Source organism: Vicia villosa, linkage group LG6, assembly GCF_029867415.1.
Source record: "Vicia villosa cultivar HV-30 ecotype Madison, WI linkage group LG6, Vvil1.0, whole genome shotgun sequence".
Lineage (NCBI taxonomy): Eukaryota > Viridiplantae > Streptophyta > Magnoliopsida > Fabales > Fabaceae > Vicia > Vicia villosa.
Genome location: NC_081185.1, coordinates 117,756,500 through 117,828,588, shown reverse-complemented (window position 1 = coordinate 117,828,588; position 72,089 = coordinate 117,756,500). Strand labels below are relative to the sequence as shown.

General features: G+C 32.9%; 8 protein-coding genes across 9 annotated transcripts in view; 3 read left to right on the top strand and 5 right to left on the bottom strand.

The window, feature by feature from the left end:
* Window positions 1-10,240: 10,240 nt before the first annotated feature.
* Window positions 10,241-12,788, bottom strand: LOC131609731 (acyl carrier protein 1, mitochondrial-like). The gene is made up of 2 exons (XM_058881521.1): window positions 12,531-12,788; window positions 10,241-10,618 (listed from the first exon to the last, which is right to left on the bottom strand). The coding sequence occupies exons 1-2, from the start codon at window positions 12,711-12,713 to the stop codon at window positions 10,442-10,444; spliced, it is 360 nt and encodes a 119-aa protein (XP_058737504.1). The 5' UTR covers window positions 12,714-12,788; the 3' UTR covers window positions 10,241-10,441.
* A 16,682-nt stretch (window positions 12,789-29,470) lies between these two features.
* LOC131612186 (acyl carrier protein 1, mitochondrial-like) lies at window positions 29,471-30,008 on the bottom strand. The gene is made up of 2 exons (XM_058883992.1): window positions 29,830-30,008; window positions 29,471-29,688 (listed from the first exon to the last, which is right to left on the bottom strand). Exons 1-2 carry the CDS (start codon window positions 29,989-29,991, stop codon window positions 29,527-29,529), a joined length of 324 nt encoding a protein of 107 aa, XP_058739975.1. The 5' UTR covers window positions 29,992-30,008; the 3' UTR covers window positions 29,471-29,526.
* Window positions 30,009-33,319: 3,311 nt separating this feature from the next.
* On the top strand, window positions 33,320-35,160 carry LOC131609726 (probable purine permease 11). The gene is made up of 2 exons (XM_058881516.1): window positions 33,320-33,611; window positions 33,873-35,160. The coding sequence occupies exons 1-2, from the start codon at window positions 33,605-33,607 to the stop codon at window positions 34,964-34,966; spliced, it is 1,101 nt and encodes a 366-aa protein (XP_058737499.1). The 5' UTR covers window positions 33,320-33,604; the 3' UTR covers window positions 34,967-35,160.
* An 897-nt stretch (window positions 35,161-36,057) lies between these two features.
* LOC131609727 (heat shock 70 kDa protein 15-like) lies at window positions 36,058-37,251 on the top strand. Its single transcript, XM_058881517.1, has one exon. It carries the CDS (start codon window positions 36,197-36,199, stop codon window positions 36,983-36,985), a length of 789 nt encoding a protein of 262 aa, XP_058737500.1. The 5' UTR covers window positions 36,058-36,196; the 3' UTR covers window positions 36,986-37,251.
* Window positions 37,252-37,531: 280 nt separating this feature from the next.
* On the bottom strand, window positions 37,532-38,893 carry LOC131609729 (uncharacterized). Its single transcript, XM_058881518.1, has 2 exons — window positions 38,611-38,893; window positions 37,532-38,379 (listed from the first exon to the last, which is right to left on the bottom strand). Exons 1-2 carry the CDS (start codon window positions 38,749-38,751, stop codon window positions 37,735-37,737), a joined length of 786 nt encoding a protein of 261 aa, XP_058737501.1. The 5' UTR covers window positions 38,752-38,893; the 3' UTR covers window positions 37,532-37,734.
* A 184-nt stretch (window positions 38,894-39,077) lies between these two features.
* Window positions 39,078-44,437, top strand: LOC131609730 (uncharacterized). 2 transcript variants are annotated; one of them, XM_058881519.1, is made up of 5 exons: window positions 39,078-39,424; window positions 39,515-39,577; window positions 42,314-42,616; window positions 42,849-42,920; window positions 43,156-44,436. In XM_058881519.1, exons 1-4 carry the CDS (start codon window positions 39,311-39,313, stop codon window positions 42,861-42,863), a joined length of 495 nt encoding a protein of 164 aa, XP_058737502.1. In that variant the 5' UTR covers window positions 39,078-39,310; the 3' UTR covers window positions 42,864-42,920; window positions 43,156-44,436. The 2 variants fall into 2 exon arrangements, with proteins under 2 accessions (XP_058737502.1, XP_058737503.1); XM_058881520.1 differs by lacking the exon at window positions 39,515-39,577 and having other exon boundaries at window positions 43,156-44,437.
* An 11,886-nt stretch (window positions 44,438-56,323) lies between these two features.
* LOC131614499 (uncharacterized) lies at window positions 56,324-57,274 on the bottom strand. The gene has a single exon (XM_058886071.1). It carries the CDS (start codon window positions 57,272-57,274, stop codon window positions 56,324-56,326), a length of 951 nt encoding a protein of 316 aa, XP_058742054.1.
* A 14,174-nt stretch (window positions 57,275-71,448) lies between these two features.
* Window positions 71,449-72,089, bottom strand: part of LOC131609725 (uncharacterized) — a 5,017-nt gene continuing 4,376 nt past the window's right edge. Inside the window, exon 8 of the mRNA XM_058881515.1 lies at window positions 71,449-71,714. Coding sequence (XP_058737498.1) covers window positions 71,646-71,714 — 69 coding nt within the window. The 3' untranslated portion in view covers window positions 71,449-71,645. The remainder of the gene's footprint in view (window positions 71,715-72,089) is intronic.

Sequence of the window (72,089 nt, the reverse complement as noted above, 5' to 3'; positions counted from 1 at the left end):
ATGTTATGCTACCATGTTATGCATATGCTTTATAATCTGAAAAACTTCATAAGAGGTGCAAGACTTGTTAAGATCCGTTTTTATTTTCTCACTAGTAAAGGACCCGTGCATTCGCACGGGTCACGTAAAGTCGATAAATATTAAATAAATATTATATAGTTATGATTAAAAAATGTATATTAATTTATACGAATTAATAGAAAAAAATTCAATGTTGATTGTCATACAAATATTAATTTAATTTATTAAGTTGTAGTAGTTGTCAGGATAAATATAGATTTGTTAATTGCTATTAAACCAAATATATGGTAGAAAAACATGTTTGTCCCGCCGGGTATGCCTGTAATTTTTATTAACAAATATTATAAAATAAAATATATTATATACCAAAAAAACATATTGGTTTAATAATTTTATTAGATTTAATAAATTAAATAATATTATGTTTGTTAAATTTGTGTAGTAATTTAGAAGTTATATGTTATAGTAATTCAGAAGTTATTAAACATATGATCTCTAATATGTGTTCAATTTAAGTAAATATTTTGTCGGCCCCTCAGAAAAATAGGTTCGGCCCATCGAGTATGGCTATAATTTTTAAATTCTTGTGTATTGTAAATTTATGGATTCTGTTGATATTATATGATTTTATCATCTAATATAAAATAAATTTAAACATAGTTAAGTTGTATAAATAACAATGGTTGAAAAACTAAAAGAATTTTTTTTGAAAAATTGAATGTGATAAGTAAATTATAAAAAATAAAATAAAATCGAATTTAATTAATTTTTACGTGAGAAAATTTTAATCTCAATTTTAAACTGAAATCTTATCCTTCCATTTTTACGTGTGAAAAATCTAATCCCAATTTTAAACTTTTATGTCCCTAATTGTAATTTAATTTCCTAATAATTTATAACTATTAAATACTTATAAAAATATTCTTCATGTCCTATTAAAAAAATGTTACATTCAAATCTTTTATTCTCATGAACTTAAAGAGAAGAGAGATATGGAATTGTGTGTTTCTATTTTTATTTTATTTTTAGAATGAAGAGATTGTGTTATATAGTAATTTAGAAGTCATTAAACATATGATCTCTAATATCTAATCAATTTAAGTAAATATTTTGTCGGCCCGTCAAAAAATATGTACGAATTAAAAGAAAAAAACTTAAATGATGATTGTCATATAAATATCTTAAATGACGATTGTCATATAAATATCTTCCATTTATCTTAATAAAAATATTTGGATCATAAAAAAAATTCATAATTTTTTTTCGAACTATTACCATAAATATTTTTGTAGAAAATCTATAAAATAAACCTCTAATTAATATATAATAAAGTAAATTGAATGGAAAGAATATATTGATTAATGAAATAAAAAAGATACGACACAAAAAAATTTCATTCTACTTAATAGAATATAAATGATATTTTTACGACTGTTATGACACACAAAAAATTAAAATAATTATTTTACTAACCTAATTGAGATATTTATCATTAACACACATTTATCATAACAAAATAATAATAAAAGACAAAAAATAACTGTTTAATCACATTAATTGGAACATAATAAAAATAAATATTAATAATAATAATAATTAAAATTTTAATACTAAAATTAGTACAAAATATTAAGGTAGTCTCCCTATAAAAAATATTTTTTGGCTGGTTAAGGTTGGAACAAACAACGAAATAAATTGTTGATTAATTACATTATATTAAGGTAACGACAATTAATATAAGGATGAATTATTGTGGATTTTGACTATGAAGTGTAATAATGAAATATATTAATGGGAATACATGTATTAAAAAATAAAAAAGATTTTCCTTTTTATTATTTTAAATTGGAATACATGTATAAAAAAATTAAAGCTTCAAGCCTCAAAGAAACTAATGAAAAATTAGGGGACTTTACGTCTCCTAAGCCAAAATGATAATGATAAATGGACATTGGAACTAATGATTTTGTAAAGATAGAAACTAAATTTTGGGAAAATCAATGGGTCATAATCATAATAAAATCTGTAAATTATAGTTTAATTATTTTAATTTTGAATACGGAGAGTCATTGTTGCAATAATCAAATATATTGGAATATATGTATTAAAAAAAAAATTTACATTTTGAATACCTGTATTAATTACATTTATCAAATACATTAATTGGAATATAATATTAGCCCCTCTTTTACCTTGATATATGGAAATTTTACCTTATATAGGGTATAATGTTTATTATTTTGAAAATTAATTAGAAATTAAGTAAAAAATTACAATTAAGGGAATTATACCAAGGCCATTATAATTAAGGGTATAATATTATATTAACTTTGACAATAATACTAATATTTAGTATTTAATAAAAAGATATAGTCATAAATGGAATAAAAAAGATATGACACAAAAAGATCTATTATATTTAATAGAAAGTAAATAAATTCTTTTTACGGTATTAATCAAAAACAAATATTTTTAGAATTTCTTTAGAAAAAATATTAACATTTTATTATAAAAAATACAAAGTTATATTACATGTATTAAAATTATATTATCTCATTCTTTAGAATAAATATTAACATTTTATTATAAATAATAAAAATAATAATAAAGCTTTGTAATTTCTTTTTTTTTGAGTTGACCCTCTCTTGTACCCAAAAAAATTTATATTATGTCATTCAATAAAAAATTATATATTATTGTGAAATTACATTAGCATTTAAAATTGAATGATAATAAAATATATTAAATTAATTGTTTGTTGTTTCTTAGGAGAAATTATCCAAATTTTACCGACATGATAATAATCACCAAATTTGCGTAACCTAAAACCCATTGGCATATTGGATAATAAATTACTAATTTATTAATCATATCAATATTTTTTATTATTTATTAAGAGAAAAAATAAAACCTTTTGAGAACTTGTGGATAAATCAGTCTCAAGAAATATCATTCTATTTAATACAAATTTAATATTTAATACAAATTTAATAATTTATTAATTATATACTAAAACAATAAGAATTACTAATTTATTAGTCATATAAATATTTTTTTATTTATTAACTGAAAGAAGTTGTATGCAAAAAGAACCGCTCAAAAATCTTGAAATTCAAAAAAGTTGTAGATTATTTTTTTCACAAATACCATCTAATTAAATATAGTTAGAGAATAAAATAATTGTGAGATATTTATCTTTTTTATTTAAATAAATCATAAGCTTTATTTTAGTTTCTTCCATATTTTTATTAATCTTTTCTAAAAATCTAAAAAATTACAAAATATCTTTTATTTCAAAATAAAAAGAATGAATTTCTAAGAAAAATACTACCATTAATTAGTATGAAGTGAATAATTTGTATGAATTTATTAGTGGTAAAAAAACATGAATATATTAAAGTTTCAAATAATTGTAGTCAAATTATTTATTAGTGTTACAAAAACATTAACAGAGACATTAATAAAAAATATTTGATTTCAAATATGATATGGTTATATATACAAATTTTTTAAACTCAATTATTCTTCTTTACATATAAGAAGTCGTTTCACTCCTTTCATGTTTCTCTTTAACATTAATTTCTATTATTCCCAAAAAAATTAGTTTCTATTATTCTCAATAAACTGTAATTAATGAGAAAGATTAGGTCAAATTAACTCTCTCCACTTACAACAGCTGATTCACTCCTTTCTTGTTTCTCTCTAAGATTGATTTCTATTATTCCCAATAAATTAGGCCAAATTAATTCTCTCTCTCCACTTGCATCATATTACACGCTCAACACTTTCCTCTCCTTCTTCATGCTTCCTTTCTCTTTCTCAAACAGGTTCATTCTTCTTTTGCTTCAGTTAGTTTCTCACCCTTCATCTCAACATCTCAACATGTCTGTATCGTAAACAACAACTATTTGTTCTTCTCACAACCAAACAACAACAATTAACAACAAAGGTTTAATGATCATAAAATTGTGTTGTACTCCAGCAATTCTGCACATTTGCACACCAGATCAAAGATAATCCAAACAAATTGAAATTCTCGATCATAATTACATTACATGTTAAGAAGTAACTACTTATGTTAAATTGAAATTTGGCCATTTTAAGACTTCTTTATAAATCACAAACTTACCTTCTATGAAGAATCATAAGACAAACCTCATAAAGCATGATAATGTTGGTGAGAATCTTCTACAACTTTTTATCAAACAGATAGTGTATCTATACAAAACATGAAAAATAGAAAATAAGAGCATTGAAAGAGAAGATGAATGGAAATGAATGAAAAGGCATACATCAGTCCAAATCAGAAAAAGAAAGTTGTTTCCTTTCCCAAAGAAGGGTGACTGTCTTCCATCTCTGATTTGCACCATATGTCTGATTTTATAATCAACAACTGCAACAGATCAAATCAAAGACAACTGGAGCTTAAAGGTTGAGCTTAAAGATTCATCTACTTTGGGAACATGTGAGATTGAAAGCGGGTTCTTCCTTCTTCCTTTTATTCTTCACAACACTGTTATCATTCATTGTTGGTGAAAATTTGGAATCAATGGAATTATTATTCATATTCAGATTCAGTAACAATTAAAAATATCATTCACAAAAAAAAAACTAACAAATTAAAGGTGAAAGGTCAACAACGCTCATCGACACAGTCGTTTCATCTTTCAGCCAAATCCTCCAACTGCAAAAAAAATAGGACAAAAATAAAACAAATATGAGATAAAATTAACAGAAACAAAAGTGACGAAAAAAATAGGATTTTTACCGATTAAAAATATCATTCACAAAAAAAAACTAACAAATTAAAGGTGAAAAGTCGACGCTCATCGTCGCCGTCATTTCATCTTTCAGCCAAATCATCCTCCAACTGAAAAAAAATAGGACAAAAATGAAACAAATATGAGATGAAGTTAACAAAAACGAAATTGACCAACAAAAAAGATAAGATTTTTAAAGATTAACGAACCATGGTCGAGGGTTTGATGAAATAATCAAATGAGACTCAAGTATATGAAAGGAACAAATAAATCAACGATTAGAGGAACGATTAACCAAATACATGAATAGATTGAAAGAGGAATAAGAAGAGTTTCGTTGTTAAGGAGGAAAAGAAATTGAAGGTGAAGGAGCAAAAAAAGAATACATGAATAAAACGAAAATGAAAAATGGATTTAGAACCCAACCTTTGATGCCGATTTCTGATGAAGACAGAGGAGAAAAAATGAAAATGGAGGAATTAGGGTTTGGGAGAGAATTGAGAGAAATAAGAAATAGTAGAAGACAAACCAATGGCAATGATGCAGTGAGGAAGAGAGAAGATTGAAAGTTTTGAAAGCAAAAAAAAATGATTACAAAGAGGAGAAGCGTGAAGGTGGTTTTGCTGTATTCCAAGAAAAATTGCACAATTCCAAATAAAGTTTTTCACGTTAATAATGATGGTAAAAGAAAAAAGGATAATGAAAGGTTACAAAATGATTAAAAAATTTATTTATTAATTAAAATATTAACGGAGATGCAATTACATCTATGTCCCCGTTTATCACCCTCAAAATGGTGATTAGAGGGATAATTATAGGATTTCATATGTATTCTACTTTATTATATTAAAAGTAGATTTGTGTGGCCCTAATTACTCGATTGACTGCATTTTATGAATTATGATTAACGGAATTAAATTATCTTGAAAGTCAGATAAAAATATTTTGGATCATATCTTCCTCAAAAATAATTATACCATCATGTATGACTATAAAATTAGAATATTGTTAAATCCTTTTGTTACTAACTACTCCCTCTAATTCCATTTATAAGAAAATATTCTTTTTTAAATACATTGAATAAATAATGTATTTGAACAACATATTATTAGATATATTATTTATTCAATATATTTAAAAAATAATTTTTTTCTTATAAATAAGACCGCAGATAGTATTATATTTCTAATACGTCTTTTTTTACAATATTACTATTTAGGCTTTGCAACCAGAGCCTTGAAAACTTTTTGAACTTACCCTTTAGAGATCTATCTAATTTTTGGAACATGTTAGAATCGAAATTGTGTAAATTTGGGTTACGGTCAGACATGTGATTAATAAGGTGAGTATTGGTATAATAAATAAATAAATTTTACCACTCATTGTTTGAATGAAATAACTCTAGCCTTAGAACAATGTAAGAGGTTATCCATTTGATTGTTAAACATGTTAGTTCTATGATTTTGTGATTGACATAATTTTATTAAAATGTGGTTCTTAACTGATGTTGAGCAAGATGGTTAAACATATTGACGTACAGTTATAATTGGTTCATTTGTTATGTGTTTTGACAGATGTTCTGCCAGATATTGTGACATCCTACACCAGAACATCCTGACAGTTCAGATTGGTTTTTATCCTTGAAAGATTTGATTGAAAAATATGAGAATCTGAAATATTCAAATACTCATTACAGGCGCAGGAAATCAAATCAAGGAGTGTATAGGACAAATGCATATTTGTTTTGGTTTTTAGAAAAAGAATCTTTGAGATTTCTTGTAGAAAACTAAGATTTGATTTGACGTGTTCCTATTTTGTGTGAAGATCTTGCAGCTGTTTTCAGAAAGGAGAAGATTGGATTTATTTCAGAGTCCAAGCCCATACTGCAAGAGTATATAAATAAGGACTTAGAAAACATAGTTTTGCAAGCATTCACAAATAGAAATCGTGTGTGCAAAATAAAGGTTGATGTTTTGGGAGTCCTTCAAGTTTTTCGTGTGTTCTGTTCTTTGTGTCACTCACGTATCTTCTGATACATTGAGGTGGACATGTGTTCTCACTCTTGAAGCTTTTAAGCAAGAGAGTTCAGTATTATTCTTGATCAAAGCTTTTAAGCAAGATTAAGTATTGTTCTTAGTTGAAGTTGTGAAGCAAGACTAAGTATTTTTTTTATTTGAAAGTATGATCTTTCTATTTGGTTCCTCTAGTCACGGGTTGTGTGGATGTGTTTATCACTACAGTGATTGGAAGTGAGATGTTGATTTCTCATATCTAGATGTTGATTTCTAAGTAGAAGTTTCATTGGGTAGGAATTAAGAGAGAAGTTGTAAACTGAGACTGTTTAGGCTTTGAACTAGTACTACTAATAATGGATTTCCTTCCTAGCTTTGTAGCCCCCAGATTATGTGTTGCATTAAACTGAGGTAACAATTTATGTGTTATTTATCATTTTGCATTTAGTTTTCAGTTTTGATAATTGTGCTGTCAGTCAACAGATGTTGTAACATCTGTCTTGACATTGTGTGTTGTTAGGATATTTGTTTGTAACTGTCAGAATTTCAATTGGCATCATAGTTGTCACACTGTTATGTTTATTGGGTGAGCTTCAGGAAAAATATTTATTGGTATTGTGGATCCTGAGAAAAGATTGTCAGACTTCATTGTGTTTCTTGGAAGTCAATTTAAAAGTATGTTGTAAAGAGTAGAAAGAAGGGAAAGCGCAAAAGTTAAAGACACCTCATCTGACATCAGCAATATCCAAGATAAAGGAATTCAGTGCAATGAATATAAATAACTTGGGCACATTATAACAGAATGTCCTACATCTCTTAAACCCAGTGAAAAATTCATTAAGCTGAATTTTAAAATGAGAAATTTGAAGAAAAAATTGTATTGAAAATGAAATTTGGCACTTTTTTTCTCCAAGAACTCCACGATAAAATGGATTAGTGGAAAGAAAAAACAGATCTTTTAAAGATCTAGCGAGGATGATGCTCAATGAAACAAATCATCTTAAATATTTATGGGTAGACGCCGTAGACATTGTATGTTATGTTATGAATAAAGTTCTCATAAAACCTATTCTAAGACAAACTTCTTGTGAAATATATAAAGAAAGAGAGTTACTCTTTATGTTCCAAATCATAAGTCACTTTGTGAAAAATATTTGTCCCAAATTATAAGTCACTTTATAATCTCAATACATTTTAATGATTTTTTGCCTAATATATTCTCTCCTACTTTTTTACTTTCTTCTTACAATTCTTTTAATTTTGTTCATTAGTGTAATTATTGAAGGACATTTTTGTCAAATCATACATCTATTTTTTTTCATAAAATAATATATTTTTTAATTCATGATCAAAATGTCTTATGATTTTATAATTTAAAACAGATGGAATATTATGTTATGTTAGGTTATGAATATAGTTCTCATAACATATCGTAGCTGCATAGGATGTTATTGGAATTTTATTTCAATTATTATAAGATCATTTTTTAAATAGTAGAAAAATCTCTCGACAAAATACACAAACACGTACAAATATTTTCTAAGCTTTTCAAAATTTAAATGTTTTTTCAACAAAAATATTACCACTATTTGAATGGAAAAATGACTTAAGACATAAATAATTGATTACACTCCTTAGATCATCGTTCATGAAAGCTGTATGCTTCCTCTTTGTCTCAAATCTAACATTCTCACCTCATAATCGATTGCAATACTTGCATAATCGATTATGACACGTATCGGATTAAATAATATTTAATTTATTTTCAAATAATAGATTATCTAGTAATTAATTATAGACTTATTATTAGGGTGGCAAACGGGTATGCCCGCTACGTTAGGTATGTTCCGTAAAAGTCCGCAAGAAAATGAGATGGGCGGTCATAATTAAAGTGTGGGCCTGAAACCTTGACTCGTCTCGAAAAAAAGTAAGGGTGGACGGCTAAATCCGCGGGCACTATACTTTTTAAGCCTAAAAATATAAAATTTATGTTAATGCACGTGCCTGCAAAAGCCCGCATAAAAAACAGGGTAAAGCGGGACGGTCACATTAGAGGGTGAAAGCCTAAAACATTAGTCTGCTCCACATAAAAGTGCGGACAAAACGGACATGTCCAACAAACCAGTCCCGTTTTAACACCCCTAGTTAATTCGAACGAAAATCGTAAGTCCTGCATATTTGGGTAATGGTGTCACCTCATCTATATTTAGGAATCTTGGGATTATTTTCAAAACAATTAGTTGACTGAAAATTTTTCTAACTGTCTTATTTCCCTCTCTCTGTACTATGAAGAAATTTTTCTTTTACACTTTTTGAGAGAGTATTTAGTATATTTGGTATACATTTTGTTGATTACACAATTCAATTGCATCTTCGAAGTGTATATTTGGTATTTTTTAGAAATACATATCTAAAAATGGCACTAATACTTCAAAGCAGAAATAAAATCGCTATAAAGTGTGAAAGAAGATCATGCAAGATGGAGTATGGGAGAGAGATGATCATGTAAGATGGAGTGCGAGAGATGATCATGCAAGGTGATAATTTATTCAATTTTCCGCTTGACATTTTCGGAGATGTATCTCCAAAAATGTTACTGAATGGTTAAATAAATAAGCTCAATGAAAAACACTTAGTAAATAGGTCTAAAGGTGCAGTGATTTAAGATGCATCCGAAAATGCATCTTCGAACGCACTGAGAATAATTTTGAATTTTCATTGGTGTGCGCCACATCCTGGAAAAAGAAATTCTCATAAAAAACAGTTGCTTCGATGACCTCTCCCAGTTCCATTTGTGTAGTTTTACAATTCATATAGAAGCATAATTGAAATCAAACATAAAGAGAGCAGTTTTTCTTTTCCATTCATGTAAAATTAACCAAGAATTTCAAAATATATTTGGACTGTTATAGAATACGTTTGTGATCTTAAAATTCTTCCATTTAAATTTTGAAAATGGTTGTTTCAATTTCAATAACGCTTAGACTTTGAAGGTTACACCCCCGGCAAATAGATTTTTCAATAATAATTTACCTAAAATACAAGCAGCATGGTTTTTTGCACATTTGGAACTTCCACCTTTTTCATAAACTAACAGTCCAATCTCTTGCTCTGCATTGTCTAAATTGCTGTCTATTAGTCTCCAAAATTACACACTCAGATACCTTAGTTTATCCATACAAAAATCAAAGTCTGTAATTCCATAGAAGACAATGACAGGTTGCTTTTGACCTTGGTGAAGAGCATAGAAGACAACGGAATAGTTCAAATATTATTTAACGAAAAACTTGTAAACAATAATGGTTTATTATGCAAGGAGAAAAGGGCAATGTTAAAAACAGAATCAAATATTTTTGTCCGAGTTTTAGGCCTCTCGACAGTTCCATCCGTATTGTTTCTCAGTCACAATAAAAATAAATCAAAAGACCACAGTTGAATTTATAACACTTCAAAAAACCAGTATTTGTTCTTCACAAACAAACTCCTTTCAGAACAATTCATATTATTTTCAACAACCTACCCCTTCACTTCAAAATTTGAAAGTGTAAAGGCAAAGATAACAAGAAATACCAAATTCTAGAATCATCCAGTCAAAGAAGGGGAAGGTAAAGGTTGCAATCCGAATTTGAAAATGACACTTTGATTCACTTAACTAGACATGGGGTGGTTAGAAATGTACTCAATAGCAAGCGGTAAAGAGTCAATTTTATCAGCTTCCTTGTCTGGGATTTCCAGCTTGAACTCTTCTTCAAGTGCCATTACGATTTCCACGGTGTCTAAGCTGTCCAAACCCAAATCCTTCTGAAAATGCACTTCTGGAGTCACCTGACAAACCATTAAGCCCAAAAATATTTACATGTTATTTGCACTGCTTATAATTTACAACAAAGCAGCAAGACCAAATATAGAATGTTGAAAAAATAAACTTAAAAATGATGTTAGCAGCATCATTCAGAAGAATATTTGAATACAATAGTAAGAAAGTTCAAGTGTCTAGATATATAGAATGCACAATGAAAATAATAATCTAAGAGGGAGAAAAAATGATGAAACCAAACAGACTCTAAATATCTAAGTTGAAACTTGAAATGTAACATACTACATATTCTGGTTTAACTTTGTTAAAACTATGATGAAACCTTCTACTCTGAACAAATATTATATGTATACCAGTGCTCTTTGAACTCAAATTAACATATGGAATATTAAAAGTCTAAATAAGTTCAAATATTACTTTAGGAACAATGCCTGTATAGAAGATTAAACCTCTGACTTCTCCATTTAACGCTGAAAATCAAGTGTTGCTATCAATTTTGCAAAGCCTAGTAATCGTTAAAACTTGACCCATTTACAGTCAATGATGTTGGAACAACAAGAGCTTTTGATAGGATTTAACAACACAAATGTTAGAAAAAGGTTGCACACACAGCTGCCTCCCTCAAAAAAGGAAAAAGGTAGAAAGCTTCAACACAAACAGCATTATCAGTATCAGCCTCCTCCTTATGCATAGTACAGGAGAGTTTGAAGTCAGAACTTCATGCCCAAGTAGAGAGGAGAGTGAATAAGGTAATGAATGGTCATCCTGATCCCATTCAATATATGACTTTGAGCTTTGAAAGATTAACCAACAAAACTACATATATTTTTTAACCCAGCGAGTCTAGGAAATGGGTGAGGGTTTCACAGGGATAAAAACAAGCCAAGAAAAAAGAGGAAGAAGAGACGAGTATAAGCAAGGGGACCTATGAAGGAACTAACGACACAGACACAGACAATAATTAGAGAAGATGAAAGTAATTCAATATAATCACATGTACAATGTTGAGTTAGACACCACACACACACCTTCTGTCTAAAGTGACGGCACGGCATAGAAGGGAACTGTCTTCCAGTCCCTGACTACTTACCAGGTCAAGCCTGGAACCTTTAATAACAATGAGAGATTTTTAAATTGTTTGGCTTTTTCCAGTTTCCACATTTTTCCCAGGATTGTGTTATGGATAAACATTCATGAGAGAGGAATTTGAAGGATATTATTGAAATTATCAGAAATTAGGCATTACTAATATCCCTTTCAACTACACACCAAAATGCCACGTAGAAAGGAACCTCCTGAGTCACCACTTACAAGCTAGTTTTGTAGTGATGAGTTAGGCCCAAGTTGGGCCGCCCAACCCACACATATTCTAAGATCTCTCATTAAATCTTCAAACAATTCCAGACATGACCAAACAGACACTGCCCAGATAGTTAGTGAGATAAATCTACAACGTTTGGGGAAACCTGTTTGGATAAATCAACTTAATAACGGGTTGGAAACCCCCATTTTCCATGTTTAGCACAAATTAAGATAACAACCTAACAAACAAATACTCCCAAGATGGGCTAATGATTTGTCAAATTTTGTGAAACCATTTTAACTGTAAATAAACAGAAAAACAATTTGGGATACACATTTCCATATCTCTCACACTCCTTAACATTACAAACACAATCCAGACAAGTTAAAATTTCAAATTTTGGGGAAAACCCTTTTGAATGGGCCAGCGGAATAAAGATTAGGGTTAGGTTAACTAGTACTAATTTTTCACAAAAATTACCCAGATGGTTATTGATGTAAAGCTCCAAACTTTGGGGAAATCAACAAAATAACAATTGGGAATGCCAATTTCTCAGCATTTTTCAATCTTGCAGTAATCAAGACTAAAAATGAAGGGGGAAAAGAGAAAGAAGAGACCTTGGAAGGATCGACTTTGGGGAAATCTTTGACGACAGAGAGTACTCGATCGACGACTTCTTCTTTGGTGATATGATCGTCGTGTGAAGACATGGAGCGAAAGGAACCATTCCATGGTTGCAATTTGGGAGTAGCTTGGAGTGGTACGCGAACATGGCGGAGTATGGCTGCTCTCAGTGCCATTTTTCTTCTCTTTCGATCTCTCTCTCTCTTAGCAAACGACTGTGTTAGAGGAACTTGTCACAAACACGATAGAAAAAAGGGTTTGAGGTGCTAAAAATACTAGTTGCACCCTCCTATTTTATTGGTATTTCATAGCCTAATGGGCCAGTTCCTACTTTTTTTTTTTAAATAAGTATTTTATTTTTATTTTTTTTATAATAAAGTATATTTGGTAAAAAAAATACTACAATGAAGGCAACCCGTTCTATAATTGAAGAGTTGTCTATGATGTTATGATGTTTAGGGTTGTTGATGGCGTTTAGAGTTAATTTATGTAGAATGATGAGAAGCTTCGTATATGTGGTTTTTGTGAAAATGATTTGATCCCCCTTAATTTTAAGGTTGAGGTATTTATAGAAAGTCCTTAGTCCTAACTTTAGATTCCAAAGAGTGGTTATTATCTATATTCCCCCGTAAACATGGGATGTAGGGAAATTGTTTTTCTCCTATAATCATGAGGAACGCGGTTTCCTCCATTGAATAACCTTTATATCCCATTAGTGCACAAGGACACGTCACTCCCGATGTTTTAATAAGTAGATGAGATACATGCAAACTCAATCCCAAAATGGAAGGAATATTGCAAATAGTGGGCAGGCAACGACTCAACTTCAGGCGGCCTATGGTGTTATCCTTGTGCTCTCTTAGCGCAATTATGTTTGATATACCTTCTTTCCCTTTGGATTATATTTTCTTATGACTAACAAAATCATCCTGGTACACAGTCTCTCAAATAGGAGGTCTTAGAAAAGGCAAAATGATTTAATCCCAAGCAGAAGGTAATTTACTTGTGGGAGAAACTTTGATAGTCGAGTCCCTTAAGCGGGACTTTGATAGTCGAGACCCTTATGCAAGACTTTGATAGTTGAGTTCCTCGGGCGAGACTTCTTAAAGGAAAACTTCTCTAATTCATGGGTCATTTCTCGCAGACAAGTCCCTCAAGCATTGCTTCAGAGGGCGAGTCCCTCTAGTGTTGCTTCAAAGGGTGAGTCCCTTAAATATTGTGACATTGTATGCTTTAGGCATGTGTACCTTTTATTTGTTATTTGTATTTTCATCTTATGTTGATTCTTTTGTGATAACTTCTGTGACGTTTGTCTTTCATGTCGTATGGACTCAATATAGTCCTTGTTAGGGTGAGTCCCTCAAGCCTTGTTAGAGTTTCTTTAGGCGAGAATCCTTTAATTAAGGCCCAACAATCGCATTGCCTCTAGGGGTGGCAAAGATTCCTATTTGAAGATCGGACATTCATATTACCTTTAAGAGCGACAAGGATTCCTCGTTTTGTATCCAACAGTCATATTTCCTATAAGGGTGGTAAGGCTTCTTCTTTGAGGATCCAACTTTTATAGGACCTCTACGGGTGACAAAATTCCTCTTTGAGAATCCAACATTCATATTGCCTCTAAGGGCGACAAGGATTCCTCTTTGAGGTTCCAACATTCATATTGCCTCTAAGGTAGGCAAGGCTTCATCTTTTAAGGATGCAACATTCATATTTCCTCTAAGGACGACAAGGATTCCTTTTTGAGGATCCAACATTCATATTTCTCCTACGGGTAGAAATGATTCCTCTTTGATATTGGATGGGATTCTCATGTTAATGATAGTGTAGCGGTGAAATTTATGAGACAAAAGCCATTGATTGACTTAGCTAAGATATTTTAACAGAGTCACCACCACACTTTATTGTTTCCAAAGGAAATGGGAGAAAGAGCGAAATAAAACCCACAAAAGTTTTTAAAATCAAAACTAATAAACTTATCATAGATTTGGGTACGGGGTTTGTTATACAAGGGGAAGGTTTTAAGCACCCCTCACATCTACGGTACCCCGTAGGAACCTTTTTATTGTCATTATTGTTATAAAATTGTTTTTGTCGTTTTGTTTAAATAGAGTGGGAGGATGAGAAAAGGAGGTTTTAAAAGTGAGTTTGATAAGACATTGCATCTTAGGCCTACATATCCCTTAAGTGCAAAAGGAAAATAAAAGGCCAAGTGGAAAAATCTTTTTGGGTGTTGAGCTTTAACAATACTCAACGGATTTTTAAAATGTTAAGCTTTAACAATACTTAACAAGTTTTTAAAAGGTGTCAATCTTTAACAATACAAGGCAAAAGGTTAAATAAAAGAAGTTAGTTGAACTTTAACAATACAAAACCAATAGTTGATTTAGAAGGTTGAGCTTTAACAATACAAAACCATTTTTCAAAACAAGTGGGGTGCAAAGCTTTAGCAATACTAAGCACAGAGTAAAAGAGATTGGAAAAGAGATTGAGTACCTTGACAATTTTAGTCAATACCATTCTCATTCCTTTGGACTTCTAGGCAACATCTTAAGCAATGTATCTAGTGAATCGTGTACCTTTACTTTTCTCCACCATGACAGTGCCTTTGCCTTTTGATATACAACGCTACCATTTTCCAGTCAAACTTTGACTTTGACGGACTCGTCAATACTTTTGAAAATACTCTAATCATTGGCCGTATGATTGCTGCAGACACTATCCAAGTACTAGCTTCCTCCTTTTTCTCTGATTGAGTCTTGAATGAATGGCATAAAATGTACATTGTTCTTGATCGTGCTCCTCTACTATATTAGCTTGATGCCTATTTTTGTTCTTGAGGAAATTTCTCTCCATAATTTTTTCCTCCATTTTCTAGATTTTGGGGCTGGAAATTGAATTTACTAGAAGGTATTCTCAAGTGTATCTTCTTTATGCCTAGATATTCTTTGCTCATATACTTCAAGAGAGTCCACTAGTTATGTCACTAATGGAGTGGTCAGATCTTTGGTTTCCTCGATAGTTGTCACAATTGGGTCAAACTTCGGGGGATATTAATTAGAATTTTCTCAACAATTTTCTTGTAAAAAAATATCCTTCCCTAAAGCTCTCATTTCATTAATTATTTCCTTAGCTTTAGAATAATAATCTTTAATTGTCTCAAACCCCTTCATCTTCAATAACACAAAATCTCTTCTTAAAGGTTGAAGCTTAACGACACGTACCTTGTCGCTTCCTCGAAACTCCTCCTGCAACGTGTTCCACTATTCTTTAGTAGTCTTGGATCCCATAATTCTTGGGAAAATTGTATCAGTCATTGTTGGTTGCAAAGTGAACATCGACTTTGAATTTTTCTATTTATTTTTCTTCAACTTTTTTCTTGAGCAGCATTAAGAGCTAAAGTATTCTCGGTGTAATACCCCATAATTTCATAAATTAATTTAATTAGAATTTAAATTAATTATTTGGAATTAATTAATTAAATTAGATTATTGGAAGATTGTGAAAGAATGTTAATGGACCAAGTGTCGTGTTTAGTAAAAAGGGGGCGCTATATGTTGGGCCTTTTACTAAACTTATTCTCTATTGTTCATAAAACAAGGAATTTTGGAAAATAGAACCAAAAGACCAATTGGGAGAAGCTGAACACGTAAAGAGCAGAAGAGAAGAAGAGGAAGAAAGCTTTCAAGAACTCCGATCAAAGGTAAGGGGGGACTCTTCTGGTTAATCTCTCTTATGTGTTCAAGGGTAGTAAGATTGATTAGGTTATCTTTTGATTCGATTGATATATGTTGGATGGATTGTTAGGTTTTGAGTAAATTCATAACTTTTGTGTGATTTTGATGAAATTGGAGTATGATGAATATGTATGTTGTTAATTGATGTTAAAACATGTTAGAAGTATGTTAAAATGTGTAATTGGGTACTATTCCGAGGTAGTAATCGTTTTGGTGTGATTAGATTCATATTGGTACGATTTGGAGACATTTAGAATGGGCTGAGTTGCTGTCAAACTCGTTTTCTGTTACAGAGGGGGTGTAATCGGTTACGGTAACCGATTAAACTAAGTGTTATTTTCAAAAATCTGTGTTTTCGAGCTCGTAATCTATTACGGTAACCGGTTACGTTGTACGTGAATTTCTAAAAATTGTGTTTTGGGTCTGGTAACCCGTTACGGTAACCGGTTACGCTGTAGCTTTTTGGAAAAATATTTATTTTCTAAAATTCATATCTTTTGATCAGTGTGTCCGATTTATGTGCCGTTTTGAGTGTTGCGAAGCTAGGTAAGTGCTTTATGTGATAATATGGTGAGATAGGCAGTGGCCCGATTTTATTTTAAATCTTGATTTAATTAAGTGGATGAGATGTAGCATTGTGTGCGTATACCCTTGAACGTAACAATGTGTTGATACAGTGATGGAATTGTTGTGATTATTATCATGATTGAATGATATGTTTGATATAAATATGTGTGATATGATTTGAATGATGCTAAGACATGTGCATACTTTATCGGTGATAATAATGGTGAGTTTTGTTGAGACGGTGCAGTGCATCGGATCGGTGATGTTATAAGTATGTTATATGTGTGCATTCATTCATAAATCATTTTGGTGATGGATGTAACAGCCCGAATTTTATTATTTGGCTAATTAAATTAAATAAGGATTTATTTACTTAATTTGGACGAAGTTTGATAATTAATTGGATCGTCGGTGTTATTGAGAAACGTGTTCGGATTATTAAGTGAAGTTGGAATTTATTCGGTTAATCGAAGAATTAATAAAGTGGAGTATGTAGAGAAATAATATTATTATTGGATTTTATTTATTTGAGATAAAGTAGGATTTAATTGGATTAATCGGAAAATAATATTAAGGGTGATAATATTATTTGTTGGAACATAATTATTTATTTGAACTACTCTTTTTTTATCAATTGGGCCTATTTGTTGGAGTTATAAGCAATTAGGAGGTGTTATTTACTTTTAAAGCCCAATATAATAAATAAAGATAGAAAGAGAGGAAATGAGGAGTGGGAGAATCATTAGTTCATTTTGCTGGTTTTGAAGAAATAGAAGTGGAGGAGAGGAACAAGAAGAAAAAAAGCTAGGGTTTTGAAGGAAAAATCAAGAGGTAAGGGGGGGAATCCCTAATCATTGTGGGCTAGTATAATGGGGTAATTGGTAGATTAACATATTTATAATTGTTTATAGTGGAATCTTATGAAATATGTGCTTAAATTCTGTTTAGAGTATTAGAACCTGTAGAGAAATTAGAAATTGAAACCAAAGAGTAGTGCTGGAAATGAATACTGTGTATTCATAAGTTTTTCTTAAAAAAAAAAAAGAAAAGAATGAAAGTGAATGGAAATGTGTTATTAATGGGTGACGGCGGAAAGCTGCGATTGTTATTAATTCTGAACCAATGAAAAGTGTCGGTTCCTATTAGCTTATCTTCTTTTCAAACAATAAAAAGTGGCAGCCATGTGTGGTACTACTTGGTGAACATAATATATATATATATATATATATATATATATATATATATATATATATATATATATATATATATATATATATATATATATATATTCGGTACATGCCCTGTTCCTTCCATTGTTTTCTTTTAATTATGTTACTTGGCTGATGATGTTTGTACAACTAAAGGCCAAAAACGTGAACCACACCCTCACCTATGGATAGAATACATTCATGTTGCTAGCTATTGGCCTAGGGAAACGTGAACCCCTTTGCATATGTTGATAGAACCTGCACAGTAGTCTTTTGGACTATAAAGAAAAGTATCCTATTTCCTTTCATTATTTCCTTGTTAGTTATTCATTGGGCTGATAAGACTATTTACAATGGAGGTGTTGAATTTTTTTTTCAATAGTTGAATTGGTACAATGGTGTGTTGAATCATATGTTGAAAGTGATGTGGATTATTTAGTGTTGAAAACATTCAACATGTTGAATGAGAAATTAGTGGGGCCACATAATATTTTTGGCAAATTATTATTGGTTGTTGTGAGTGTTTATATTTTTATTTCATGATAATTATTTAATGTCATTTATTTTATAGTAAATAAATTTTTTATTTATTTTTATTTTCACCAAAATTCATCATTTTTTTTTTGTCTATAAATAGAGACTTGCTTCATTTGATTTGGACACACCAAAAAATTCCACTTTTTTCATAATTTTTCATAATTTTTCATAATTTCAATTGATAATAATATTAATATATAATTAATTTTAATATATAATCATAAAACAAAAATATAAAAGAAAATAAGAATATGAAATAAAAGTAGTGGGGTAGGGTGTTGAATTTTATTAAACAAAACTATTGTAGTGAGTAAAAGTTGAATGTGTGTTGAATTATTAGGTGGAAGAGAGAGAAGATGATGTGGAGTATAAAAAGTGAAAAAATAGGGTGTTGAATTTGAAAACCATTGTAAATAGTCTAATGCTAGTTTCCTGAACAGCAACAAGTGAAACCCCTATATTGTTTTATTAATTGAGGTGGCAACCAAATAATAGCTACCATATGTGCCATTTAAACATGAAGCAAAACATGTTGTTCATGCTGCCATAGCTATTGACGGTAGTATTGATTGTGGAGGAGAAAGAGGTGCCGTACGGTAACCTCCCTTTGTAGTTCATAGATCCCATTTAATATGTATATGTATATTATGTGTGTGGTTGTAATACTTATCATGTTGCATTTATTCATTGGCTACTATACAAATCATTTATGTGTGTGGTATATGTGATATTATGTGTGTGGTTGTAATACATAGTATACATGAATGAAATATATATATTTAAATGGCAATTAAAAGAATGAAGAATGGAATAGTGGTTTCATATAGTGAGTTACTAACGTTTTTTTTTATTGAATACAAGTTAGAAAACAAAACGAAATATAAACATTCCCGTTTGACCGAATAGCCGAATTAAGCGGTATAATTAGTTGTCCGGAATTTAATGAAAATTTACGTGGTAGCTAAGTTTAATTAGTAGATTAACGTGGTGATGTTATTTTGTTGAAATTGTGATTTTCACGAATCGACCGAAATTGTGTCTTATTTAAATATTCTTTATAAATAAATTTTAACAATTTAATAGAGTTGTCAATAGAGTTATTAAAGTTGTCAATAGAGTTGTTAGAGTTGACAATAAAGTTGTTAGAGTTGTTTTGAATTATTAAGAGTCATACTTTTGTTGTTTCGAGTAATTCTGACATGTTTAGAGTTGTTAGTGTATAATGTCGGTGTTTGCTTTTCATTGGAACTTTAACAATTCATATATTTTAAACCGTAACTCCGTTTGAGTCTCCGTTCAAGGCGTTAGAAAGCTAGCCCGATATTCTTTTCAATAAAAATGGTCTTGAGCAATAGAATACTAAGAAGTGGAAATGTAATAGAAATAGAATTGAATTGAAATTAATGAAGTGTAATTATTAATTAGTTGATTTAATTAATAGTTAAATTAATTGCAATGAGTTTAATTGATTGGAATATATTTAAAGTTGGATCAATTTTTCGGTTTGTCGGTAAATTACGGTATTTTGAGGATTTGTCCGTAATTGTGTTTTGTCTTGAATATGTATGTTGAGAAATATATATTTCCATGCCAATGATGTTGTGCTAATATTGATTCTCTGTGAGTAGTTAGTTAATATTAATTCTAATGATTAATTGCTTGATGTTGAAAGTGTGTGTTCATGTATAATTGGCAAAATGAGAATTAACATGAGATAGTATGGTTACTAGTGTTAATTGGATTGTGTGAATCGTAATTGATTAATTGGCCTCTTATATGTTAATGATGTGTGTGTGTTGTGAATGTTGTGTATAATTGGTGGATAATTCATAGAGTTGAATTATTGTGATATGCGGAAAGTTAAGATGGTAGAGATGATCTTAATTGCATATGTTTGTTAACATTGTACATACATTCATATCATAGTGTGCCTTGAAACAAAGGTGGTTTGCTTTGAAACAAAAGCGAGGCTTAGATTCTAGAGTGAATCGGAAGCGGTAGACTATATGTTTACATTTTGGGTGGGCTTTGGTCTTGTCCGGATCGGAAGCGTGGCTTGGATTCTAGTCATTGAATCGGAAAGCGGTGAAACTTTGGGTTCACAATTCGGTACCACATGCATAGCGTCACATATCTTGCATTGAGTCACATTAAAATTATGCGATAATTGAATATGTGAAGTTAATGTAGTGGTGATATGTGTATGAGTTTGATAATTGAAACGAGTGAGGTTTGAATACGTATTTGATTAAATGTGTGAATATGTGATAACTATGATTGTGTACTTAATTGAGAATATAATAGTAGAATTGAAATATTATACTATTCAAGCTTGTTGTGTACTCGATAACATGTGAAATATGGGTTGATTACTATTATCTACATGGTTATACATAGTATGATTAATTACTTGAAGTGTTGATTTAACCATTGTATTCCGTTATACTTTCTTCATAATGGTTTGTATTCTCACCCTTCTGTTTTAATGTTGCCCTCGTTTGGCGACATGCAGGTTCTGGCGTTTAGTAGCTCGCGTGTGATCTTAGTCGGAGTTTCTTCCGAGTTATTTGGAGATTAGGTAGTGAGTCAATGCTCTGGTCATGTAACACTGGGTAGACTAGTTATTTGAACACATGTTTCTATTCGGTTATGTATTACGTTTGATTTGAGAACTTGTTATGTTACTACTTGTTGTTTGATAGGCTCTTAAGCCAAATATTCTGAATTATGTTTTAATTTATGTTGATATGATTATTGAGACTTGATCATGGTATGGGACATGGATCATTTTATGAAACACATGAGTATTTAGTAGTTTCCTCTGTGAATGCATATTCTAGATAAAGTATGATTAATTGAGAAGTGTTATTTGAAATGACCAGGTGTATCATATATTGTAAGTAAATGTTGTTGGTTTTTAAAGTCTTTTAGTTTTTGAAAACATTGATGTGACGCCCTTTTGTTATATGCATGTTTATTCTCTGATTATATGCTTATTTATTTTGGGGTATAAAAGGGGTGTTACATTAGTGGTATCAGAGCATGGTCGACCAGTTGGTCAAGGTTATTAATGTCTTTTATCCTATGGTATTTGATTCGTGTGTCTGACACGATCGATACTGTTTTGTCTAGTTGCTTGGTTGTTTAGGATGATGGCTGCGAAAAGGAATGTTGACATTAATGTTGAGGCAATGATGATGTGGACTGGTGCGATTGGACAAGCGCCGCAAGAGAATGTCGGTTATGGAGGAAAGGATGAGTTTTGTGCTTTTAGAGACTTTCAAAGGTGCAAACCGCCGATCTTTGAAGGAGGGTATGGACCGGACAAAGCGCATGCATGGATGAGAGAAATTGAGAATATCTTTCAAGTCGTGAGTTGTACTGATGTACAGAAGGTACATATGGTACTCACATGCTGACAAAAGAAGCTGACGTTTGGTGGAGTAATATTGTGCGGAGATTTGAAATAGAAGGTATTGAAGTTACTTGGACTCTTTTCCGTGATGCATTTTTGGGAAACTATTTTCCAGAAGATGTGCGTGGAAAGAAAGAAGTGAGGTTTCTACAGTTGAAACGAGGAGGAGAACAGTTCCGTGAGAAATCGTATGATGACATGAGGGAACAACCTGGTCTTGGCAAGAAGCCAAGTGGGGGAGGAGCTTCTACTGCGATTAAGTGCTACAGGTGTGGCGAGACGGGTCACAAAACTGTTTATTGTGGAGTTGGTTCGAGTAGGATTTGCTACAGTTGTGGTGAGCAAGGACACAATTGTGCCATGTGCGATAAGCCAAAGAAGGAGCAAGCGAGAGGAAAAGTGTCTGTGTTGTCTGGTGCGGAGACTAATACTAAGGATAAGTTAATCTGAGGTACGTGCTTTATTATTGATAATGGTGCAACGCATTATTTTATTCTTTGGATTGTGCTATAAGATTGGATCATGTATTATCTGTTATGCATGGAAGTGTAGTTATTGATACAACTACTGTGGCTTTGTTTCTATTTCTTTTACGTGTTTGAATTATCCGTTGAGCATCTTTGGTAGATATTTTGAGAATTGATGTAATTTGTTTTCCGTTAGACCAAGTTGATGAATTTTGGTGTGAACTGTTTGGAGTTGAACTAGTAATTGTAACTGTAAGAGAGATTGTGGATCTCGGTGTTGTAAGTGATTTCGAGCGCAAGTCCTGAAGGAACACTATTATGGTTTAGTAACGATGGTTTATGTTTCATTATGATTGTCGATTGTCTATTGACAAATTGAGGATTTGATCACCCTTGATCTATTGTTGATAGGAGGCGATATCGTATTGAACGAGATAGACTTGTCTTACTAACTTGGTAGCGTGTAAAGCGACTAAGGAGAAGTTGAAGAGTAGATTTGAGGAATTGTTTGAGAAGAGGTTCATTGCCTGAGGGTATAATCGTAGAGTTACCCTGTTTGTCAAGTAAGAAGAAGGAAGGTTATATGAGGTAATGTTTCTTGAGGATATTTAATTCTAAGAGTAAAGATGATCATGTTGAACATGTAAGGATTGTGTTATCGGTGTTGAAAGAGAAGAAGTTATGTGCTCAGTTTTCTAAGTATGAGTTTAGTGAAGGAAGTGAGTTTCCCTGGATATGTGATTTTGAGCTGAGGTGTGTTGATGCAAAATCGACAAGTGGTGGCTTATGCTTCAAGGCAACTGAGAATTCGTGAGAGGAATTATTTGACATATGAATGAGAGTTATCCGCCCTTGTATTTGTTTTGAAACCTAAGAGGCATTACTTGTTGGGACCGAGATTTGATGTGTTGAGTGATCACAAGAGTTGAATATGAGGTAAACAAGACGAGTAGAATTTCGAAGGATTTTAATCTTTGGTTTGAATTACCATCCTGGTAAATCAAATGTCGTAGCCGATGCATTGAGTAGGAAATCATTGCATATGTCTATGTTGATGATTCAAGAGTTGGAATTGTTGGAACAATTTCGAGATTTGAGTTTAGTTGTGAAGCGAATATTTCGTGTGTTAAGCTTGGTATGTTGAAACTTACTTGTAGTATTCTTGACGAGATTAGAGAGAGTCAAAATTGGATTTGGTATTAGTTGATGAGATGACATTGATTAATCAAGAAAAAAGTGATAATTTCGGATTGAGAAGAACGAAGTTATGAGATTTCGTGATCAAGCTTGTATTCCTGATGTTTCAGATTTGAATAAGAGAATCTTGGATGAAGGACATCGAGTAATTGTGAGGCGATTTGGGTCATTGTGGATAGGTTGACGAGATGCGCTTATTTTATTCCAGTGAGGATGGATTATCGGATAGAGAGACTTGCTAAATTTGACATCGAGAGAACGGTGTGTTTGCATGGTATTCCATTCGAGTATTGGAGTGACATCTTTTGAAGCTTTGTGTGGTCGTAAGTGTACAACGTTTTGTATCGGTATGAATAGAGAGAGAGAGAGAGAGAGAGAGAGAGAGGATGTGGTCTTGGTGTTGAGATGGTTGTGTCGACTGAATTTTCGAGGACGAAAATATTCTAAGTGGGGGAGAGTTGTAACAGCCCGAATTTTATTATTTGGCTAATTAAATTAAATAAGGATTTATTTACTTAATTTGGACGAAGTTTGATAATTAATTGGATCGTCGGTGTTATTGAGAAACGTGTTCGGATTATTAAGTGAAGTTGGAATTTATTCGGTTAATCGAAGAATTAATAAAGTGGAGTATGTAGAGAAATAATATTATTATTGGATTTTATTTATTTGAGATAAAGTAGGATTTAATTGGATTAATCGGAAAATAATATTAAGGGTGATAATATTATTTGTTGGAACATAATTATTTATTTGAACTACTCTTTTTTATCAATTGGGCCTATTTGTTGGAGTTATAAGCAATTAGGAGGTGTTATTCATTTTTAAAGCCCAATATAATAAATAAAGATAGAAAGAGAGGAAATGGGGAGTAGGAGAATCATTAGTTCATTTTGCTGGTTTTGAAGAAATAGAAGTGGAGGAGAGGAACAAGAAGAAAAAAAGCTAGGGTTTTGGAGGAGAAATCAAGAGGTAAGGGGGAGAATCCCTAATCATTGTGGGCTAGTATAATGGGGTAATTGGTAGATTAACATATTTATAATTGTTTATAGTGGAATCTTATGAAATATGTGCTTAAATTCTGTTTAGAGTATTAGAACCTGTAGAGAAATTAGAAATTGAAACCAAAGAGTAGTGCTGGAAATGAATACTGTTTATTCATAAGTTTTTCTTAAAAAAAAAAAAGAAAAGAATGAAAGTGAATGGAAATGTGTTATTAATGAGTGACGGCGGAAAGCTGCGATTGTTATTAATTCTGAACCAATGAAAAGTGCCGGTTCCTATTAGCTTATCTTCTTTTCAAACAATAAAAAGTGGCAGCCATGTGTGGTACTACTTGGTGAACATAATATATATATATATATATATATATATATATATATATATATATATATATATATATATATATATATATATATATATATATATATATATATATATATATATATATATATATATATATATATATATATATATATATATATATATATATATATATTCGGTACATGCCCTGTTCCTTCCATTGTTTTCTTTTAATTATGTTACTTGGCTGATGATGTTTGTACAACTAAAGGCCAAAAACGTGAACCACACCCTCACCTATGGATAGAATACATTCATGTTGCTAGCTATTGGCCTAGGGAAACATGAACCCCTTTGCATATGTTGATAGAACCTGCACAGTAGTCTTTTGGACTATAAAGAAAAGTATCCTATTTCCTTTCATTATTTCCTTGTTAGTTATTCATTGGGCTGATAATGCCAGTTTCCTGAACAGCAACAAGTGAAACCCCTATATTGTTTTATTAATTGAGGTGGCAATCAAATAATAGCTACCATATGTGCAATTTAAACATGAAGCAAAACATGTTGTTCATGCTGCCATAGCTATTGACGGTAGTATTGATTGTGGAGGAGAAAGAGGTGCCGTACGGTAACCTCCCTTTGTAGTTCATAGATCCCATTTAATATGTATATGTATATTATGTGTGTGGTTGTAATACTTATCATGTTGCATTTATTCATTGGCTACTATACAAATCATTTATGTGTGTGGTATATGTGATATTATGTGTGTGGTTGTAATACATAGTATACATGAATGAAATATATATATTTAAATGGCAATTAAAAGAATGAAGAATGGAATAGTGGTTTCATATAGTGAGTTACTAACGTTTTTTTTATTGAATACAAGTTAGAAAACAAAACGAAATATAAACATTCCCGTTTGACCGAATAGCCGAATTAAGCGGTATAATTAGTTGTCCGGAATTTAATGAAAATTTACGTGGTAGCTAAGTTTAATTAGTAGATTAACGTGGTGATGTTATTTTGTTGAAATTGTGATTTTCACGAATCGACCGAAATTGTGTCTTATTTAAATATTCTTTATAAATAAATTTTAACAATTTAATAGAGTTGTCAATAGAGTTATTAAAGTTGTCAATAGAGTTGTTAGAGTTGACAATAAAGTTGTTAGAGTTGTTTTGAATTATTAAGAGTCATACTTTTGTTGTTTCGAGTAATTCTGACATGTTTAGAGTTGTTAGTGTATAATGTCGGTGTTTGCTTTTCATTGGAACTTTAACAATTCATATATTTTAAACCGTAACTCCGTTTGAGTCTCCGTTCAAGGCGTTAGAAAGCTAGCCCGATATTCTTTTCAATAAAAATGGTCTTGAGCAATAGAATACTAAGAAGTGGAAATGTAATAGAAATAGAATTGAATTGAAATTAATGAAGTGTAATTATTAATTAGTTGATTTAATTAATAGTTAAATTAATTGCAATGAGTTTAATTGATTGGAATATATTTAAAGTTGGATCAATTTTTCGGTTTGTCGGTAAATTACGGTATTTTGAGGATTTGTCCGTAATTGTGTTTTGTCTTGAATATGTATGTTGAGAAATATATATTTCCATGCCAATGATGTTGTGCTAATATTGATTCTCTGTGAGTAGTTAGTTAATATTAATTCTAATGATTAATTGCTTGATGTTGAAAGTGTGTGTTCATGTATAATTGGCAAAATGAGAATTAACATGAGATAGTATGGTTACTAGTGTTAATTGGATTGTGTGAATCGTAATTGATTAATTGGCCTCTTATATGTTAATGATGTGTGTGTGTTGTGAATGTTGTGTATAATTGGTGGATAATTCATAGAGTTGAATTATTGTGATATGCGGAAAGTTAAGATGGTAGAGATGATCTTAATTGCATATGTTTGTTAACATTGTACATACATTCATATCATAGTGTGCCTTGAAACAAAGGTGGTTTGCTTTGAAACAAAAGCGAGGCTTAGATTCTAGAGTGAATCGGAAGCGGTAGACTATATGTTTACATTTTGGGTGGGCTTTGGTCTTGTCCGGATCGGAAGCGTGGCTTGGATTCTAGTCATTGAATCGGAAAGCGGTGAAACTTTGGGTTCACAATTCGGTACCACATGCATAGCGTCACATATCTTGCATTGAGTCACATTAAAATTATGCGATAATTGAATATGTGAAGTTAATGTAGTGGTGATATGTGTATGAGTTTGATAATTGAAACGAGTGAGGTTTGAATACGTATTTGATTAAATGTGTGAATATGTGATAACTATGATTGTGTACTTAATTGAGAATATAATAGTAGAATTGAAATATTATACTATTCAAGCTTGTTGTGTACTCGATAACATGTGAAATATGGGTTGATTACTATTATCTACATGGTTATACATAGTATGATTAATTACTTGAAGTGTTGATTTAACCATTGTATTCCGTTATACTTTCTTCATAATGGTTTGTATTCTCACCCTTCTGTTTTAATGTTGCCCTCGTTTGGCGACATGCAGGTTCTGGCGTTTAGTAGCTCGCGTGTGATCTTAGTCGGAGTTTCTTCCGAGTTATTTGGAGATTAGGTAGTGAGTCAATGCTCTGGTCATGTAACACTGGGTAGACTAGTTATTTGAACACATGTTTCTATTCGGTTATGTATTACGTTTGATTTGAGAACTTGTTATGTTACTACTTGTTGTTTGATAGGCTCTTAAGCCAAATATTCTGAATTATGTTTTAATTTATGTTGATATGATTATTGAGACTTGATCATGGTATGCGACATGGATCATTTTATGAAACACATGAGTATTTAGTAGTTTCCGCTGTGAATGCATATTCTGGATAAAGTATGATTAATTGAGAAGTGTTATTTGAAATGACCAGGTGTATCATATATTGTAAGTAAATGCTGTCGGTTTTTAAAGTCTTTTAGTTTTTGAAAACATTGATGTGACGCCCTTTTGTTATATGCATGCTTATTCTCTGATTATATGCTTATTTATTTTGGGGTATAAAAGGGGTGTTACAATGGATCCCGGTGATGTTTGGATCAATGGTGGGCATAATTCCCATTGTGTGGAATTTGTGCCGGTAGGGCTGTATCTCGGTGATGTTTAGATCAGTCAGATGGGTTAATCCCATGATGCTTGGTACCACATGCATAGAGTCAGTACATACATATGCATATTGATATAACATGATTGAATGGCTTTCAATGTTATATTTGGTGATATATCTGTTGGTGTGGTTTTTGAACGATTATATGAAAATCTGAATATATTACAATTGGGTGAATGATATGCCTATGATATTTTATTTCTTATGAACGCATAATATTTATTAATTGTGAATGAGACTCACCCTTACATGTTGATAATTTTTCAGATTAAGGAGTAGCGCCTTTATTTGCTTTGGTGGTGATATCTCATAGAGTCTATCCATTTATCTTGGGTCGTGTCGGTCATGCTCTGGTCTTGTAACACTGGGAATGATAGTTTTAGAGTTTAATTATTATACTCTATTTTATTGGTTTTTGGATTGTGTTTCCATTGGTTTGTTTTGGTGATGTTATACTATTCCACTGTGATAAACATGAGATTGTTATTTGATGAATCGTTCCTAATAAGGCATGATAGTTGAATTACATTTGGTTTTAATTTTTTTAATTGTGACACCCTTGTTTTCATGTTTTACTCTGAGTATTTTAACAATTGTCGCGGGGTTTTAGAAGGGTGTTACACTCGGGAGCAGTGAAACCTTCTTCTACTATGTCCCATAAATCTTGAGATGAAAAAAATATCTCTATTACAAACTATCAATTGCCTATTTATAGGCTCAAGTCGTCAACCTCTTAATATTGGTAAATGTTTCTAAATTATTTTAATTCTTTTTAAATGTTTCATGATAGTTTAGTATCATAATTCTAGATTTTTTTAACATTTTCGTACAGATTATATTTAAGATAATTTGTAGTAATTTCAACTGTGAATATGCTCAGGGGTTATATTGAGATTCTTGATACACGATGCATCATTGCTATTATCTATATGTTTAAGGAGTAGTGATTTAACGCAGAAGGGGTCAGATCAAATGCTGCATCGCACCATAAGACAATGATGAATAAACAATTCTTTTTAAATAATTTTTTATTTAAATTAATTTTTTTTATCAAGTAGTCTAATAATTGAAATTCACTTTTTAAAAATAAAAATAATAAACAAGTGTGATGTTCAGATTCAAATTCGTACTTTTACATCAAATATCTCTATACAATTACCAACCGAGTTAACTTGATTTAACGGATCTTAAAATGATTTTGAGTATAAAAGAGATAAAAACATGCACAAATTATTTGACGATGCACAGACTTTTAATTTGAATGATTTTTCAAACATTAATAATCTTTAAATAATATATTTCAAAATAAATTTTAATTTAATCTACAAAAAGTAAATCTTATGTGTACTCTAGGGCTTTAAAATTTTCTGAACTAGCCATTGTTCTTGGCTAACACTTCAAATCTCACTTTACAACACTTCAAAAACCAATATATCGTTATTAATGTACTCAACTGTAAACTGACAAGCGTCAATTTTTTCAGCTTCCTTGTCTGGGAATTCAAGCTCTTCTTTTGGTGTGTTTAAGCTGTCCAAACCCAAATCCTTCTGAAATTGCACTTCTGGAGTCACCTGAGAAATTATGAAATTCAAAAAACCTATATGTTATTTGCATTGCTTAGAATTTCTAAGAAAGCTACATGACCAAATATGCAAGGTAAAAAAATAGGAATAAACAAAAGCATGTTAGCAACATCTTTGTACAGAAGAGACCTTGGAAGGATCCACTTTGAGGAAATCTTTGACGACCTCTTTTTTGGTGATATGATCATCATGTGAAGACATGGAGCGAAAGAAAGTATTCCATGGTTGCAATTTAGGAGTAGCTTCGAGTGGCACCCGAACATGGCGAAGTATGGCTGCTCTCAGTGCCATTTTTCCTCTCTTTGGATCTCTCTCTCTTGTAGCACACAAATGAGTGTTAGAGGAACTTGTCACAAGCGTAGATAGAAATAAGGGTTCCAGGTGCTTAAATATATATAGTAGTTATAACCTAAACCATAAACCCTATTTTATTGGTTACTTCCATAAAAAACGATAAACAATAATATCTTAGATATCCCTAGTCTAATGGGCCAATTTTCTACAATAAATTTTTTATTTTAAATTTAAAAAAATATTTTTTATGAAAAAGCTTTTTAGAATAATAGAAATTATTTCAGACTCAGAATTAAAAGAATAATTCCAATTTTCAATAGGTTAAATATTTATTCTAACATTTTAATAAAACATTTCTTTAAAATGATTTTAATAAAGAACTATTTAAAATAACTTTTCATTTTAAATATTTTTAAAATTTTGTCATAGAAACAAATTTTCGAAACGGTTTAAAAAAATTTAATCAAAAATAAATTTATTTATTTAAAAAAGTATATATAATATTATAAAAATTATTTTCTAAAGGGATGACAAATAAACTCAATTTATTTAAAATCTATTTTATTAAATTTTATGTTTAAATGAAAATTTAAAATCCAATTTATATCTTCATTAACATTTCACTCTACATACATGACATCTTGTAAAAAAAGCGATATTTTTATACTTTTATTCAATGTTTTAAAAATTGGATCAGAAAATGAATTGTCAAAACGTGCGGATTAAGATTCAATCGAAGATTTATTGTACACTTTACTTGTACCGATTAGTTGTCTTCCATAAAAAAAAACCTTTAATCAAACTTAGATTAAAAGAATGGACAAATGTACATTTGTTTGTTCTTCGAATATTAGAGGCTTAATATACACTTTTCTTGCACCATTCATTTGTCTTCCGCAAAGATAATATTTCAAAGAAATGATTTTTAGATTAAAGAGGGAATGGACGAATGTATTTTCATTTGTTTCACGAGTATCAGAGATTTAATGTACGCTTTGCTTGAACCGATACTCGTCTTTTACTTAAAATCAATCACAACCAATCAAACTAGCTGAAAAAAATTTCACAAATGAGTGATTGCTTTATCCATTTCGACGCAAAACAAAAAGACGTTTCAAACTCCCATGCGCGAACAACAAACAATATTTAACCGCTCGAATACGATCAAAATATGAATAATTCTGACGCGATATATAAACAAACACTTCAGACTCTCATGTGCGAGCAACATGCAATGTTTAACCGCTCGAATGCAACCTAAACATCATTCATTTCAACCAACACATAGGTAGTTTTCTACCCAGAACTACGTAGCCTTTAGTTCCCCATCACACCTAGGGATACATAGAAGTGAGAATCAACGTCTCATTAGGTACTATTTTAAAAATTTTAAAAAAAAGTTCTTTTCTACTAAGTACTACGTAGTCTTGAGTTTCTTATCACACCAAAGGATACGTAGGAGCAAAATACAACATCTTGTTTGACACAATAATAAAAAACATAAAAATCATTTCTTTCTTTCTCTTGTAAATGACTTGTGATAATTTAGAAGAAATAAAATAAAGCTAACATTCATATTCATAAAGTTAACTAAATGGGTCGCATTTAGTACAACGGATGTGAAAGGTGTTAATATATTTTCCTTGCATAACCGACTCTCTAACCCGAATTTGGTTGCGACGACCATTTTCTTTTTCTTTTAAGGGTTTTATCGTTATTTCCCCTTTATTTGGAATAAATAAACTTCGGCGGCGACCTTGTTGTATTTCGAGTGTTCCTTACGTTGGGTATTTTTCGCATTGCGATAGCGACTTCATTGAATTTCGAACGTTTATCACTCGATTATTTTTTGTGATGCGACTGCTGGAGACTTGCTTGTTCTCATGGATGCCTATAATGTCGAAGAACTTGTCTACATCGATCTGTCAATCCAGAAAATCCTCCACTCCCATCGTTCTATAGAATAATGGAATATCACAACTTTCACTCGATAATCATGGTTATATCGATTCCTATGATCAACCACCTCTTTCTCGTAGGATTCTTCTTCTTCATAACTCAAATTTTCAGCAATAGGAGCACAATGATTGTTTCCATCCCGCAGAACTCTAACATGTTCTCCTCACTTGTCTCTTTGCTAATTCTCGTTGTTGTTGGCGTTGTTCATCTGATTCGCTAAATTTTCCATATGTTCAATCAAAGCAGTTAGAGTCGTGGTAATTCCCTCAAGATCTGCTCTTATCACTGATTGATCAACCATGTTTGTCAAGCTACGAAAATAACAAGAGAAAACCTACTTTAATGCCAACTGACACAACCGAAAACCCTAGGGATTAGCAAATGCTAAACACAGAATAAAAACAGATGATTTCAAGCGCAAAATATGTCAGATAAGTTATGAAATCCACCAGATAAAGAAGAAAACTCTGAATTTTATTATAGTGAAAGCTAACTCTGATGGCTACACCAAATGTTTTTAAATACAAAAAACAAAGAAATTCTAGTGGAATTTTAATTCAAAACATAAATAAAATAGAAAAAAACCTAATAGACTTTTAATCAAAAATAAAAAATCAAATCGAAAATTACGGAAAATATTAAAATACAATTTTTGAGTCTGAAACAAACTGAGATGGTTTAAAAAGTCTTTCTACATCAGAGAGAATATTGCCTTTCTATATATAAATAAAAAATAAAAAATCTGGCGTGACCGTGACCATAGTTTCGCCCATGACTGTGTGACTAGAGAGATGATATGATTTTTAACTTTCATCTTTATCTTTAGGTTATAAACACATTTTCTTTTGTTGAACTTACATTCTATATGGTTCCACCTTACTTTTATTTAAGTAAAAACCACATGTTTTTAAAACTCATATCCAAGTCTTCAACCTCTTATTTATTTACTTTTTACTATTCTAGGACTATATCATATCCATCTTAGTGTTAATTCGTGAATAATTTAAATTGGTTTTTAAATTTAATTGATACATTGACAATGTAAAATAATTTTACATGGTCAACTAATTACACTGGTCAAATTTTTATAAGTGTTTGACTTTACTTTAATCACATTCAAAATTTTACTTAAATTAATATTGATGACGAAAGTTAATTTTTTTTATGATTTAGTAATTATTCTACCATTGTAAAAAGATTTAATTTTTTTCTACATATCTTTTAATTTTTTAAAAGAAAATGGTTACAATGAAATCATATTTATCCTTAAATTAAAAAGTTTCGCTATTTATATTTCTAGAAATTAACTTTTGATGACTATTAAGAGTATTGACAGATCATTTCCTTTATGAGGAGTTAATTTCTAACTTGTAGTCTAACTAAACCCACATGTGCTACCATTCTCAGCCCGTAAACATTGGTCGTCGCATCTCATCGCACTCAGTTTCGTTTTGGATTCATTCATCTCACAACTAGAATCTCATTCCAACCCTTTTAACCTTTAATATATCACCAATAACATAACAACTAACATGTTCATCAAACTCAAACCCTTTCGTCAATACTCTTCAAACCCTTTCTCGCCATCTCTCTCTTCTTACTTCTTCCCTTCACTCTCAACGTCAAAATTCATTCTCCCCTTCTCAACACCATGCCCGGTATACCTCTCTCTCTCTACTCTTTCACAGCTTCCATGTTCTATTTTACTATTTTCTTATCATGTTTCGATGCTTTGGCTTTTTATTTAATCCATTAACATAATCGCTTTTGCAGATTTTTCCTTATTATTACTAGTATTTAGGGTTTTGCATAGTTCTGATTGTATTTTTTTCACATATATATGATCTTTAGGGAGGGATTTATCATATGTTACGCCAATATTATTCTGTTGCTAAACTTAATGTTACTTTCGATGACAGATACTGAAGAACCAAATATCATAGCGGGGACAATTTCTGAACTGCCGTTTTACAGATACAAGCGATGGCAATGGTGGTCTCTCGTGGCGCTGAGCATATTTTTTCTTATTATGGGGCAATCTGTTGCAGTTATACTCGGTAGATTTTACTATGACCAAGGTGGAAACAGTACATGGATGGCTACTTTAGTCCAAACTATTGGTTTCCCGTTGTTGTTAATTCCGTTTTTCGCAATTCCTTCTCCCCCGGAAGCTTCAACTTCTTCTGTTTCAGTTTCACCGTCTGTTAAAGTCGTTGTGTTGATATATTTTGTTCTTGGAATCGTGATTGCTGCTGATAATATGATGTATTCGCAAGGACTATTGTATCTCTCGGCTTCCACGTATGCACTGATTTGTGCTTCTCAGTTAGCTTTCAATGCGGTTTTCTCGTATTTTTTGAACTCGCAAAAGTTCACTGTTTTGATCATAAACTCGACTGTGATACTCACTTTATCTTCTTCGTTACTTGCTGTTAATGAAGATGCGGATGCTCCCTCTGGTATTCCGAGGGGGAAATATGTTGTTGGTTTCCTTTGTACTCTTGGAGCTTCTGCGCTTTACTCTCTTTTGCTTTCTCTCATGCAACTGACCTTTGAGAAGGTTCTGAAAAAGGAGACGTTTTCTGTTGTATTGGAAATGCAAATCTATACTTCACTTGTTGCGACTTGTGCTTCGACTATAGGCCTATTTGCGAGCGGGGAATGGCATACTTTGCACGGAGAAATGAAGGGTTTTCAGAAAGGAGAAGTTGCTTATGTGATGACTTTGGTTTGGACTGCAATAGCGTGGCAGGTTTGTTCTGTTGGTGTGGTTGGCTTGATTTTTCTAGTGTCTTCTCTCTACTCTAATGTTATCAGTACTGTCTCTTTGGCTATTACTCCTATTGCTGCTGTGATAGTTTTTCATGATAAGATGAACGGGGTGAAGATAATTTCCATGCTTTTGGCTTTATGGGGATTTGCTTCATATATCTATCAGAATTATCTCGATGATTTAAAGGCGAGACGTGCACGAGCTGTTGCTTCTAAGCCTCAAGATGAATCTTCGTGTTGAGAATAATCAAACATATGTTCACATACCCTTTTCTTTCTGGTTTTAAATCCTTAGGTGCAGAAAACTGCTAGCTTTAGAGTTTATAACAGAAATAGTGAGCTCCTAAAGATGAGGTTCTTGGCCATTCTAGATATTGAATTGTATACTATTTTTAAAAATAAATGAAAAGGTTAATTGGTGTCTCAATTGAACAAAATTCTTTGCTATTTTGTTTCCAAATATTTGTTCGATGACTTGTGATAAATTGAATAATCTCTTGGTGATTATTGGAATTCTTGTTATTACAGATATTTTATTATTGCTTTACTTTACATTCATTTTGACTGCTTTATTTTAAAATTTTAATGACTTGTCAATATCTTTTTTTTAATGTAATGATCATCCAATCATGTATACCCGAAAGAACTTATAAAAAAAAGTTGAAATTATTGATGTCGTTTGATGAAGAGAAACAAACAACTCCCAATAGGGTATTATACTGCATTATGTACTGTCTCAACTATGTGCGTCTTTTTATTCAAATGTCTCTTGTTGAATAGATACAAAGATTCATTGAAGAATATGTCAATTAGTGAACACCGCAAAGAGACTCGCCCTATGGAACATGAAAAATTGTGTTCATATTCTGCAAATGTCAGGCACTGGACATGAGAGCCCGATCGCTCATTTCTTGAATTTTGACAGCAGACAGCGAGCTACATCTGCACCACAGGTGTTGAACTTGGGCGATGGACATGAGATCCTGGGCACTAATTTCATGACTTTTGACAGCAGACAGGGTGTTACGTCTCTGCCGCAGGTGCTGGTCTTGAATTTTATGGTATTTTTTATTTGCTGCCTACCATTGAGCTTGCCAGAGTAGACCATAGTCTGCATCACATGTTCTGGAATGTGTTTAATCTCATATTTCATTAAACAGTTACCGATACTTGATTCGGCAGTATGATTTCAGGCACACTATCTGATAGAGAAGAGAAATTATTTAGATAAATAATTTAGTTATTTAAATTAATGCCTAATTTATATTAGTAAGTACTTTTATTTGTATTGTTATGTAATTGAGCTTTTTATAGTGTTTGGGCCTCCTAGTTAAGTATCCACTATGAGTACTATATATGTAATCTTTTGAGACTTTGAAGAGTATGAAATGAAATGAAAAAGTCTTTTAGTTTCCTTTATTTTATTTAGTCAATTTTATTGTTCTTCCCCTTTTATTTAGTTATTTTAGCAATGACTTTGAAGGAGTATGAAATGGCTTTGCAAGATCGCGTGATGGAAGAAACAAAGGACAGGAAAAATGCAGTAGAAGCTTATGTTTATGACAGGAGAAACAAGCTAAATGACAAATACCAAGACTTTGTCATTGCTTCAGAGAGGGAAGGTTTTACCTCTAAACTCCAGGAGGTGGAAGACTGGCTATATGAGGAAGGCGAAGATGAAACTAAAGGTGTATATGTTGCAAAACTTGAAGAGCTCAAAAAGCAAGGTGACCCGATCGAAGAGCGTTACAAAGAATACACAGAGAGGGGTACAATAGTTGATCAGTTCATCTATTGTATAACTAGTTACAGAGAAGCTGCAATGTCACCTGATCCCAAATTTGATCACATTGACATCAGTGAGAAACAGAAGGTCTTAAATGAATGTGTTGACGCTGAGAATTGGCTGAGGGAGAAGAAGCAGCATCAGGATTCACTTCCAAAACATGCCAACCCTGTACTCTTGTCAGCTGCAATAAGGAAGAAAGCTGAGGCTGTTGATAGGTTCTGCAAGCCGATTATGACAAAACCAAAACCAGCCAAGCCAGCTACTCCTCCTGCACCACCAAGCCCAGCTTCTTCGGGCTCTGAACAGCAGCAACCTCAGGCAGATGCTAATGCCAACAGCACTAATGAGAATGCTGGGGATGGGAGTCAGGCCTCATCAGCATCTTCTGAACCAATGGAAACTGGGTATATTAAATTTGGAAGACATCATACGTTTAAGCAATGGGATCCGGGAGTTATTTTAGAACCTTGAGGACAAGGTTCAAGTGAACCCCGCGGCAATGATAGAGAGTACTTAGTTATATTTTTATATTTTTAGTTTAATTAGAATTATTAATTTAAGGTTTTATATTAGTTGGTATTTTAGTTCAATTGTTATTGAATTGGGTTTCCACTAGTAATTGGGCATTTTTAGTTATTGGCCCATTAGTTACATTATATATGTAGTGTCATTGACACATTACAAATTAATCAATGAAAAATCAAAGTTAACTTTTAATTCTATTTTCTTAGTTTGTTTACTTGTTTCTCTTAGTTTTTGTAAGCCTTGTTAGGGTTAGCATTTTGCATCCTATCACTATCAGGGAAGGGGATTTGATACAGATTCTTTGGTTAAATTAGGTGTTAGGAATGTTGATAGTTTCATTTAATGCTCCTCAGGTGACAACACCAGAGATGTTTAGTCTTCTCCTTGCTCATGCAATGGGAGTTACTTTCATTATATGCATAAAAGTAGTTGCAAAGAATTAAGCTGACAAAGTTCTAACATATGGTATAAATACGAATTACAACATTGCTAACATAATAGAAACGAATAGAAACTTTGGTACCCAATACAACTATAACATGGAAAGGAAAATCCAAAAACAGATCTCACAGCAGAGGTACTTCTTGCAACTGCTAATTTCAAACATAGCTTTTAGAAGAAACACTCATTTAAAATAAAGAAACACACACAAATTCATATAATTGTTTGAGCTGACAGCTTATTAACATCTTTATTCATACCGCTTCATTTGGAAGTTGCTTTTCTCCAAAAGCATACCACCCCATGAAAAGTCCACCGATTAATATAACAAAAACTTCGATCATTGAGTTAGCTGATTGAAGATGCATCAAAACGACCCAAAAGATAAGCATAGCTTTCTGCATCCGAGTGAATACCACACCAACAAGAATCATTCCAGCAACAGCACAAACAAGCACCATAAAACAGAACAATCCGAGCAAGGACGGCCAGATGGAAAGGCTGTGATCGTGTTCTTTTTCCAGTTGCTGGACATTGATACTTGATAATAGGCTGCTCCATATATTGTAGAAAATACCTAGAAAGACAGTAGTTGAGACTACTAACGATGAAATACATCCCACGATTTCCTTACGTATCTGCTGATTGTACTTGTAGGTATAGTCTTGCTGAAGCTTTGTGTCTCTTGGTATGTTTGTTTTGTACCAATGCAGTTCCAAAGTCAGTTTGTGCAGCCAATCCAAACGCAACGCAGGAGCAACACATGATCCATTGTTATCCAGGTGAGCGGACCTGTTTCCAGTAATGCTATTTTGCTTCACTTTTTTCAAACAAGTTCTTACGGTCGTACTTTCAACAAATGCTGGTGAACACTCTTTTAAAGCACCCAGGAAATCAAACTGCATCGCATGAAACAACCTAAATAAATAATAATCGCATTTCATATAGCATATTTGATTGTAAGCCGGATCTGCTACTCTGTATCTTTAGAATGAAAAATTCACATAGCATAGAACTACTAATGGAATGATAAATCTCATATCAGTATCATAATCATTAAACATTACAAAACAAATAAGCGTAAGATATTTGGGACAAAAAACAATTAGAATTGAAGGTGAATAAGTTACCGAATTATCTTCATTGTAGGAAGAATGGTTATGAGGAAGACGAGCCGCTTGGTGAAGGGGTGTGTCGATGCTACTACAAACCAGTTTGTCATTGTTTTCAAGCTTGTTGTCATGTGGAGTTTGAAGACCCATCTTGAGCATAAAAGATGAAATTGAGCTGGATCAACACAGAGATAACAGTTATGGTTTTAATTTCCACACCAAAGGAAATTTGTTAATTGAAAGGAATACAGCATAGAAATGAGTGGTTGAGAAACAAGGCAAGTTCAAAGTAAAAGACTCGTTGATGTGAACATGATGAAGGAAATTGCAGTGTAAGACAAAGGTGGATATTTTGTTGTTGATGTGAACTCAATGAAGGAAATTTCAGTGTAAGATAAAGGTGGATATTTTGTGGTTGATGTGAACACGATGAAGGAAATTTAAGTTTAAGATAAAGGTGGATATTTTGTTGTTGATGTTAACATGATGAAGGAAATTTCAGTGCAAGACAAATGTGATTATTTTTCTGTAGTCTGTATCAAGTGGGAGATCGAGACTAGCGAGACTGACAGGTAACGCGGAAATTGTGATTTTAGAAATTTCTGATACATTTCCTATGTATTCATACTGATCTCTATCTACTTCTGTTCTGTTGTGAGTGAGAGTTAAGACACAACACAAATACAAGCCAAGCGAAAAGAATCTCCAAAAAATCAAGATGGAGAAACATGATGAAACATGTGAAACAAACAACATCGTGGAAGAAAAAACACTGTCTATCTTGTCAGATTCTGCAGGGATAGAAAAAGTTGCTTCTGAAGCGACATTTCCAGTTAGTCCACCGCCTTGTTTATTCTTGAGCTCTTTCTGATTGATAATATACTTCTGATGTTTATCAGTATCAACTTAATTTGTCTTATAGGATATTAGCACGGAAATCTCATCTCTCAATGACGAACTATCGAGGCTTCTTGAGAGTGTGCATGTATTAATTGCTTGCCGTTTACTCAGATTTCATATTTATATCCATGTTTCTTATCTATTATCTCTGTTTGTATGTCCAATTCAAAAAACATAGTACAAAAGCATAGAAGTAAGTTAAGTAATGCTTGGTGTCAGTAAAATTGGCTTGATCCTTTTCTCATTATTATTTCTTGTATAAATAGAGTTTACAGGGCTATACAAGTAATTACACTAAATAATTACATTTAACCTAATTCCTATTCACATCCCCCCTCAAATTGATGCTGCTTGTCAATGAGCATCAATTTGCTAACAAGAAACTGATGACGCGGACGCGGAACAGCCTTGGTAAGAATATCTGCAATCTGCAACCGAGTACTGACATGAGGAAGTGATATTATTCTGTCATCATAAGCGTCACGGATGGAGTGACAATCAACTTCGATATGTTTGGTGCGTTCATGAAAAACAGGATTCGCAACGATTTGGATGACACTTGTATTGTCGGCATAAAGTGAAGTTGGCTCTATTTGAGGGAATCCAAGTTCAGCCAAAAGACCACGAAGCCAAATTATTTCAGAACAAGCAGCAGACATGGCACGATACTCAGATTCAGTAGAAGATTTAGAGACTCTCGCTTGTTTCTTACTTTTCCATGAGATCAATGAAGAGCCAAGAAACATGCACCAACCAGTGACAGATCGTCGAGTATCAGGACACCCTGCCCAATCAGCATCACTATAAGCACTCAATTTAGGAGCAACTCCAGTAGGAAAGAATACACCACGATGAGAGCTTCCCTTCAAGTAACGAATTATACGACGAACCGCAGCTAAGTGAAGATGGCGAGGAGAATGCATGAATTGACTTACTTGTTGAACAGCAAAAGCTATGTCAGGGCGAGTAATAGTCAAGTAGTTGAGGCTACCCACGAGTTGTCGATACAATAAGGGATCAGGCAAAAGATCACCATCATCACGATGATATTTAACATTAACCTCAAGAGGAGTATCTACTGAATTAGCTGATTCGAGACCGGCCATAGAAATCAAATCTGTAGCATACTTGTGTTGATGGAGAAAGATGCCCTTGGATGTAGAGTGAACCTCAAGACCAAGAAAATAATGTAGATTACCCAGATCTTTCATGTGAAAGGAAGCTTGTAATTGTTGCTTAAGTCGTTGAATGGACGCATGATCAGAACCAGTAATAACCATATCATCAACATACAAAAGAAGCAGAACAATACCCGCAGATGTGCTATGAATAAATAAAGAGGAATCATACTGACTCTGAGTAAAGGCGAATCCAAGTAGAGTGGAGCGAAATTTCTCGTACCATGCTCTAGGTGCTTGTTTCAAACCATATAAAGAGCGTTTGAGCTTGCACACGCCTTTAGATGAAGAGAATAAACCTTGAGGTGGAGTCATATAAATATCTTCTGTCAGGTCACCATGAAGAAAAGCATTTTTCACATCCATTTGGTGAAGAGACCACCCACTAGAAGCAGCTATAGAGATGATCGTCCGAACAGTTGTCATTTTGGCAACCGGTGCAAATGTTTCATCATAATCAATTCCATATTCCTGCTTGTTTCCTAAAGCAACCAAACGAGCCTTGTAACGGTTGAGGGACCCATCAGAATTCAGTTTCACAGAATATACCCATTTGCAACCTATAGGTTTGACGTCAGGAGGACAAGAGACAATATCCCATGTGAAATTCTCTTGAAGAGCTTGAAGCTCTTCATTCATGGCTTTTATCCATCGTACATCTTTAACAGCCTGTGAATAACAAGTAGGAATAGATATGCTAGAGAGTGAGGCAGTCAGAGATGTATGTGAGGAATCATACCTGTCTGGTGAATATCTATCTGGTGCACGAGATATTCGACCAGAACGCCGTGGTTCAACTTGTACAGGATCAGGTGGCGGTTCAGCGTCGGGAAGGGGTGTGGGAACCTGTTGTCTGTGTTTTCTGACATATACATGACCTGGTTTATAACGTTCTATAGATTGAGGCATAATAGAAAACTTAGGAAGAGTAACAATATCATTAATGGCAGGAGAAACACACGGAAACATAAACTGATTATCAAAAAATGTCACATTCCTGGAAATGCGAAAACGATGGAGAAACAAGACGAAACGGTTGAAACAAACAACATCATGGAAGAAAAGACATTGTTTGTCTTGTCAGATTCTTCTGGGATAAAAAAAGTTGCTTCTGAAACGACTCTTCGGTGAGTCTTCCACCTTGTTTATTCTTGTGCTCTTTCTGATTGATAATATACTACTGATGTTTATCAGTATCAATTTAGTTTGTCTAATAGATTATTAGCACGGAAAGCTCATCTTTCGGTGACAAACTTTCGAGGGTTCTTGAGAGTGTGCAGATATTAATTGCTTATCGTTTACTCAGATTTCATATTTAGTATGTCCAATTCAAACAACATAGTACAAAAGCATTGAAGTAAGTTAAGTAATGTTGAGACCCGCATATATAACTGCATGATTTTCATGGCTCTCTGATTTTGTATTTTTACACAGGAGAAAAGTTTTTTTTTTTGAAAATGAAAAATAATTTGAGATTAATTTTCATTTAACATCGACGAATCACAACAATTCATATCTATCATTTTAGAAATAATCATGATTAAGTTAAATATTTCAAATATTATAAATAATTTGATTGCTGCAACTATATGTATGCCTTATAAAGTTTGATATTAATCTTGATATGGTTTTTATGGACAAAGGCTTGCCAATCAGAACGTATGTTGTTTAGTCACCTTGATGAAAATAGAGATGGGAAGGTATCGCCGGCTGAATTACGACAATGCCTGGAGGCCATCAGTGTGGAGTTATCGGAACAGGAGCTAGTGGCAATTCTAGACCCGTACTATGGTGGTGGACTGTTGGAGCCAAGCTTGTGGAATCTCAGGGGAACAAGGAAGCTGAAGGGAATAAGATACTTATTTTCTTGGTTTTTCAGGATGGACCAGCAATTGGTCAATTTGTCCCCAGTGGAGTCGCCAGTTCAAAAGATGCTTATTTTTCGGGTTAGTGGCATTGTTGGTGTTTTAAAATAAGATGAAATAAAATGAAAATTAGTTCATAAAAAAGAAACAAAACTTGATCAAATGCATTCCATTGTATTTCATTATCCGAAATCATTTTTGACATCTTTAGTTTGAAATTACAATGGGATGGAACCAATTTTTTACTCTTATAAATTGATATTTGAAATATAACTGCAATAATTTGATTTCATGGTTCTATGTAAATATATAGGTCTTTGACGTTTGAGCTAGGAATCGACGAATGAGAAATCATAAGCATTTACTTTTCTGAAGAAAGGTTAAGGTAACTATACGTTATTATGTTGTCTGTCTATAGATTATAAACTTGAAAAATGTTTATAAACACCCAACATGGATTCTAAGAAATATGAACTGTGCACATCTGTGTTACTTGATTCTATATTTCATTAGAATTGGAACTTTTCAAATAATAAGACGGGGTAGCATGAAATTAACTTCGATAAAATGTATTCGATTTGAAAAGTATATATTCATTGAGTTTCTTGCACTTATATCAGGCAGACAGAGAAAACACTCTTCCTTTATCCCGGAATGATTTGAAAAATGCCCTGCTCGAACAAAAAGCTTTGAACCATAAGCGTTTTCTACTCTTTGCAGTTGAGAGTATGCTCGATATTTCTCCGCAACAACATGGGATTTTACTAACGTCATGTGGTGGCCTCCTAAGTTACCTAGCAAAAAACTCTAGCACTCCATTTGAATACCCGTTTGGAAAAACCACAGACACACCAGTACCGTCGTTATTAAGCTTTGAGGATGCAGTTTTTGCTTTCTTCCCAGAAATGGCACATATTGCATTGTTCATGATATTCTATATTATGGCTTGGATGCTGGTTTTGCTACTACGCTTTGGAGTGCAGATGTTACTTATGCTACTATTGATTTCTGCACCCGTCTTTTATTTTCCCGAGCTGGTAAGAAAGGCGTCAGCTTCAGGGGTTCATGTAGCTTGTGACGGCTCATTCAAGCTGCCTCTGACAGTATTTTCTACTTTAGGGGCTTTTGCCATTACTTTTGTTTTTGGATTAGTGGCATTGTTAGTGTTTTATTTGATTTGGAGGTTCGTATATGGAAGGAAACCAACAAGAGGTAAAGATATTGAGGTTAGCTCGGATGACTTAAAATTGTATCACTAATTTTCTCATTAGCTGAGTAGTAGTCACGGGCTAGCCTAGGTGCATTGCAAGAAAACCATTCACTTGAAGTGAGTGGAGACACTACGAGATTGTGTTTAATTGTACTAGTATATATTGTGTCAATTAGTGACGCCACAAAGAAGCATACCCTTTGGAACGTGAAAAATTGTGTTCCTGCATAATTCTGCTAATGTCAGGTGCCGGACATGAGAGCTCGAGTGCTCATTATACAAATTTTGACAGCAGACAGCATGCTACATCTGCGCGGAAGGTGCTGGACTTGGGCAATGGACACGACACCCGAGAGTCTTAGAGCTAAGTACCTGAAATACATGTGAATAGGAATTAGGTTAAATGTAATTATTTTGTGTAATTACTTGTATAGCCCTGTAAACTCTATTTATACAAGAAATAATAATGAGAAAGGTATCAAGCCAATTTTATTGACATGGTATCAGAAGGTTCGATCAAACCTAAATCTTGTTACCTTGGCTAAACAGCGACACCCCACTGGGTCGCTCTTGAAATCTCGTTCCTCGCTCTCGAAATCTTGTTCGTCGTTGGTTTTTCGAAACAGTTCTTTGGAAATCAAACCTGTCTGCTTTTGATTTTGCGTTTTCGCCGTCTCGTGATTTTGTCTTTGCGATTTCCCTTGATACCTTGCGATCTTGGTCTTATGATTATCGCAATCGGTTAATGTGATTGTCGACAGTCGATTGTCTGTTGTTGGTATTCTTGGTACTAGCATATTGAAGATTCAACGGTTTCGGTTCGGTGCTAGCGGCAAGGTTACCTATTGCTATACTGTTCAATTCGGTGCTACTAGGCAAGGGTTACTATTCGGCCACTTTAGCAAGCTTCAGCCTCTTTTTTTTTCCTTCATTCTGTTCACGTTAAACAAATACTTCTATTGTTTTCAGTCATAGAAATATATTTTGAAAGTTTTATTTAGTCTTATATCATGGCTTCACAAAAAGAAAAAGATAGTTTTTGTGTTCGTTTTACCGGCAAAAATTATTCCGCTTGGGAATTTCAGTTGAGAATGTATGTCAAAGGGAAGGGATTATGGAATCACTTGGATGATATCTCTATGGCACCGTTAGAGACAACTGATTTAGATGCCTGGGAAACCAAAGATGCTCAAATTATCACTTGGATTCTCGGTACTATTGATCCCCAGATGATTAATAATTTGCGATCTTTTTCCACTGCTCAAGAAATGTGGAACTATTTAAAGCGTATTTACAATCAGGACAATGCGGCCAAGCGTTTCCAATTAGAGCTCGAAATAGCCAATTACAAACAAGGTAATATGTCAGTTCAAGAATATTACTCTGGTTTTTTGAATTTGTGGACAGAACACTCTGCGATTATACATGTGAATGTTCCCAAGAGTTCTCTTGCGGATGTCCAGGAGGTCTACAACACTAGTAGGCGAGATCAATTTCTTATGAAACTTCGTCCAGAATTTGAAGTTGTTAGAGGCGCTTTGCTGAACAGGAATCCCGTTCCTTCTTTAGATACATGTGTTGGTGAACTTCTCCGAGAGGAACAACGACTTGCTACTCAAGGAACCATGTCTCATGAAGTTGTTGTTTCTGAGCCTACAGTGGTTGCATTTGCTGCTCAGAATAGAAGTAAAGGCCGTGATATGAGACAGGTTCAATGCTTCTCTTGCAAACAATTTGGCCACATTTCCCGGAGTTGCAATAAAAAGTTCTGCAATTATTGCAAGCAGCAAGGTCATATTATATCTGATTGTCCCACACGTCCTCCACGACCAACACAACGTTCAGTGCAGGCACTTCATGCAAATACATATTCTACAACTGGCCCTTCTGTTACTAATGAATCTAATGGGGGTGTTCTGCAACCTGAAATGATTCAACAAATGGTACTTTCTGCTCTTTCAGCCTTGGGAATTCATGGTAAGTCTTCTAATGATTCTCAACCATGGTTTCTTGATTCTGGTGCATCCAATCACATGACGGGTTCCTCTGAATACTTGCATAATTTACATTCCTATAATGGTAATCAGCAAATTCAAATTGCTAATGGTCATAAACTCTCTATCACTGATGTTGGTGACTTAAACTCTAACTTTCGTGAAGTGCTTGTATCACCCGGACTTGCTTCCAACTTATTGTCGGTTGGTCAATTGGTGGATAACAATTGTAATGTTAACTTTTCTCGTGTTGGTTGTCTTGTGCAGGAGCAGGTGTCGGGGAAGGTGATCGCGAAGGGGCCTAAAGTGGGAAGATTGTTTCCACTCCAGTTTATTTCTAATCAATTATCTCTTGCTTCTAATAATGTTTTGAATTCTTATGAGGACTGGCATAGAAAATTGGGTCATCCAAACTCTTCTGTTTTGTCTCATTTATGTAAAACTGGTTTATTGGGAAATAAAAATGTTATTTCTAATGTCTCTATTTCATGTTCTGTTTGCAAATTGGCTAAAAGTAAAACACTTCCTTTTCCGTCTAGTGCTCACCGTGCTTCTAATTGTTTTGAGATGATCCATAGTGATGTATGGGGAATGTCTCCTGTAGTTTCTCATGCTCACTATAAATATTTTGTCACATTTATAGATGATTATAGTCGTTTTACTTGGATATATTTTCTCCGCTCTAAATCTGAAGTCTTTTCTATGTTTAAGAAATATTTGACATATGTTGAAACTCAATTTCAAGCAAGTGTTAAAATTTTTCGCTCTGACTCTGGTGGTGAGTACATGTCTAATGAGTTTCAGGAATACCTACAACAAAAAGGCATCTTGTCTCAACGTTCTTGTCCCAATACCCCTCAACAAAATGGTATGGCAGAACGTAAGAATCATCATTTGCTTGATGTAACTCGCACCTTACTTCTCCAAGCTTCTGTGCCATCCCGATTTTGGGCGGAGGCTCTTTCCACGGCTGTCTTCTTGATAAATCGTCTTCCTTCTACGGTTATTGATCTTGATTCTCCTTTCTTTCGTCTTTTTAAAATTCATCCTGATTATAGTGCTTTACATACCTTTGGGTGTGTGTGTTTTGTTCACTTACCTCCATTTGAAAGGCATAAGCTTGGAGCGCAGTCTGTCCAATGTGCATTTATGGGGTATAGTCATTCTCATAAGGGATTTGTGTGTTATGATGTCACTAACCATCGTTTTCGCATTTCCAGGAATGTGACATTTTTTGATAATCAGTTTATGTTTCCGTGTGTTTCTCCTGCCATTAATGATATTGTTACTCTTCCTAAGTTTTCTATTATGCCTCAATCTATAGAACGTTATAAACCAGGTCATGTATATGTCAGAAAACACAAACAACAGGTTCCCACACCCCTTCCCGACGCTGAACCGCCACCTGATCCTGTACCAGTTGAACCACGGCGTTCTGGTCGAATATCTCGTGTACCAGATAGATATTCACCAGACAGGTATGATTCCTCACATACATCTCTGACTGCCTCACTCTCTAGCATATCTATTCCTACTTGTTATTCACAGGCTGTTAAAGATGTACGATGGATAAAAGCCATGAATGAAGAGCTTCAAGCTCTTCAAGAGAATTTCACATGGGATATTGTCTCTTGTCCTCCTGACGTCAAACCTATAGGTTGCAAATGGGTATATTCTGTGAAATTGAATTCTGATGGGTCCCTCAACCGTTACAAGGCTCGTTTGGTTGCTTTAGGAAACAAGCAGGAATATGGAATTGATTATGATGAAACATTTGCACCGGTTGCCAAAATGACAACTGTTCGGACGATCATCTCTATAGCTGCTTCTAGTGGGTGGTCTCTTCACCAAATGGATGTGAAAAATGCTTTTCTTCATGGTGACCTGACAGAAGATATTTATATGACTCCACCTCAAGGTTTATTCTCTTCATCTAAAGGCGTGTGCAAGCTCAAACGCTCTTTATATGGTTTGAAACAAGCACCTAGAGCATGGTACGAGAAATTTCGCTCCACTCTACTTGGATTCGCCTTTACTCAGAGTCAGTATGATTCCTCTTTATTTATTCATAGCACATCTGCGGGTATTGTTCTACTTCTTTTGTATGTTGATGATATGGTTATTACTGGTTCTGATCATGCGTCCATTCAACGACTTAAGCAACAATTACAAGCTTCCTTTCACATGAAAGATCTGGGTAATCTACATTATTTTCTTGGTCTTGAGGTTCACTCTACATCCAAGGGCATCTTTCTCCATCAACACAAGTATGCTACAGATTTGATTTCTATGGCCGGTCTCGAATCAGCTAATCCAGTAGATACTCCTCTTGAGGTTAATGTTAAATATCATCGTGATGATGGTGATCTTTTGCCTGATCCCTTATTGTATCGACAACTCGTGGGTAGCCTCAACTACTTGACTATTACTCGCCCTGACATAGCTTTTGCTGTTCAACAAGTAAGTCAATTCATGCATTCTCCTCGCCATCTTCACTTAGCTGCGGTTCGTCGTATAATTCGTTACTTGAAGGGAAGCTCTCATCGTGGTGTATTCTTTCCTACTGGAGTTGCTCCTAAATTGAGTGCTTATAGTGATGCTGATTGGGCAGGGTGTCCTGATACTCGACGATCTGTCACTGGTTGGTGCATGTTTCTTGGCTCTTCATTGATCTCATGGAAAAGTAAGAAACAAGCGAGAGTCTCTAAATCTTCTACTGAATCTGAGTATCGTGCCATGTCTGCTGCTTGTTCTGAAATAATTTGGCTTCGTGGTCTTTTGGCTGAACTTGGATTCCCTCAAATAGAGCCAACTTCACTTTATGCCGACAATACAAGTGCCATCCAAATCGTTGCGAATCCTGTTTTTCATGAACGCACCAAACATATCGAAGTTGATTGTCACTCCATCCGTGACGCGTATGATGACCGAATAATATCACTTCCTCATGTCAGTACTCAGTTGCAGGTTGCTGATATTCTTACCAAGGCTGTTCCGCGTCCGCGTCATCAGTTTCTTGTTAGCAAATTGATGCTCATTGACAAGCAGCATCAATTTGAGGGGGGATGTGAATAGGAATTAGGTTAAATGTAATTATTTAGTGTAATTACTTGTATAGCCCTGTAAACTCTATTTATACAAGAAATAATAATGAGAAAGGTATCAAGCCAATTTTACTGACAATACATACATAGTACCAGTAAAAAACCACACAAAATGCAATAATCTACTCTAAAACAGGTGCGAATCGAGCTAATAAAATTATGCATTTTGCATGTTATCACCTATGCCTATATGTTGACAATTTGCTAATCATTGGAAGTTGTGAGAAGGAAATTGAAGATTTCAAACTCGATCTAATGAAGGATTTTGAGACGAATGATCTTATCCACATGTAGTAGGGAATCGTTGATGCATCAAAAACAATATGCAAGTGAGATAGTCATGAGAATTGAGACGGAGCACTACAATTCTGCAACAACACTAGTTGAGCCAAAATTTCCAATTGACAAAGGACTCAAATGAATGAGACATTGATCCAACACAATGCACAAGGCTCATTGGATCACTAAGGTATCTTTGTTACAAAAGATTTAACCTTGCATACAGTGTAGGTATGGTAAGTAGATTCATGCAAAAGGCAGCAAAGTTGTCACATCTAGCAACCTGCACAAAGCGGATACTAAAGTACCTTAGAGGCACATTGGATCATGACATTTTATTTCCATCAGCGGGCAAATGGAAAGAGCGCATGCTTGTTGGATACACTAATTTCAACTGATGTGGTGATATTGATGATAAAAAATAAATAGCCTGTTATGTGTTCGTTCTAGGTGGTGCACCAATACTTTGGAGCTCGGGAAAGGAGCATGTGGTGGCTTTTTCCTCATGTGAAACATAGTACATTGCATCATCACTATCTACTTGTCAAACTATATGGTTAGAGAATTTAATTGATGAAATTAAAGGTCAATATTATGGAGCCATGACCAGGAAATTTGACAAAATATATGCCATGAATCTGGCTAAAAATCCTGTTGCACATGACATGAGCAAACATATAGATACGAGATTCAACTATCTTAGGGAGCAAGTTAGCTACGAAGCACGAACATCTCGAAAACGACCCTGACATCAACACGGCGACACCGATAATAATTTGAAAAAATCAATAAATTAAATGTAATCACAAATATCGGTAAAGGTGTTTGACCTCGACACTGACACAGACACGCATTTTTTCTGAGGTGTCGGTGCTACATTGCAATTTAGCAATAAAAGATAATATCTAAAACATTAAAGGAGTTAGTGCCAAGTTGCAAACATTGTGACAAAGACATTGCAGATAGAGGTGTTTAAGAAGTTTGGAAGTTTAATAGGTGTAAAGTGTTTGGCCACAATAAATTAGATGGCGTATTAAGTGTAATTCATTAGTGCTAAACTTGTAGTTACTTAAAATACAAAGAATGATTGGTGTTTGGTAAATTTTTGTTTTAACAAGTTATTTATGACAATTAGAGGTGTGTAGTTAGTTAGAGTTTTGTCGATGCCTTGTAATGCAAGTAACAACTATATATACCCTTGTATTATGATTATTAATAGTTAGTGAAAGTGTGCTTCATTCCCTCTTCACAATCTTCATCTCTTTCAATCTATTTCAAAGGTGCAACATATGTGTATAAAGTTGAATCCAACTCATGTGCATCATTCATGTGTTTGTGATTGAGTGCTTTGCTTGAGTTTAGTTCCAATAAATGTCTCTTAAGACCATGACCATTGACTTATTTTTCTTGACGTTTCCTCAAACTCAATCAACATATCTAGAAAAGTCGTTAAAACCAAACAATGCTCTTTCCTCCTCCATCACTAGAAGTCAACTTATTTTGGGAAAAGTTTGAGTGTTTTTTAGGAGGGGTAGGAGAATAATTGGGAGTGTATGAGATATAACTTTTTTTCATAAAATTGTTACTACTCTGAGCCCACCCATAACCCTAAGGTATTTAATGAAACAGTGTAATACTGTGCAAGTAGCATTTAAAAGGGTAGCAAAAGAATTAAACGCGTGGCAGGAAGAAGTGCTTAAATAAATAGTGCGGTTGCAAAAGAATTAAACGCGTCGCAGGAAGTGCTTAAATAGTGCGGACCCACACACATGAGAAATATTGTGTGTTCCAATTCACAACACACAAACTTCAACATTCATTTCAAATATCAATGCCCCACCATTATACCTATTGGCTTTCTCCTTCATTATGTTTCTTAGCACTATCTTACTTTTATTCAAAGCTTAGTAAATTCAATTTACATATCCACTACTACAACGTTCTAGTAATACTTTGTAAAAAAGTCTCAACTGTAATTGATTATTCATTATTAACATTTCATTAACCACTATCTCCAACTTGGGTGGAAGTATTATCATTGTTTGTTTGCATATTTACTTATCTCACCAAATACTATATGTTGTTTACATTTACTTAATTACTACACTAAATCTCAACATTGATGATCTGAAAAAAAAAAATCATTAAGGCCAACGTCATTTGATGAATGTTTTTTTATAGACACCCTCTCTTATTGTTTTTGGGTTTTACATACATAATTTTTATAAAATTAATATTGGCTCTTCAATTATTATATTTGGTCTATAAAACAGTTTGCACGTCATGAGAAGGTAACAATCTTTAATCTCCAATTTTTCTCTACTTATCTCAAACCTTAAAATGATTTGGGCGTTAGAGTGTTAATCATGCAAGTATACTCGTCTGCCGTAAAGGAGATCATATCCACCAAGATCAATGATTATCAACCTCTCATCATTTATGGTTCCTTCGAGAGCTAGGGCTTCCATTTTTGGTTCCAAAATAGAATAATGACTTGTCGGTGGAAATCGACTTTCGATTCCTACGATTTTCACAAAAATCATGTTCACTTCGCAAATGCTATTGAACGAACACAAAAATTCCAGATCTGTATCCTTGCGATTCAGATCCAAATCTTCAATTTACCAGCTTATAATATCTTCAAACGTGGAATTAGGAAACAAATCAACTTCTGATTTTTACCTCTTCACTATTCACGATTCCTTTAGATCCCAAAATCAAAGTATTCAGAAGCGGTCGAGCAGGTTCATCACAATCAACTTGATCGTTCGGCGTTTTCACCTCAATTCCTCGTCATCAAGATCTCCAGTTTCTTCGAGAAATCCTCAGAATAACTAGAGAAGGATTACAAGTCCGGTTCTGGGGTTTATGCGGGGTCTTAGACAAATTATTTAAAGGCCAGGCCGACGCATTGCAATCAATTGTCTGACCTGGCTACATCCACACTTTCCACTACTGTCGAGGTAATTACGATATCGAATCTAGAAGGATGCCGCAAGTTCGTGGTTAATATCGGGCGTAGGATGGGTGTCAGGGTGCCCATTATCGGTACCAAAGGACCTCCGACCTACATCCAAAGCCCTTTTCAGGCCAGTTTCAATAAGCTAGAGAGAAACATGTTGGTTCAACAGCATGGTCGAGGTGGGTAGCAATTGATTCCAACGGTGATCCACTGGTGGGCTACCCCGCCACTATTATCCCGAGGCAACAAATTAAGAAAGATAAGCCCCTAGATCCGAAAATAGCCAGAGTGAAGGGAATAGAAGGGGCCCTTCTACCATGCAATCAGAGAGAATGTATCCCGACACCCCGAATTCTGTTTGAGAATGGAATGAACAAATTGTGACTCTAAGCTTCCCATCGGTATAACTGTCCAAAAGGAAAGACTAGACATGAAGGGTGATCTCGTTCCTTCTTTAGAGATCAAAAAGGTCGTTGCTTACACACACAGACAGGAAAATGCGAAGCAAGGCATCCCGAACACCGCCCGATTGAACGAGACAAGTCAAAGCGCAAAATACATTCGATTCAAAGCTTAGAGGAAGAGCCACATCTGCAAACCCCAGGCATGTCCGACCATTCCGAGGTTGCCGATGAAGGTTATCCACGTCGACATTTCATTATTTATTTGTAAGAAATTAAATTTATTATTGATGAAAAAAATTACATGTATACATATATGGATATCTCTTTTCTGTGTTGTGTGTCTCTTTTCCTCTTTTTTTGCTAGAAATCCCAGAGCAAGAGAACAAAGATAAATGTATGAATACGTATGATACGAGCATGATTTCTGGTCTTATACGATCACTACTATGAGAAGAATGATGAGAATCATGGGATGACCAAGATGAAGTCTCCATATTAGAGTCACTAAATAAATCGACGATGTTATAACTCATCTTAACAAAAAGCAGGAAATGTTAAAAATAAAGCTCGAAGTAGAGGAAAACCTGATTAAAGAGATAGATGAAGCTGGAAGAAAGAAAGAAGGCGAAAGCTATAACTGAAACTCTAGATCACTTCTAGCGATGTTCTTTGAATGAATGAAAGTTTAAAGGTTAAAAGGTTGTAAAAAACTCCAAAATATTCAACCCACCCTGGTTATAAGCAATGACACCGGAAGGATTAAGACCGACTACAAACAGAAAACAAAAAGATCGACAACTAGAATTCCACCAGGGAAAACACTTCAAACTCAACTGCACTCAAGAACTATATGAACTGCACTACTCCCTAGCTGGTCAGTTCATCCCATGTGTCAGGAATGAGTGATGATGCGTCTCAATGATAAAACGACATTAAATGCGGCTGTCTCCCATCACTTTTCAAATTGATCCAAAGCGATTAAGTTCTACTTCACACTAGACTACAATAGAAAGGGTGGCCAACGATACTTAAGGCTTATCCCCGCTCTTTCATCGCCCGACAAAGCCTTGGGACAACTAATCTAGACCGACCTAATGCCCAAGTGACTGAGGTCAATCCCTATCAAGCTCACTATACTCGACCTCACATGTAATCTCTTATCTCCAATTTTACTTTTACTCATCTCAAACCTTAAAAAGATTTGGACGTTGGAGTGTTAGTCATGCAGATGCACTCTACTCCTTCGTAAAGGAGATTAAAGCCATCGATTATCAACTTCTCATCATTCTAATTTCTTTGAAAGTAATAGCTTCTATTTCTAATTTCCGAAGACAACGATAAAATATTAAATACAAGTGTTTGTTAAGAGCATTCTTTTTATGAGCATTATTATTTCTTTCTTTTTATTTGTTGTCGAAAATGAATCGTAATAAAAAATATCAATTAACTTTTAATTATAAGTCATTCATTATTGTTTCAAATGACAATTATATTGAGATGAACTCTATCTTTTAGGAAGAAAAAATTTAACATTTTCACGGTCTTCGAAAAATTATATGAACCTAAAAAAATTCAAGAAGAGAATTCTTTTTATTTTAAAATAATTGTTTGTTGTTATTTAATATTTTACTTTGATTATTTTTGAAATTTACAATTTAATATGATATTTTCCTTTTTCTATTTTATTGATATGACCATTTTTCTTTCCTCCATATGTACTCAATTATAGCCTACTGTTATTTAATATGTTATACTTTTTTTTTAAGTTTACAATTTAATATGATATTTTCCCTTTTCTATTTTATTGAATATTACCATTTTTCTTTTCTTCTTATGTACTTAATTATAACCTATTGTTATTTAATATTTCATACTTTATTTATTTTTGAAGTTTACAATTTAATATGATATTTTGCTTTTTGTATTTTATGGAATATTACCATTTTTCTTTTCTCCATATGTACTTAATTATAGCCTATTGTTATTTAATATTTTAAACTTTATTTATTTTTGAAGTTTACAATAAAATATGATATTTTAATTCCTTTTTCTATTTTATTGAATATGACCATTTACTCCATATGTGCTTAATTATAACCTATCGTATTTAATATTTATAATTTTATTTATGGTTGAAGTTTACAATTTTAACATGATATTTTCCTTTTTCTGTTTTATTGAATATGACCATTTTTCTTTACTCCATATGTGTTTGGTTATAGTTTATTGCTATTTAATAATATTTTATTTAATTTTGAAGTTTACAATTTAATATGATAGTTTTTTTTCTATTTTATTGAATATGATCATTTTTCTTTTACTCAATATGTGCTTAATTACAGCCTCTTCGATAAAATTTAATGATTAATTTCTCAAACTCATGACTTTGGATTAAGAAGTTTTTTTTTTACCGTATCATCCAAATATTTTTGGTAGATAAAAATTTATTTGATAAAAAGTAAGATAAAACAATACACAGAAATTAACAAAAGTGAGTATTTATTAAATATTAATTATAAAATAAGTAAAATTTTACACAAAAACCATTTACACATTCAAATGGGAAACTTCATTGTAGACGTTGTTTTATTAAAACTGCTGTCTTTATAACATTTTGAAGCAATAACTCAATATTAAAAATTTGTGTTTTTATAATCTTTTGAAGCATTAACTTAATCTTATTAACAATATACTTCTAGTATCTTCCTATTTACTGCATCCATTATCATTGTAACTTCTACTAAGCCTGCATAAATAAAAAAATAAAAAGGGCAAATGCTAACATGTAGTTATTATAGATAGTTTAATTAATTGTTTAAAATTTATCAACTAATTTATACAGTATCATAAACTATCTTTTATTGAATGTATTTATATGAAATGATTTTTTTTTTTGACAGATATGAAATGAATTAAAATCACATCAACTAGTTTAAACAACTTCATAAAGTACTTTGAATTAAGTTTCTTTTTTTCATAAAATTACCTTAAAGTAAGTCAATTGGAAAATGTAAAAAAAAAAATGTAGAATTTTTTTTTTTGAACAAAAAAAAAATGTAGAAGTTTAATTCAGATCAAACATGCAACAGCAAAATCACATTACTGAATGTTAACTATATATTATAAAATTATATTGTAAAAATACAAATACAAAAGAAAACGTACACTTTGTTTTTCATGTAATCAACACTCTGAATTTTTTTTTTCAATAACAAAGTTTTTCAAAGAAATTACGCATATAACCAAAATTTCAAAGTAATTACATAAATGACCATTTTTTCCCAATTTTAACACATTGTCGCCACTTGTATTGGCGAATTGCAAATTCGGGCGGTTTAAAACCCCCGCAAAATATTTTTATTAAGGTAAGTCGCCACTTGCATTGGCGACTACACTTAAATTTTAAGTTTTATTGTAAACTGCGGGGGTTCAAAACCACCGCAAAGTTTAAGAAAATTAAAATTTTTAATGTAGTCGCCAATGCAAGTGGCGATTTACCTTTATAAAAACGTTTAGCGGGGGTTTTAAACCGCCCCAATTTGCAATTCGCCAAAGCAAGTGGCGGCAATGTGTTAAAAAAGTGAAAAAATGGTCATTTATGTAATTACTTTAAAATTTTGGTTATATGCGTAATTTTTTTGAAAAACTTTGTTATTGAAAAAAAAAATTCCAACACTCTATACAAATAATAGAATTCAAAATCACGAAAAAATAATTAAAATTCTCCATGTTGTACTTTCTGAGAAGAAAATGTGCACAACTGCCGCAATAAAAATAAAAAATAAAATAAAATGAAAAATCAAATCACCGTGGTCTCGAAGAAAAGTCAACGAAATCAACGGTTATGACTGACTCTTCCAAAATCTGCAAGTTTTCTGGAACGATTCGCACAAAACGACGCCGCTGCGGAGAGGTGTGGCTTCACCGCCGTATTCCTAACGTCCGTCGCCGCAGCCATCTCCGGCGGTAATCCTTTGCTGTTCCATCTCCGATTCGGACTCGCCCGAACCAGAGGACTCATGCAAAAAATACCTGAACCTGACGCGCTCTTCCCGTGTCCAAGGCGTGAACGCCGCGACGAAGGAATATTTGACGACGGCGTTTTCTTCCACCACGGAGATGATTCCGATGAGTAACCACTACCAGACGGACACTGATCGCATTCATCAGTGAATTCCTCTGTTCTCACTGGTGACATCCCACGATCCGACTGACGGTATCGCCTCCTTGCTCCAACGGAAAATTCCTCCGTCGTCATCGGAGTCTGGTTCTTAATCTTATTCTTATTCTTCCGGCGAGGAGGTAAAATCGAAGAGAACCACGACGGCGACGCTGATGATGAACGTTCACAGGACGGATCAGATTCGAAATTCTCCGATCTGGATTTAAACATATTCGAGAAAATCCAAAACTTACTCAAACGCTTCTTTAACGACCTCGCGTTGGAATTCACAGTGCAGCCTCCGTAAAACGTCGGACCAAGCTGTGGAGTACTGTAAAACAGTCTTTCCCGGCGGTCACCATGACCGCTCCACGCTGGTGTGTAATCCGATTTCCGGCGAGAGACATAAGGCGAAACGGAGCGCGGAAATACTAGCGGTGGTGGAGGATTGGTTTCGGAGTTTCTAGAAGGTTCATCGGAAGCGCGTGAGGTGGCTCTAGTTAATTGGGCTTGGGTTTGGGCTTGGGCCTGGGCTTGAATTAAGAGTACGAGGCGTTCTCTTAGACAGGTGGAGCAGACGCCGACGGTGCTGGTGAAGTCTGTGATATGTTTCTTACACCTCATTTGATGGATGGTGTGTTACATACGACGCCGTTTCGTGTGTTTGTTGAGTAGCAGCAGCATGAGAGAAGAGATCTGATGGGTTGCTTTGTCTTGTTACTAAATTTTCTAAGAGAGAGAGTTTGTTGGAAGTGAGTGTTGGTTGGTACTAATAGTAATGTAAGGGTGGAATCTGTAATAAATTTAGAGAGAGAGAGAGAGAGAGAAAATGAGGAGAGAGAGTGAAGATGAGGTCAAAGTTAAGTTGGGTTCTGGAAAAAGGATGGAGAAACAAAACAGGTTTGGAAACATGACAGATAAGGAAAGGTAAATGGAAGATTGGATTTGGAACACAATGAATCATACAATGAGCAGCTAGATTTTTGTCATTTTATTTTAGGTAATTATCTATCTTCCGTCTGCATTATGCTAGAGGTACATTAATCCGTTTTTTACTTCAAGGAAAATACACATCGGTTCATTAGCGATTTAGCCGTTTAGGATTTGATAAAAAAGTTTTACCAAAACAAAACAAAAAAATCAAATCTAAGTGTGAAGATAAAAGTGCAACAAAGAGATTAAAAGATAGTACTCCCTCCGTTTTTTACTATAAATCGTTTTGGAGAAAAAATTTGTGTTTTATTATAAGTCGTTTTACGATTTCAATAAATCATTAATAGTATTTTTTCTATTATATCTTTAAGCAGTTATTATTCTCTTTCTTTAGATTATTTTAATTTGTCTTTCTCATACAATTAATGAAAGACAATTTAGTAAAATCTTTTATAATTTCTCTATTTCATACAACAATTATTATTTTTCTTAATATGTGTGAAAATGCCAAAACGACTTATAATAAAAAACGGAGGGAGTATTTGTCATGCTAAATTGAGTTAAGATCCTCTCCATTTCTCAAAATAAATGGAGAGCTCCATTACTAAAGTTTTGATGCATAATGCATTAATGTTTTTGAAAAATGTGACATGTGTTTATATAATTTAACTTTTATATCATGAAAACTTTAGTAATGGAGTTCTCCATTTCTTTTAAGAAATGGAGAGGATCTTGACTCTGCTAAATTATAAGTTATTTGACAACAATACATTTAGGTTATTTTTGGTAAAGTATAATTTATAGGTAGTAATAAGTTCTTGGTAGCTTATAACCCATAACTATGGTTGATAATATATTCTTTATAAATGGTATTAGTAATTTGTAATTTAATGATTAATATATTGTTAGATAAATTCTAACTTATAAAAAAAACTCGTAAAAATGATAGTCGAAGTCTAACCTATCTCAAATAGGCGAGTTTGAAATGTGTTCAATAGAGAGAAAAACACATAAAGTTGCAGGTACACACAAAAAGGGATTGACCGCCTTATTTCACGCGTAAATTGAGTTTCGTAAGTTCGTTTGAGGTGTGGTCAGTTGTGTTAAAAAGCTAACGCAGTAATCTTTATTTTGAAGTGGAGAAATTGGGTCTAGGACCACTACAACAATAAAAATGGTCTTTTTTTATACCAGAACCGTAGTCAAATTTCAGTCTTGCGTTGGTTGTCTTGTTTTACACATAATTTGATTTTCGTAAGTCCTTTAAAAGTAAACTTTACTACATATTAGACTTGATAAGTATCTCATTTCATTAAGTTCAGGAGGAGAAATACTAGTTACAAGTCTAACAAAACATTCTTCCCGGTGTTAGTACAAATTTCCACTATTCGATTAAATTGTACCAATTAGGACTTTAGGTCCAAAAATAAAAATTATAGTTTGATCGTATAAATTTTAAGCTTTCCAAAACACATTTATTTGCTTCATTTTGACTCTGTTTGGTATTATAAAGAATTGTTTGAACCCGAGGTATGGCTAGTAGCAAACATTCTATTTGATGTTTGTACCAGTCCTTATTATTTGATTAAACTATACCGAATAGAATCTTAAATCCTAAAATAAAAGTCGTAGTTTCTCTAAGCTTTCCGAAACATGTTCATTTGCTTGATTCTCACTCCGTTTGATATTTCAAATGATTATTCAAATATGATGTATGACTAGTTGGAAACATGATTTTGAAACTGTTAAGATATTAATGTTTTAGGACAATAGCCCAATATTTTGATGATATATTTGTGTGAAATAAGATGTGGATATTTTAAGAGTTGGGTTGGAGAATTAAATGAGTTGAATTTAAGTTATTTGATATGTTTAGAACCGAGTTTAATTTGTTTAGAGTTGTTAAGGGTTAAATGAGTTAAAATTAGAGTAGGCCATGTGACTTTAAATTTTGAATAAAAAGTGATAGAGTTAATTGTGACTTAGGTTTAATTATGAGTACGCTTTGTTGAATGTTGATGGTTGTGTGATGTTGTTTTGACTCTGTTTATGAGCATTGTTGAATAATTACATAAGTGAATTGTTATACTGAGTTTTGTGCTGAGTGCCTCATGAAGAGGAAAATTGTTGAGTTATGTTGATATTGTGGTTCAACTTCACCCGATCTTCCGTAACATCAATAGGTATGCACATTGAAGTTATTTCGCAGAAGCGAGCAAGATGCTCCCACGAATCTCGAATTGCACTTCCATCAAAAAGGTTGTCCCTTGAACTTGAAAGCACATAATTCTTAATATCAAAGTTAGCGGGATACAAAACCCCTAGAAATTTGGTCTGCATCAGTTCGCTTGCAGAAGTCTCCCATGGGTGCCATGATCGTTTCTTCGTCTAATTCACTATCCGAATAAAAAGTAAATTTTCCTCCAGTAAAGTATCATGTGCTCGTATGGCTTTTCTAACAGCTTTCCGATTTTCCCGTGTGGTTTTTTCAATTTCTGGGTCAAACGGTATCAACTCCGGTCCTGAACTGCACATACACAAGCAAAATACCTTAGTAGTCGTGTGTGACAATAAAATAAATAAAAATTGAAATTAAAAAAATAAAAACTAAACGAAAATGTTGTGTTGCATTGTTTAAATTATCAACATTCCCCGACAACAACGTCAACAACTTGATGACTTCTCGAAAGTGTAAAATAAGATCGTATCCACAAGGATTGTTATTTAACAAAACAATAATTGTGCAAGTTCAAAAAGTAACAATTGGGGGGATTTTCAAGCTTGATTATGAAAATTTAAAAGTTATGAAAATAATGTGAAAGCGGTCCGGTTTTGCATAAAATTCCTTATTTCTCCCCTGTTGATGTTTAATGCACTACATGAATGATAAATTCATTATATTCTCACGACAAATCAACAAAACCAATATACACAATCTATTAGTGTATAGCTCACTAATTTCTACTAGAGGTCTCCTATCCCTATTCAACCGACGTAAGTGAAATTAGGCGATGCAACAGGACGTTAAGCCACTTCTAGAGGTCTCATATCCCTATTCAACCATCATACGTACAATAATTTCCCTAGTTCCAGCTCATAGACTAATGGTTAGTAATCCCTATGCGGCCATAATCATATTAACAGAGTATCTCAAATAAAAATCATTACAAACAATAGGAAATTAAATAAAAATATATCTCCAAATATTCATGCATTGACAAATTGAACATATGCTCCAACGGGTTCAAAATAAGTTCATCAAACAAAACCTAACCTATAAGTGTTTAGCTACTCATATTGATACAAAAAAAATACCAAGTGATAAGATGAAGATTGCATGAGGAAACCCTTGAATAAATGGCCTCCAATAACTTTCAATGCTCTCGAAATTGCACTCCCCGATACACTTTTTTGTCACTTTCAGCTAAAATTCGCAGAACCCTTGAAAAGATACCAAACATCCCATTTTAAAGTAGTCTGAATCAATCAGAAATGTTAGAAAAAGCCCATAAAAAGGGTCCATCGCCCGTGATGCTGCTTACTTGCACAACTATATCACGCACGCGACATCGCGCGATGGCCTGTGTGATTATTCCAGAAACTTTGTTCTTTTGCTCCCTTTTCAGCCAGCTTTACACTAAGTCCCTATTTCTTCATACTTAGTGATTTGTGCATCATTCTTTGTCCATTATACTTCATATTTGCTCCTCTTGGACTAATTTTTATTTGATTCTTCAATGAAATATATGTAATAGAGTGTCATCAATACACGTTGCATAATGACTTTGTATATTGTACATCTGTGTTAACTGAATATGTTTGATATGTGTTATCCTTGTTGTTTTATGCACCATTAATATATGTGAATGTATTCTCACCCTTTGTTTATTCTATATGTTGTCTTTAAGCATGTGATGCAGATACTTAGGTAGATGAGCCTTAGTCGTTTGTGGAGGATGACATAGTTGGCCTCTTCATTTTATTTTGTTGATGTTTATGTTTTCATCGAACCTTTGTCAGCTATAAGTATTATTTTGGATTATGCTCTAATATTGTAACATCGGGTAGGAAATACTTTGTTATGCGTTATGATTTTTTTAATGAATGACTATGTTATATTTTGAGTCTTAAAAGTTCCGCCTTTGAAATAAAAGTTGAATGTTTTGTCAATGTGACACCCATATTTAATCTGAATATTTTCCAAAATATGTTATAAATTATTATTAGGCTTTAGGGTGTTACACAAATGCCATAATGTTAAAGGCCAGAATACAAATGACCGTCATCAATTGAATAAATAGACAGAGCGTATCATCCATGAGGACCACTTGAGAAGATATGTCTAGGACGCACCAAATGATTATGGAGGAAAACCACGACCACCTAGACGTGATTGACCCAAAAACCTCTAACAAAGAAGAGAAAAAAAACAAAAGAAAAGAGTGTAAGCAAACAAACTTATCATACTTTAACACCAACATTGAATGCGTCGTTAGAGGAAGCATGTTGATCTCTTCTTGAAAAACATATGCACACCAAGTTAAGCATGTAGTAGACTCCCCAAATCCCAGATCACACTTAGTTAATCTTTTATACACTTTTAGTTACGTTTGTTTACTCACCATAATTAGCAGACAACTCAATTATGCTATGTATACCCCAATTAACTTTATGTCTTTTATTTGCCTAAATGTGAGTATAATTCCTCCGTTTTGATCCAATAATAACAATCTCTATAAATACAATAATTATACTCACATTTTAAAGGTTTTATTAACACACATTGTTGCACATAGAAAATTATAATTTTTAAGTTCTACAACTATCCACAAATATTTAATCTTCTTAAAGAGAGAAATTCAAGATCGAGATACTTATTCTTCTCTTTGACATTCTTTAAGGCTTTGTTTGTTTTGGGTGATTAAGTAAAGAGAGAGTTAGAGACGAGAGAGGTTGCTGAGAAATGTCACATTTCTTCTGCTTGGTATGCAAAGAATTATGAAAGAGAGAGTGAAAAGCAATGAGACACGCATACTTTTTTATTTTTTTTAGGCTTAATTATAATTTTGGTCTTTCTATTTTATCTTTTTTTCGATTTTGGTCCCCCTATTTTTAAAACCACAATTTTGATCCTCTTTGAAATTTTCTGTTGAAAAAGAGACAAAAATAGGGATTAATTTGGCAGAAAAAAGCAAAATAGAAAGACGAAAATTGCACAGAAAACTTAAAAAGAAAACTAAAATAGTGATTTTAAAATAAAAGAGAAACTAAAATTGCAATTAAACCTTTTATGTGTGCGAAGAAAGACAAGAAAAATGACTACTTACTTTTCTATTTTACATATATATTTGCCAAAAAATAATACCCATTAAATACCTAGTATTTATTGTTATTTTTATAGTTCATCGTACATTCTCTTTTATTTATAGTTTATAACAAAAATTTATATTTTAAAAATATAATTAAAAATTAATTTATTAATTAAATTCTATTAAAGTAAAACAATTAATTAACTAAATTAACAAAAGTAAAACAATTATGTATTACACTTCTACCTAAGAGTATTTTTGTTTTTATAAAAACAATAGTAGTATTTTTCTCATTTCACTTTCTATTCAACCAAACAAGTAAAAAGAGAGAGAATTTACCATATTTCTCTTTTCATTTATCTCTCTTCTATTTCTCTTTTCTTTTTCTTATATCAAATAATATCTTAAATTTACCATATTTCTCATTCTTTTCTTTTTTTCTTACCATCTCTCACTTCTCTCTTTTTACTTTCTCTCTATAACCAAACATACCTAAGAGAAGTGAATTCAAATTACATCAAATTTACCCTTCCATCATTATTCAAGTGAAAATATGAAAAAGCTCCACCCTAAACAACCAACGCGATGAAACAAGGCATGCATGTGGCAATGGAACCGCCTCCAATTACCACTGCATTGGAAGAAAAATATCTCTTTTGTTCATTGAATCCAAGTGAATATTCATTATTTTGAGGAAACAAACTCTTTTCTTGTGGGCATAGATTGAATAGTACTAGTTGGTTGAAGGTTGAATCTTTTGTAGTCCTATTACCGTTATTATTTTCCATTTTGAACTTTATTTCAAAATTTTGAATGTAAAAGCTTTGACTCTTTTTTGTTTGGTATTATGGTATATGTATTATTGGTGAGTTTTTTGTTTACATAGTAACTAATGGTACCTTGATTTAGTCAATGGAGTCAAACTTTAGCGTTTCGTCATCATGACCCAATCAATTTTTCTTACCTTTATTAATATAACCGTTATCACACTATCTTCTTTTTTTGTTGCGACATACTGCTGCGTGGGGAATGAGAAATTCCTTTTTCTTTTGGCATGCGTGACACAACCTTTATTTAAATATAGCAATAACCAAGTTTTTGTTTGGTTTGATAATGAAATTGGAATGATTATATAATTTAACAAAATTTATGGTCAATTTAAACATATTGTTTGTGGCTTCTAGAGTTCAATTTGTCATACAATATTATAAGCTTTTGTTTACACTAAGTAATAAATGATCTCTTAGCTAAGACCATCGTTATGATATGATATCCAACAATCACTGAACCAAATAATATTTTAAGAATATTTTTTTATTTGATTTTTTATTTAATTTTAAAACAAAAGTTTCTGCAAAACCATAGCAGATTTCACATATGTTTTGACATTATACTAATATGTTTTAAAATATTTTAACTATGGATAGCGGAAGACACTGAATCATTTCGTTTAATCTTATGTGAGTGCACATTTCTATTAGATGTTTCTCATGATGTCAAAACTATAATATTTTAGCGTTTCTGTATATTGGACGGTATCATCTGAGTCTTAATGTGCATCTTAGTATTAGGGAACTTAAAATGCATTTAGAAAAGGTTTTGTGCCTCAAAAATCATGTTTTATGTTAAAAACAGGCATATTTGTCGACACATACGTGATATGAGTCGACACATATGGATAATTATTAAAGCTTGTAGGCTCTGTTTGCATGTGTCAACACATACTGTAGTTTCTATTTGCATGTGTTGACATTTAGAAGAATTTTTTTTCTATGAGTCGACACATGTACTTGCTTTTTAAAGCATGTAGCTTGTGTTTGCATGACATACATGTGTCGACACATTGGTCAAAATGAGTCAGAACGTGACTTACATGTGTCAACACATGTGAAATTTTTGAAATTGGATTTCAAATCAACAAAACCTTAAGAAAATTCTAATCAAAATTGACTGCACAATAAGTGTTCAATAAATTGCTTCACTCAATTTTTGTTTAATCATTTCATTGGAAATAGATTACTTACGTGTTTAAATTCAAACCTATTGTATTGATTGTTGAGATATATTGATTCAATTACTTTTCATTGCAATACTTAGTGGTTTTAAAGTATATCTGAGTTTTTCGATAACAGTTTGAATTGGACGACTTGATCCTGGCGTTTTCTGCTGTCCATAGTTAAAACATTTTTAAAACTGTATTTTCACCAAGTATTTTTAATTGGGGATTTATTCACCCCCGTCTAGATAAGTTGTCTTCGTCTAACAGGTTTGAGGAACGATCATTGTGTATGGCTTATGATCATCATTTTTTTGTCTTTGAACAATAAAAAAGAGATGGCGAAGAACACATTGTCTCCAAATCTAGAATTCCCCATATAAGTTGAGAATACATTCATTATACATCGCAGAGGAAAGATTGGACCTTACATACTGGGATGTGGGAGGATGTGGGAGCATAGTCAGTTTGGCAAGTTACTCTCCCTATAAGTGGACATGCAGATTTGTAGCCAATTTAATGTATGTGGCCTCCTTATGTATCAATGCCTATTTTCTTAGATACGGGTTACTTTTCCCTTCAAAGAATTAGAGGTTAAGTTTCTCAATTATTTTTTAATTGCCCATTCATAATTGCATCTAATAAATTGGGCATACATGAAAGCTTTCTAGTATTGGTGTGAGTATAAGAAGAGATTTTCCTTATTAGTTCTATTATTTGACCTATTTACGTGTGGATCATTATTAAAGCATGTAGGCTCTGTTTACATGTGTCAACACATATTATAGTTTCTGTTAGCATGTGTCGCAAGAAATTTTTCTTCTATGAGTCGACACATACGACTTATGAGTCAACACATGTACTTGATTTTTAAAGCTTGTAGCTTTTGTTTGCATAAGTTGACTCATAAGGCTCTTTAGGTCGACACATAGCAGAAAATTTACTGCTATGAGTCGACTCATGGCATACATGTGTCAACACATGTGTCAAAATGAGTCAGCACATGACTTACATATGTCAACACATGTGTGAAATTTTGCATTCTTTTCTAAACCTCTAGTTTTCCTCTTGCCTCCAACTTGTACACATATAAATACCTCATACATGCATCATTTCAATTTGATGAAACCATAAACATACAAAGATTTATCTTCATCTTCAACCTCACATCTATGCATACCCACAAACAAGTTACACAAACAAAGTTTCACCTTAATCTCATACTGATTTGAGTTTCAAAATCACCTAAGAATTGTCAGTCACCATCAAACCAGAAGCATGCTCATGGTAGTCATCTTTAACCTTTCATCCATTCTCACTTTGAGTATGTAATACTGCATTTTCATCCAATTCTAGTGAGTACTTAGAATTTGAAATAGCAACCTTCCTTCTAGAAGAGTGTTGTGATACCTTGGATTTTGCAATATTATAAAAGAGGTAAAAGAATGAAAAGATGGTAAAAACTACAAAAGAGTTATAACATGGTGTATACCTTATTATTATTAATATTCTCCTTTTTTTTCTTCTTCTTCTTGCAAAATATGTGAATCAAAGACTTAATCATATATAATATTTCAAATTTGGCTCACATCCCAGTCACAGTCTTTTTTTTTATGACTTCCCTTTGAACTTTATTTTTGAGATACAAGCTAATATTACATTTGGCCTTATCCACCATTTCGATTTTCTTTACTTGTGTTAGGCGTGTAGATATCAATGTTTCACCCTTCAATGATTCTTCACTCGTTTGTTGAGTTAAGATTATTTATATCTTCACTTTCAACAATCTAAATTTGTTGTATTCGAAAATTTCTCGATGTCTAATTTAAAAATTATAATATTCATTTGTAAATTTAACCTTATTTATTCTGCGGTAGACCATATTTGTTATAAATTATGATAATATTTGACCACTTTCCTTTATTTTTTTGATATTTTATTATGGATGGCGTATAAAACTAACTATTGCAATAAGACATATATTCATCCAAAAATTTAGTAAATAAAAAAGTTCCACACCTAAAGGATTTTTTTTTTAACTCACATTCTTTTGGTAAATCAAACCTAAAGTTTGAAATGTACATTTTAATGAAAGTGATGGGGAACCTATGAGAGGCACACCTTAGTGTTAGATTGTGGCGTATTGTGGGGATTGACAAGTTAAGGTGTGTGTGAAGATTTCACACAATGATTTAATGTTGGACCAAACAAAACAAAACGAAATCGACTCCCGCATTCCACGAAAAACTTGTACAATTAATTCATCTACCTAACCTATTCCTTGAAAAGTAGTAGTAGAGTCATTCACAATAAATGTATTCAAATAGAAAATAAAATCACATTAAATTTCACAAATATGAATTTTTATCATGATAAAAAATGTTTCTTGTATATCTTGTATTATTTGTCTTTCAAAATATTGTTTAAATATTGATAAAAATATTTTAGGTGATGAAACACATTTTATCTTTAGTATATTGTATAAATAATTTGAAAAATAAATATCCTTAACTAAACATCATTTAATGTGAGAGGAATGGTTGTTTTTTAATTTCCATTTTATTTTAAAATATGTGGGTCTTTTGTTGACATGTATATGGTGTTGAGCAATCTCTATCACATTAATGATTCAGCAATCAAAACGTATTGCTTGTTTGAATGGTTATCTTGGCAAGCTTGGATGTGTGGTTGACACAAGAAATACATTTCTTATTATGTTAAATGTCAATGTGAAAGCAATTATTCTGGGTTTAGATGGGTTTAGAGATCGTGAAATATTCAAAATTTCAATTCATTTTTTTATACGTGAAAAATTAATTAAATAGTATTGTCACTATCAAGATATACAACGGTTAAATTCCGGTAATGTTGTAAATTAAGGTTGGAAATTCAATTGATATTTAATGTCTTGTTTTTAAGGTTGGAATTCCAGTAATGTTGTAAAGTAAGGTTGTATCTTCTCACTTAAGTACTCGCTTTTACAAGTTTTGCGTTTGGAAGATTATGTATCGTCAAGGTTTCTTATTTAAAGTAATTCGTCCTGACACATTTTGTAGTTGACGAATTGTATATCAATATATTTATAATAACATAAGTTCATTCAACGTCACTCAACTTCAACCTTATATATTGTCAAAATTTCTTATTTTAAATAATTTGTCCTGACACACCTCGTATTTGAGGAATTGTGTACAATATATTTATAATAACATAAGTCCACTCAACGTCAGTCAACTTCGACCCTCTAGACATAAAGCTCACCAGAATTTTAGAGAACACTTAAAAAGGGAAGGGTGAGCTCAGGTCGACCTTAAGTAGGACCAGTTGGACCCATTAGTGTGAAAGAAGGGGCGACCTCTCCTGGCCACGAGGTCGGTTTGGTATTTAGTAAATAGGCTTCATTGACTCAGCAATGAGTCAAATAAAAATCCCAAATAATGGATTTTAAGCACTCATTACCAAACATAGACAAGTCGATTGAAGGATCCACAAGTTAGAAAATACTTAATTTCATGGATGTGTATTTGGAGTACAACCAGATCAAGATGAATTCTAGCGATGCATGCAAAACGACATTCATGACAAATAACTGCAACTATTAATATGAAGTAATGTCGTTGGGTCTCAAAAACACCGAAATCACATACCAAAGGCAGATGGGCATTGTCTTTGCATACCAGATTAGTCGTAATTTAGAAGTGTACACTGATGACATGGTGGTCAAAACTTCTGAAGACAAGAACCACTGTGACGATCTTAAAGATATTATGGAGTGAGTTAGGAGATATAACATGCGCCTCAACCCAACCAAGTTTTTTTTAGGAGTGTAAGTAGGGGAAATTTTAGGATTTATGTTAATCGGATGAGTAACTGAATCCAACTCGAACAAGTGTCAAAGTTATAATGGACATGAGGAGCTGGACCTCAATTAAAGAAGTTCAATAATTTGTGGAACTATGTGATTTCAAGTATAAAGCCAATGATCTTGCTGAACCTTCCTAGTGTTTTGATGGCGCCGATGTTGATGGATATTAAAGTCCGTGGTGACATCTTTACAACTCTCTAATGATGGTGATTAACTTGAATATATCTCAAGTCTCATCCTATAAAAGATTCAAGGTTCTAATGAAATGCTTATAAGATCGGTATATCTGAGAAAGGAACTTGAAAGCTCCAGAGTTGTGAAAGAGAAGAAGTATAAAAGCTCGTGTGATCGTGTATGTCTAAATGACTAGAGCCTCGTGAAAGTTGGAGAGTAAATCATAATATACTAAGAAAAATCAGACACACATTTAAAACTTTTTTGAAGCCTATCTTTACCTCACAAAACACCTAAAAATATTTTTAAGGCTTAACCAATTGCTTAGGAGACTGTCAGCTTGATTGGGAGAAAACTTTGAAATGTCCAATCGATTAGATTCATAGCTTAAACGATTATATGGATTATAATTGATTATATAATTGATTATGACAATCTATTACTAATTGGTAACAGCTATATCTCAAAACTTTCCTTTTTGGGCTCAAATAATCGATTATTGCAAGTACCTAATCATTTGGTCATTTAAAAGGTCCATGGATTGTTTCCATTTTGGTTCAAATTTTTTTCTTTATAAAGGAGACTTCTCCTCATTTTATTTCAAACCAAAATTTGATATTTTCCTAATTCTTCACAATTTATCTCTCTTTTCTCTCTCTAAATATTTTCTTTTCACAAAGTTTTAGTGTCTTGTGAGTGAAAATTGCTTCTAAGGAAAGAGTTGTACTGGGGTCGTGTCACTGTTATTATTTTCAAGAGTGTGATACTCTTGGAGAATTAAGTTTTATTCATGAGATCAGCCATTTGCAAAATCATTGTTGGGTTATAGAACTCATCTTGAAAAAGTTTTGTTTGGTTATTCAGATCAGTCTGTAAAATTTATAATCAAATCATGAGCTTAGCTCGTGGAAAAATCTCTTTTGATTTGGGAATAAGGTAGTAAAATCTCTCGATTGGCTTGTATCAATGGTTTGTGGGCATAACCTGTAGAAAGCTCAATATTATAGTCAAATTTGAAAAAAAATCTCTTGGGAACAAGACTAGGTCAATGTTCGGCCGAACTTGGATAATTCTCTGGTTCCATCTCTCTAACCTTATACTTTAAATTCATGTTATTTACATCACTATTTTATTTTTCTGATGCTTTTCTTTCTGATCTTGAGAGTACTAACATAATTTACTTCTTAAGTAATAAACACTCTAGATTAATCGTGAAATTTTAAATAACACAATTCGCCCCCCCCCCCCCCCCCCCCCTCTTGTGTTTGGATTCACTTGTCTAACAAGTGACATCATAGATTAAGTCATGTTAGAGACTAATTATCCCAAGGAAAAATGACTTCAAACTATTCTTCATCTTTTAATGAAGAAGGGTATTGTTTGTGAAAAGATAAAATGAAGTTTTTCATAGAAACAATGAATTGTTGTATTTGAAAGACTGTGGAAGAAGGTTCATTTGTTCCTACACACAAAATGTCTATGGTGTTGTGGTGAACAAACCTGAAAAGGATTGGACCATAGATGATAAAGAAAAGTGCAACTAAGATTGTTAAACAGAGATATATCTTCGGACGCACCTTTTAATTGTTAAACGGAGATGTAACTTTAGACGCACCTTTTGATTGTTAAAACGTTAGATTGTTCCGGAAATACATCTCCGTAAATTCTTTCTATTGATTTAGGACTTGACTCAGAAATGTATTGAATTTTGATGCGTCGAAAATTATATCTATGAAATCTAAGGGCATAACTATATTTTCACGAAGTATCCTAATACTCCTTCCGTCCCAAAATAATTGTCATAGTTGGTAATTTTACACAGATTAAAAAAATGTAATAAATAAAAGAGAGAGTAGTATTTTTAGCAAATTATTTTTGTTTTTTATTGTTGTATTGGAATTATCATTAATACAGAGTAAGAGAATAATAAATTAATAGTATTAATTAGAGGGTAAAATGGAAAGATAAAAATTAGAATTACATTGAAAACTAAAAATATTTATTTAGACAAATAATTTTATCAAATGCGACACTTATTTTAAAATAAAATATATATGGTGCATTAAAAAATTAAGAAATTCCCTAAGAAAATTAAGATTAAGAAGTTTGAGTATCTAACTTCAACTAGAGATATAATGATTGCGGTCAGCCTTAAATGGAAAGAAGTTATATCAATTTAATTTCAGTTTTAGCCCTAAATAACGTCATTAAGTGATTTTAGTTTCTTTTTTCAACCAATTATCTTTTTTTTACAATGCAGAAGCATGCTTAATTGATGTAGAAAGAAGTCACAATGTCGGTGAAGCTTTTATTAGAATTAAACTAATAAATACATGTGTTGCACAAGAACTTCTTGTATTCCAACTTTCATCCTTACACAGAAGATTTTGTGATTAAGAAAATTGATTCAGACATGCCTTTCGCTAGCACTTTACTTGGGTGGAATCACACAAAAATGTTAAGACAAGAATATTTCATTTCAAATTAATTAAATCTCAAACTAATCATCTGTAGCAAATCATTTAAAATAATAATTCAATTTGAATCCTTTGTTCTTACAGTGTTTACACTACGAAAGATGTCACCTCTAAAATTGAGATTATAAACTTCTACATAAATTGAAGAACCTTTGTTATTGACTTATTACAACAATGTTTCTTGTTGACTACAAAATTTACAATTTCAATTTACCAAATTCTCAAATACTTACGCTGATTATTAGGTATCAGATTGTTGTATCAACTGAGAGTATATATATTCATCAACTCTCTGTTTTGCCAAGGCTACCTGTTTCAAAATTTCAAGTTGCAACAAAAAAAAGGTATGAATAGATATTCAACCAAAGAAAACCAACAAATAATGGTAACAAGAGCACAACATAAATTTTTGTCCATGATTAGTGCTAGCCTGAGATTTTAGTGTAGCATTTTGATACGAATGTATAAAAATGTGTAGATAACCAAGTCATACTTTCAACATGTCACAAATTCAATAATGTACCAAGTATACAAGCGTATACGTGTCGGATTTTAAAGACGAAAACCCATGTAGCAGTATACGTGTCGGATTTTTAAGAGTTAGTTGTTGCTGGCAGTTGATAATGTACCTAGTATATAAGCGAATTTCTACTCTGTAGTCAGGGGTTCGCTCATTAGGGGTGGG

What these genes read in the sequence shown, in the direction of transcription:
- LOC131614499 (XM_058886071.1), bottom strand. Translation starts at nt 57,274, where the DNA reads ATGAGGTGTAAGAAACATATCACAGACTTCACCAGCACCGTCGGCGTC.
- LOC131612186 (XM_058883992.1), bottom strand. Translation starts at nt 29,991, where the DNA reads ATGGCACTGAGAGCAGCCATACTTCGCCATGTTCGGGTGCCACTCGAA. An exon ending in TCAAAGTGGATCCTTCCAAG is followed by an intron (nt 29,689 to 29,829) that starts GTCTCTTCTGTA and finishes ATAATTTCTCAG; the next exon opens with GTGACTCCAGAAGTGCAATT.
- LOC131609727 (XM_058881517.1), top strand. Translation starts at nt 36,197, where the DNA reads ATGACTTTGAAGGAGTATGAAATGGCTTTGCAAGATCGCGTGATGGAA.
- LOC131609729 (XM_058881518.1), bottom strand. Translation starts at nt 38,751, where the DNA reads ATGCTCAAGATGGGTCTTCAAACTCCACATGACAACAAGCTTGAAAAC. An exon ending in CCTACAATGAAGATAATTCG is followed by an intron (nt 38,380 to 38,610) that starts GTAACTTATTCA and finishes CATGCGATGCAG; the next exon opens with TTTGATTTCCTGGGTGCTTT.
- LOC131609730 (XM_058881519.1), top strand. Translation starts at nt 39,311, where the DNA reads ATGGAGAAACATGATGAAACATGTGAAACAAACAACATCGTGGAAGAA. An exon ending in CTTCTGAAGCGACATTTCCA is followed by an intron (nt 39,425 to 39,514) that starts GTTAGTCCACCG and finishes TTTGTCTTATAG; the next exon opens with GATATTAGCACGGAAATCTC. An exon ending in GGCTTCTTGAGAGTGTGCAT is followed by an intron (nt 39,578 to 42,313) that starts GTATTAATTGCT and finishes TTATGGACAAAG; the next exon opens with GCTTGCCAATCAGAACGTAT.
- LOC131609731 (XM_058881521.1), bottom strand. Translation starts at nt 12,713, where the DNA reads ATGGCACTGAGAGCAGCCATACTCCGCCATGTTCGCGTACCACTCCAA. An exon ending in CCAAAGTCGATCCTTCCAAG is followed by an intron (nt 10,619 to 12,530) that starts GTCTCTTCTTTC and finishes ATGGTTTGTCAG; the next exon opens with GTGACTCCAGAAGTGCATTT.